This window comes from Dipteris shenzhenensis, chromosome 29 (genome assembly GCF_047967505.1).
Source record: "Dipteris shenzhenensis isolate YYH24624 ecotype China chromosome 29, Dip_SZ_1.0, whole genome shotgun sequence".
In the NCBI taxonomy this organism is placed as follows: Eukaryota; Viridiplantae; Streptophyta; class Polypodiopsida; order Gleicheniales; family Dipteridaceae; genus Dipteris; species Dipteris shenzhenensis.
Window position 1 is genome coordinate 34,542,416 of NC_141624.1, and position 72,089 is coordinate 34,614,504.

Genomic DNA, 72,089 nt, shown 5'->3' on the forward strand with positions numbered 1-72,089 from the left:
GCTCATTATTTAACGCAAAAATTTCTATAGATAACTCCTTGGTCCACTGGAACTTGGTATCTTCTTGGTTATCTCATATAGTGGTGCTACAATCTTGGCAAAGTCTTCCACAAATCTTCTATATAAGCTAATAACTCCAACAAAGGATCTAAGCGATGTTAGATTCTTGGGCTCTAGAATTTTCCCAATTACTCAGATCTTACTTAGATAAGTTCAAATAACCCCCTTGGAAATCACATGGACACTTAACACACCAACTTATAGATGAAAAAAGCACTTGATTGAGCTCAAGGAGATTCCTGCCTGTCTGCATCTGGCAAACACTTTTTCAAGACAAGACAAATTCATGGATATTGCCAAGTATTAGAAAATCATCAAGTATATAGGAATAACTTGGTTAGATAATCTCAAAAATTCTCAATCATGAAGCTTTGAAAAGTGTACAGTGCATTGTGTAGAACAAATTGCATGATTTTAGTGGCATATACACCCCTACCCCCACTTCAATTTTTCTTTTAAGGATGAGGACTACCCCCCTTATTGTCTCACATAGTTTGGTGGTAGACTAATCCCTTTCATGATGGATTTTCCCATGATGGGGTATATTTGTGTGTGTGTGTGTGTGTGTGTGTGTTTGTGTGTGTGTGTGTGTGTGTGTTTGTGTTTGTGGGATGTGTCAACTTTCCTTCAAGAAACATTCCTCATAATTCCTGAAAAGGGGTTTTGCTAGGCGAAACTACCTCGATGGCTTGCTTCAATGAGATTTCTTTGGAGAAACCCTTTCATGAAGATAGGTTGAGAGAGTTTTTCAATGTCACCCCCTATTAAGTAAAAGTTGTAAGAAGGATCATAAGGGAATTTTCATAGAGAAGTCTACTCTACATGTGGGTTTCTTCAAAAGCCATCCCATTATGTTCTCAGTATTCCCAAAGATTCACATAAGGATTTGTGTATAAAATAGGTATTGCTATAATACTTTGCATATTTCTAAGTGAAACTATGTTTTCTTCCAATCCATTTTTGCCATATTTTTGCATAGTTGGAGGTTTTTTTTAATTTCGCTCGAACACTCAGAAGATTTTGCTCGAAAAATGCTCTTCCCTCCTCCCGCCCCGGCCGCTTCCTCCCCTCCATCCTCGGCCTCACCTCCCTCTTGAGCCTCTCTCTCTCATACCCCTCTCTCTCTCTCTCTCTTCCCCTCCTCTTCCCTCCCTCCTTTCCTCCCTCTTTCCCCCCTCCCCTTTGCTCTTCCTCCTGGAGGCCGTGGCCCCCATGGCTCCTCTCCTTCTCTTTAAACTTTCCCTCTCTCTAGCTTTGCTCTGTCTTCCTTTTTTGCTCGTCCTTGCTTTCTTGCTTCAATGAAATGAGGGGAGAATGAATGAAGGCAAAAAAGACTATGTATAAGAAAAACTAGGTTTCCCTCCTCCTCTCCTATTGGCTTTCCATTCCTCCCCTCTCCCATTGGCTCCCATTACTTCCCCTCTCCCATTGGACCCCCATCCCTCATCCTAATCTTCCATTGGCCCTTCCCCCCAATCCATTTCTTCTTCCTCCCCCATTGCCACCACTCCCATCTCACATTTCCACCATGTCCCATGCTCTTCCCATTTCCCCATCCCACCCTTCCATTTCCCAAAATCCCATATTTCGCCATACTACCCTCTCTTTTCATCCCCTATTAACTCCCCTCACTCATTACACTCCCTTATTATCCTACTCCGCTATTACCTCTACTTCTCCCATTCCACTCCTCTCTCCCCACCCTCACTTCCACTTCCCATTACTCACTTGCCATTTGCAGACTATTAATATATTATTATACTATTTTTATACTTATTATCATACATCCCTATTACCTCCCCCTCTCCCATTCCACTCCTCCCTCCCAACTCTCACTTCCACTTCCCATTACTCACTTGCCATACACATGTGCAAACTATTAATATATTATTATACGATTTTTTATACTATTTGCAAACTTACATGTGGGCAAAATCATAGGCGTCAAAGCGAGCCTATCATGGTCATACAACAACTGTACTTTTATTCAAGGGAATATTTACAAGGGCATATTTATCCTCATCAAAAGCTTATTTCAGAATTTATTTTGACACAATATAAAGTGCATGATTTGTGCATGAGGTGTTAACTTTGTGGTATCAAAATTGTTTGCCACACACACACACACATATACACATACCAAGAATTTGCTAGTATTATCACATCTACATTTCTCTGATGGGCACAAAACTTTGTACACACCTCATTCTAGGTGGTATTGACTTGTATACAAAGTGGCGTACCCATCCCATAAGTACTTGTTTGGATAACACACCTACAAACGTATTTTATGATGATTGTGCATAACACTAGGAATAAAACGGTGTATAATGTGTGATCGACAAAAGCATATCCAATGGGCACAATACTTTGCATGTTTCTCAACCCAGGTAGTATTGACTTGTGTGCAAAGTGGAACCCCCATCTGATAAGTACTTGTTTGAATAACACACCTAGGGCTGTGTTTTTTGACAATTTTGCATGACACTAAGGCAAAAACGGTATTTAATGCTCGGTCGACCATGCAAAGCATATCCGATGGACACAATACTTTGCACGCACCTCAAAATTAGTGGTATGGTATTGCACACAAAGTGGAACACCCATTAAATAACTCGAGGGAGTCACTCATTTTATGTAACCCTATCACATGAGTTCAACAAAATGATATTTTTAATTTCTAAAATTTACAGTATTTAACTTACATAAGGGATTATTTTAAATCATTTTAGAAAAAAATTACAGATTTGTATAGAAAAAGGGTACATTTTATTAATGAAAAATCTACAGATAAGGGATTTAACAAATAAGCCTTGAATGCACGTGATATAGAGAGTTTATACATAGTGACCCCCCTGAGTTAAATAAGTACTTGGTAGGACAACACACCTAAGAGCATGCTCTTTGATGGATGTGCATAACACTAGTGGGGAAATGGTGTATAATGCGTGATCGACCATGCAAAGCATAACCGATAGACACAATACTTTGCATGCGCATCAACCTAGTTGAAATTAACTTGCTTGAAAAGTGGCTTCCCCATCCAACAAGTACTTGTTTGAATATCACACCTAGGACCGTGTTTTTTTATGGTTGTCCACGATACCATGTCAAAAATGGTGTTTTATGCTTGATCGACAATGCAATGCATATCCGATGGTCACAATAATTTTTAGGCACCTTAAAATAGGTTTAATTGACTTATATTCAAAGTGGCATGCCCATCCCATAAGTACTTACAGTTCAAATAATACATCTAGGACAGTGTTTTTTTACAGTTGTGCATGAGTATACTAAGGCCAAAACGGAGTTTAATGCTTGATCGACAATGCAAAGCATATCCAATGGGCACAATACTTTGCACACACCTCCACTCAGGTTGTATTGACTTGCGTACAAAGTGGAACCCCCATCCGATAAGCACATGTTCAAATAACACACCTAGGACCATGTTTTTTTAATGGTTGTGCATGACACTGAGGCACAAACGGTGTTTAATACTTGATATACTATGCAAATTATATCCGATGGGCACAATACTATGCATGAATCACAACCTAGGTGGTATTGAGTTTTATGCAAAGTGGCGTTCCATCCAATAAGTACTTTATCAGATAACATACCTAGCAGCGTGTTTTTTTACGAATGTGCATGACACTAAGACAAAAACGGTATTTAATGCTCGATCGACCATGCAAAGCATATTCGATGGGCACAATACTTTTCCTATGCCTCAATCTAGATGGCATTGACTTGTATGCAAAGAGGAACACCCATCCAGTAAGTACTTGGTCGGATAACACCCCTAAGAGTGTGTTTTTTAATGTCCGATGTGGATATCACTAAGGAGAAAATGGTGTATAATGTGTGGTTGACCATGCAAAACATATCTGATGGGCACAATACTTTGCAAGCACCTCAACCTAGTTGAACTGGACTTGTTTGCAAAGTGGAGGCCCCATCCGATAAGTACTTGTTTAAATAACACACCTAGGACCGTGTTTTTTTATGATTGTGCATGACACTAAGGCAAAAACGGCATTTTATGCTTGATCGACAATGCAAAGCATATTCGATGGGCACAATACTTTGCACACACATTAAAATAGGTTTAATTGACTTATATGCAAAGTGGCGTGCCCATCCCATAAGTACTTATAATTCAAGGACAGTGTTTTTTTACAGTTGTGCATGACACTAAGGCAAAAACACTATATTATGTGTGATTGCCTATGCAAAGCATATCCGATGGGTACAATACTTTTCATATGCCTCAATCTATGTGGTATTGAGTTTCAGGCAAAGTGACATGCCCATACCACAATACTTTATGTGCACCTCAACCTAGGATGCATTTACTCGTGCAAAGACATGCACCCATCCCATAAGCACTTGTTTCAATAACACACCTAGGACTGTATTTTTGGTCGGTTGTGCATGATGATAAGGAAAAAATGGTATTTAATGCTCCCTCGACCATGCAAATCATATCGGATGGGAACAATACTTTACATACACCTCAACCATGGTGGTTTTGAGTTGCATGCAAAGTGGTACACCCATCTGATAAGCGGCTAGAAAAGAAATCAGGATAAGAGGCTAGACACTAAGCATGGTGATGCTCAAGGGCCATGGAGGAAAGGAGAACATGAGGGTGAAACGTTATCATGGGTGGGAAAAAGGGATTAGAAGGGGAGGGAATGAAGAGGGAGACTATGGCTGCAAGGGAAAGGGAGAGGGGAAAGAGAAGCATGTACATGATGGGAGGAGGAATGTAAAGATGGAGACATCAAGGGAAGAGGGCCATGCTTTATTTGAAAGGAAGGGAAGGGGGAAATCAAAGTACTAGCTAGGTGGCTTTACAAAGAGTGAGCGTGTCAATCAAGGAATAGCCCCCTCCTTTTATAGCCAAGAGAAGGGGTCTCTCCCAATAAATGCATCCTCCCACATGCATGGTGTGTGTGGAAGAGTGTCCCATGTGGGCTAGGTAGTTACACACTCTCAATTATGTGCGACAACCCTTTGCCTCATTTTTCCACATACATCAACCCCCATATCCCAAGTCTAAGATACTCCCTTGGTCTCTTCCCAATTTTATAATACGTTGAAACCTTCAGGAGGACAACTGCAAGTGGAGGGTTGCCATGTGTCTTCAATACGCTTCCACGTAGAAGAGTCTGCGGGAGTTCTCCACTTGCCATCGGTTGATCGATGGGAGGAATGCCATGACATGAGCTCTGCAATAGATTTGCACTTGAACATATGTTGGATGCAAGGGATTATGGGAAAATGTCGCAGAACCTTACGAGGCACATCCAAGGTTTTGAGATCTGTTCTATATCTTGCCTCTCCACAAGTAGGACACTCTCTTGCATCCTTATGTAGTCCACGAAAGAAAACGCAATCGTTGACACATGCATGGATGTGCTTGTAATCTAATCCTCCAAGAGAGGTCACATGTTCCCTTGCCATATCTCTTGAGGTCAGTGTTTATTCTCCCTTGGAAGCATTTTACACAATAGCCTGCACGTGAAGACCATAAATGAGGAAAAGCATTCGAGTAATTGACCCACTAGCATAATTCACCATGTTTACAAAATAGACTTTAAAGCTTACTTGAGTAATGCATTCAAACTTGCATTGCTCTATCCATAGATGGTTTGCAAGTTTAGTAACTTAAGGGAGGCATGTAGAACAGAGAATGTGCACCCCTCAAACAGTGGAGACGATGCTGCTGTAAAAAGATAATCCTGCTCCATGCTATCATTGATGGACATATAAATCCCGCACCATATCATCAAACACCTCCTCCTCCACGGCTTCATGAGGTAATGGCGGAGGGCTACTATCACCATCACTCCATGCATCCGTAACGGTCCCTCTTGAAGATCCCACCTCATATCGCCGATGCTTCGCCTCCTCACGGCGAGCATAGGGCAACATATGCGGGTGTGGCACTGCATCATGTATCAAATTAAAACGAGATCATAACTCAAACATATGAATACCCATAGGTATCTCAATCAACCTTAACTTACAAACCCTTACCCTGTTTACGGTCACATCCCATTCTCCATACTTTGAGATATGATTGAATGTAATCCTGCGTGCACGATACATGTTTCCTCGACATCGATCACACAGACATTTGACTTTTTGCTCCAACCACATTTCGCGATGGTGGATACGGAGGGATTCATCCTCACTGGAGCTATTTGTTGAAGATGAAGACATCCTACAAACAAACAACCCACCAAATTTGCTCTTCTTCAAATGTTTAATTTTAAACTATGTGGCGTGTCTAAAAGCGCATCTACAGTCGTGTCTAAAGGCGCATCTACTCTGTGTATTTAGACGTGCCTATAGACGTGATTATAGGCGCAACTTTTAAACCTGCTTATAGCGTGCTCGCTTTGCTTTTCTTCACATTACTTATACTTCGTGCGGCTTGCTTCCTTCCTTATTAGCAGATCCACAGTTTCGATGCTTAAGAGGAAGGCTCCCATACTTACTTCCAAGCTTACACTTAAGAGGAAGGCACCCACACTTACTTCCATGCTTAAAGGAGAGGAGGACGAACAAGGAGGAGAAGCAACTTTGGAAAAGAAGAAGAACCTTCCATACCTCTATCCAAGTAAGTCCTTTTGTAGTTGATCTTGTTTGGAAGTTTGCTCTCTTTAGATTTGTACTTTCTCGTATCCAAGAAACGCATGATCTGGGTATCAGTGTCACGTTTGTCTGTCGGGCACAATGTCCTTTTCTACTTTTTAGAAATTCTGTCTGTCGGAGCGCGTCTAGCCTGTTTGCAGACATAGACAGACGCGTCTATAGACACGCTGTTAAACATAAAAGTAGACGCGCTAATCAGACGCGTCTATAGACGCGCTCCGACAGTAAGCCTCTCTTCCCTTCCCCTTTCTTCTCAGCTCATCAGTAATAGATTTTTTTCCTTTTTTCCAGTTCAACATGTGGCCAGGAAATGCTTCCAGCTCACTTGATCCCCGGGATTCTATTTGAAAGGACTTATATAACCTTTTAGGGCACCCTCCTAGTCCTGCCGAGTTATACAGGTATGTGACGGGTACTCTAAACATTCCCCAGGAGTCGGCACTACAGACTCCAAACCACCCCACACTGCCTGAGATCACCCCAGCGGAGTTAGCACAATCGTCTTATGCCCCTTCTTATGCCCCTTCCCCAAACATACCGTCTTATGCCCCTTCCCCCATGCCATCTTATGTCCCTTCTACCATCCCGTCTTATGCCCCTTCCCCCATGCCGTCAGGAGGTCCTTCTATCTTGCAAAGCCGTCGACGTACTCTTGTGCCATCGAGACTCGGTTCTCCAGCTATGAGTGGTCAGCGTAGTCCCATGCAGTCTCCAGCTATGAGTGGCCAGCGTACGAGCTCGACACGACACAGGGAGAGCGGTGGGGGATGCATGGCACAGTGCTTTGGGAGGGGTGGCGGTGGGGACGATGATGATTCAGATGATTTAGACGTGCCTCCGAGTGATGGTACGATATTCTATGACATCACTCAGACAGGAGGCATCTTGATGGATGCGCGGGGAAACAGCATTCTGTAATTTTTTTTTTTTTTTAATAAAGCGCATCTATCAGTGCGTCTATATACACGTCTGTCTCTTCGACAAGCATCTATTTTTGTGTCTATAAATACATTTATAAGCGCGTCTATTTAAGCATCTAAGTGCATGTCTATACATGCGTGTGTCTGATATATAGACGCGCTGGTAGACGTGGGTCTCCAGATGCGAAAATAGACGCACAAATAGATGCGCCCGTAAGTTTTTTATTTAGTTCAGTAAACACGTCTGTGTGCGCGTCTATGGGTGCTTTGTCTTGTTGTGGCACAAGGAATCTTGCCACCTCATCCTATTTTTACCATTATTTAACTTGTATCCTTGGACTATCTATAACCCCCCCCCACATGGGCCTATCCTACATGGAGGGAATAATCCAATATAATATCCATCTCCACCTATTTTATATTACTTCTCCCATGGTCCTTGGGCCATATCTCACTAAATGTAGGCGTGGGACCACCAAGGTGGAGGGGTGGCACATGGAGGAACCATGCCACCTTACATTTTATAATATTACTACCATGGATTATCACTACTACACATGTGTCTTATTCTGACGATTAAGCGCCGATGTTTAGCGCATGCGGGGTGCTAATCATCAGTATGCAAAGCGGGCTTAAAAAGTGTCACTATATAGCGACACTTGCCAGACTTGTATAAAGTCGTTATATGGCGACATTTTACGTGTTTTTTTCCCCATACCGACCTTTAAAGATAGTTTTACACAATGACAAAAAAATTTTCTTTTCATACATGTTTGATCCTTTGAAAAAATAAAAGTACAAGAGCATGTATATCAAGTTTGAAGCTCATATATTCATGTCCATGTTTGACACTTGGCTTCATCCTGAGCCAAGTCTAGTACGACAAACAAGTCTATCTCCAACTCTATATTGAGTTGATCTCCTATATCATCATCGTACTCTGGCATCGTATGTTCACCATAGACTTGATCATCTTCTTCAATAAAGTCGGGTGATTCTTGATGATCGTCATCTTCTTCCTCAATATCATGATCTCCATCTTCCTCTCGTATGATGTCATTATGTACATCTTCCTCTTGGCTCATATTATAATCTTCATCTTTTTCTCTAAATCCATCTAGATCAATTGGATCTGGCATTGGTAGTGGCATCTCCATATCCATATCTCTATCTTCAAAAATTTGCTTACTTCGTGGTGCAACTTGGATCACGTACCACCATCTTGGATCAGAATGATCCGGATGAAAAACCACCTATATTGAAGATGGGTGCCAAATGCCATCAATTATATGAAACTATGCTTAAGTACATGTACCAATTGATATTTAAAAACAAAAGATTCAATTAATTAAATCATTAGTATGCACCTGCTCACAATACTCGGGAAGAACAAAGACCTTCGTAAATAGTTCTAAACCATTTTACATCAAGAATGAAAATACTAAATCGTTTGAAATCAATTTCATAGATTTTGTGTATGGTCCCACAATAATCCAACTGCTAGGAGAGAAGATTGGTATCCGAAACACTTGCTCGGCTATCTTGTGTGAAGTTAGCCATGACTCCACAATCATATATGACTCTCTTTCAATCAATGTGTTCCACACAAAAATGTCATTGGTATGTCTAGGAGCTCTGGAAATATCAGACCCACTCTCCTATCCATAAGATCTGTAACTTCTCTATCAAAGGTACCATGTACACGGCCTCAGACTCGAACATCATGTGCATTGCCCCTAAAAATAGAATCCATCATGTCCGCCATACCCTCCTCATCATTTGGCACATCCGGGAGACTATACTCCTTCTCAAAGTGTGAAGGTATACGCACACCACCCTCACCAACCTCCTCATCTTGTCTCAAGGTTTCGTGTAAATATAAGATCTTGTCTCAAGATTTCATGTTGTGTACGCAGGCTATATTAATCACGAACTCAAATAGCATTGACTTTTCAATGATCCATCACCACGTGCACCACCAACGGTGGGTACTGGTTTGGGCTCCTCCCCATACACCTTCAAGTGGCACATGACAATATGGCGTTGATGTCATACTTCTCGCTTGCAATGAGTGCAATGACAATACAACCTCTCCGTAAACCACTCTACGCTCTTGAGCATTGGCACATCATCTGACAAGCTTCCACTTGTCCCTTCCATCTGCACACCTCCAAAATCACAACACAAAATGCAAGGAAATCCATTAAGATCGAAAAAATAGCCACCCATGAGCTCCTTTCCTCTCTCCTTAGGTCTAGTGCCTTGTTTCGTCGCTATATAGTGATGCTTTTAGGGTATAAGTATATAGCGACACTTTTAGGGTATAAGTGTCACTATATCGCGACCTTTAGGGTATAGGCCTCACTATATAGTGACCTTTAGGATAAAGTGTTGCTATATAGCAACACTTATGTCCTAAAGGTCGCTATATAGCGACACTTTTAGCGACCTTTAGGATATAAGTGTCGCTATATAGCAACACTTATACCCTAAAGGTCGCTATATAGCGACACTTTTAGCGACCTTTAGGATATAAGTGTCGCTATATAGCGACACTTATACCCTAAAGGTCGCTATATAGTGACACTTTTAGGTTATAACTATTGCTATATAACGAATGACCAGTATGGCTATATAGCGACGCTACGGGACTAAAACCTGAAACCCCGCACGACGTCATCTTTCACAACTCTATTGCGAGAAAAGCAAAATTCTCTCCTCCAATGTTATATTTGGTGATCTCGCTTTCCTCCTCTATTCCCCACACTCCTCACCCCTACCAAGCCCCTCTCCCATTGACACTTGTACTCCGCTCTTCATAAAAATATCGTTCTTTAGTCGAGTGATCACCTTCTCTGCATTAAAAAAGCATGTGCAAGTGATCACCTTCAGTGGTTGCCACGCCTTCTAAAGAGAGCGGGGAAAGAAACTGGTCGAACTCTGCCACTGCACTAGGGTGTTGTCTAGCGTGGGTCATGTTGAGGTGTTAAAGATCAAGCATCGTTCTTGATTGAAAATGAGAGCTACAAAGGCTAGGTGCTCATTGTTATAGAGCAGTGGCCATTCTTTCTTGCAATAGCACGAGTTTGCCAACCAAATAAACCAAAGGTGGCTGCTAATTATGCCATATAGGTCCTTTTTCCTTCTTCTCTAAAATAGCTAACTGCTGGTTGGAACCCTCTCTTAATATAACATAGAAATTGCCAAATGCGTTGCTTGCAAACAAGCTATTGTCCAACAAATGACCTTTAAAGTCTTTGCTGGACTATCTTGTAGTTAGGCTAGGATTTTCAATGGTCCATTCATAAAGCTCGAGTGATGTCGTTGCTCTCATGGCCTCTTGTCAACACATGGGTACCCAAAGATTGCTCTGAGGGATTTCCCTTTCCCACTCATTGGATCTTATGCACCTTGTACAAGCTCAGATTTGAAGGAGGCCTGGTTGAAGACGTCCTAAACAGTCCCATCACGTAAATGTCTGTCTCGAACCAGGTGATCAATTCTTGCTGCATGATAAACTCTATCACTTCATGTCTACTGTCAGTCACATCACGTAAATGTCTGTCTCGAACCAGGTGATCAATTCTTGCTGCATGATAAACTCTATCACTTCATGTCTACTGTCTAAAGAACATCAGACCTCAGAACCAACGTTAAGCCTTGCTTTGCTGGCAGAAGGTTTGGTTGTAGCTAGATGTGTGCATGAAGGGGGTGTCGAAGTTCAAGACCACAGCTTACTGTACTCCCATTGATGCTAAAACCAATTGACATCTCAAAATTATCATCTCTCTCTCTCTCTCTCTCTGTTTTCAAAAATCGTCAGTTACTAGGACAAAAGAAAAGATTGTGTTATAAAGTGAGAGCGGCATATGTCTACGTACACAATTGCATTCAAACATATATGACGTGAGAGAGATATGTATATGTACACACACTTGCATTAAAATATATATATATATATATACAGATATTTTGATGGGTGGGTGCATGGTTGTGCGCATGTGCACCCAATGCCCACACCCACTGCGAAGCCGCAAGCACTCATACTCACACACACTCAGATACATGGATTCTTTAGAGGAAGGCATGTATCGTGGAATGTAGATGTTAAATTTACTCTTCATTGGAGGGACTTTTCTCATACATCGTGGGGAACTGAATCATGATAACAAATAAAAATAAAATATAGTTAATAGGGATAATGCTTAAACCCTCAACATTACAGATGCGGAAGTCCTGTAGGTTTCAAGAAATAAAGGCATGCTGTATACAACAACTGCTCATGGTACACAAGGTTGCATTTATACATGAAAACACTGATATACAGCCCATTCCAAATTCCTCACTATTTACAGGAGGTGTGAATCGGCTCCCAATCGGCCATCACTTTAAGGTACACAGAAGTGTAAGAATACAATAGCCGGAAATGCTGGAAAACATAAAAGAAGGCCCAGAGCAGACTGGGTGGAGTTTCAACTCAAAAAGGCAGGCTTCTCTTAAAGAATGGATAGTCATTGTACCTGACAGAGTTACAAATTAAACACCGATATATATAGGTGTGAGGAAAAGTATCCTTTCAAGCTGTTTTCTTCACTACTTGAATCCAAAGAATGGTTCAACACCCTTGGAGACCAGGTTACCAGGAGCTGCAAAAAATTTTTGTCAGAAAGTTCCCAACCTGGTCTAAAATGAAAATTAACAGTCTAAAATAAAACTCAAAATAAATTCCACAAGGGAGAGATTACCCTCTGACATCTGTGATTAATCTCCAAAAGTTGTCATCCACAGCTCCACACAGAAGCATCATCATACATTTTCCAATGAACAGGACAATCACAAGTACAGCCCCACGAATATCACAATAACATACTTTCAGTGCTCTGCAAATGTCATCAGCCAAACAGACTCAAAATTAAGTTGGACAGATGAAACATTTATGCCTCTAGAAAAAACTATCGTTACTATTGTTTCTTTTCCACCAACCCTCTTCAGTCATCATTGCTATTGCAACTTTACGATACACATATACAACAGTTATTGCAAACCTTTGAACACCTACATCAGTTTCAGTTTTTGTTGACTTCGAGGTGTTAAAAGCATAGATTCATAAAGCGTTTCAGATGCAGGCGGTCCAGACAGTTAAAAAACAGAGGCTGTGGTTTGGTATGTTGCAACAGTAGAGAGTTTGCACATGAATTATGGGGTTTGCATCACATCCTCGTTGGACACTGAAGGACATGCATTAGCAGCTCACCAGGTTAGCTCAGTCTAAAAAATTTGCTTCGCCTTTCCAAACTTTGTTATATGTGTGTGCACTTGCCAATGGTGATGGGCTGCAATGGCAATGACACATCTGATGCTAGTAATCCTGGATGTGGGAGCAAATGTCTCCTCAAAGTCAATGCCTTGTTGTTGGGCATACCCTTTTGCAACAACACGGGCTTTGTATCGATCTATACTGCCATCAGATTTCCTTTTTAATTTGTAGATCCACCGAGTACCAATGGCATGCTTGCCGGGAGGGAGATCTACTAATTCCCATGTGTCATTTTTGGCAATGGATTGTAACTCAGCTCTCATTGCATCCATCCACTCTTTGCTGTCAAAAGCATCTTCATGGCACAAAGGCTCTTCATTGCAAGCTGTAGCAAGGAGTGCAAACTCAAGAAAGTGACCATGCATCTGTCTATTCCTTGATCTTGTCCGGGCAGCAAAAGGCTGATCTTGTTTGCTGTCCCTCAATGTATCAAGAAGCCATCTGGGAACTTGCCTTTGTTATCTTTTGACAGCTCTTTCTTCAATCACTGCATCATGAATAGTGGGATCATTTTGTGCTGGAAAAGAAACCTGCAAATCAGCATGGGATACTGGTTGATCATTGCTTGTTGAAGGGCCTGCAGGAGGCTCATGTTGCTGGTCAAAGTCTTCCTCTGATGAAGGCAGAGGTAACCAAGAGTCAAAGGCATCAAACATGTCAACATCTAGCTTAGCTTTGCAGTCCACAAGAGGAGAAGCTGAATGTTCAGCAAAGATTACATCTCTACTGACAATAATCTTCCCAGTATTTGGTTGGTATAACCGATACCCTCTGCTCTCTTGGCTGTAACCAATAAATATGCATTTGATTGCCTTGTCATCAAGCTTATGTCTCAGCTGAGATGGTACATGAACATATGCAAGAGACCCAAAAACTCTCATGTGTGAAAGTGAAGGCTTCCTGCCTTTCCATGCTTCATAAGGTGTAACAGTCTTCAATGCCCATGTAGGTGATCTATTCAGCACATAGTTGGCACACATGACTGCATCAAGCCAAAATTTATTGGGCAAAGACTTGGCCTTAAGCATGCATCTCGCCATCTCCATTGTGGACCTGTTTTTCCTTTGAGAAACAGGATTCTGCTGAGGAGTGTAAGGAGTAGTGCATGAGTGAATAATGCCTTGTGAAGACAGAATCAAACTCCTTTGACGTATACTCTCCCCCCCTATCTGTGTTGAGAGTGACAAGCTTGCATCCTGATTCATTCTCAACCATATTCAGCCACCTCTAAAAGCATGAGAAAACTTCAGATTTGGCTTTTAAAGGATATATCCAGCAATATCTGTGAAATCATCAATGAGAGTCATGAAATATTTGTACCCCCCAATGGCATTTGTCCTCATTGGGCCACAGACATCGCTGTGCACTAGCTGCAATTTCCTTTGTGAGAGTTTTGGACAATTCTTTTTTAAAAGGAAACCGATGCATCTTACCCAAAAGACAACCCTCACACACATGTTTGGAAACTGTGTGAGTTTGAGGTACATCATTTGCCATCTACTGTGAATGTAGCTTTGCAAGAGCTCTATAATTGAGATGACCCATTCTCTCATGCCAAAGATGAGTTTCAGCAAGCTGTGAATCTGAAATAGCAAATGCTTCAACAGAAAGTGCAGCTGAGTGATGATCAAGGTGATAAAGCCTTTTTTGCAAAGTGCCAGTGAGAACTATGGCATTGTCATCACGAAGATCATAAACTAGGCATCTGTAGCCATCAAAAATCACTCTGAAACCTGAAGTAGCAATTGCTGAATTTGAGATTAAGTTGACTTCAATTCCAGGCACAAAGAGAACATTTGTCAAAGTGACAGGATGACTTGAAATAGATGTGAGCTGCACATCTCCAATTCCTTTTACAGCATATGAAGCATTATTAGCACATGTGACAGTCCCCTCTTGAGGTGCATCAGCTAAAGAGTGAAACAACTGTCTACAAGATGTGACATGCTTGGAAGCACCACTATCAAAGTACCAAGACTGAGTGTCATTGGTAGTAAAGAGTGCATCAGCTTTGGAGGGATCGAATGAGCAATGGACAGCCCATGCCCAATCATCCTGAAGAGCATGTGCATGTGAAGCAACTGTTGGCTCATGGGATTCAATAGCATGTGAGGCATTAACTGTCAATCCTGCTTTCTTTTTCTCCGAAGCAATGCGCTTCTTGCATTCTGAAATGTCATGTCCAGGCTTGCGACAATAGTTGCATCTTTTCTTCTTTGACTTATCTGTTGTATTTTTAGATGGATGGGAGGAATTGCAGCTGCTATGCGCAGATTTTGGCTTGCCCATAGGCTTGGAAGCCTTGCCTCTTCCTGTCAGCTGTGAAGCAAATGCATGATCAGGAATAATGGCTTGTCTATTAGCTCGGCTTTGCTCTTCCTGCAAAAGCAGAGTAACTAGCTGATCAAAAGAATAGTGGTCTGGATTACCCATGGCCACTAATCGAAGGGTTGTAGCAAACCCTTGATATGTATCTGGTAGGCCATTCAGTGTGGTACTGACAAGCTGTGAATTTGACACCACCTCATCAATGTTGGCAAGTTGTTCGATGAGGTCCTTGACCCTTGTCAGGTATGCATCCATAGAGTCACCTTCATTCATACTGACTTCTTGTAATTGCCTTCTCGATTATGCAACACGTGCTTCATTGCGAATCTGATAGAGAGAAGTCAATTTGTCCCAAGCATCCTTTGCTGTCCTGCAAGACCGGATGTGTGGACTAATGATTCTCTTGCATGATAAAGCAATACATAAATGTGCATTTACATCTCTTACATCCCATCTTGAATGTTCCTGAGTTGGAAGAGTAGTAGCAGGAGTGCTAGAAGATGAGGCATCAGGAGGAGTACCCCCTGTAGAGGGACCAGCAGTAGAGGCAACCACTGTAGCATTGGCTGGCCTTAGATCAACCCCAGAAACAATATTCCACAAATGCTTTGCAACAAGAATATGTTTCATGAGATAAGACCACATCGGATAGTTGGTGCCATCCAACTTATCATCTTCACGAAGAACGCCAAATAGATCTTGATTGTTCCCAGCCATAGCAAATGTGATACCCTGAAAGAGACCTGAAAACCCAAAAGCCTCAAGGCCAAATTTTGTTGACCTGAGTGATGACGTGGCACAATGTGACAGTCATGAACCTAAAATTAACTGAAAACTTCAATTTTTGGAAGGATTTCAGTTGTCAACCTTGTCCAAAGTACTGTATTGACAGGTTGAAGGTTCAGATGTCAAAAGCCCTAAATTTTCTATTGGAAATTAGGGTTTGACAGTAAAAATTGTCAAAAAACAGAAAAAGACCGCAAGTAATTTCACATGTGCCAAGTGCTGTACCAAATCCCGGAGCAAGTACAACGTATAGTGCAAGTACTGAAAATACGTATGGAAGAGTACAGAATCCAATGTATGGCTGTACAGTTGTACGGAAACACAGTACGGGACAGATATGCTGACTGTACGGAGTGCAAGTACGGAGAGCAGTATGGAGCCCTATATGGTGACGTACGGAGAGCAGTACGGAGCCTTGTATGGTGACCTACGTAGCCCTATTGTACAGCTGTACGACAATGCAGATACGTATCTGTACGGTTGTACGATTACAAGTACAATGCACGGCAACGTAGGTATGGAGCTGTACGACGGTTGTACTGAACGCAGGTACGAAAATGTACGGTGGCTGGTAGAAGCTGTACGGGATCTGACGCAGGATCCGTACGTATCTGTACGAACGTCCGTACAGTTGTACGGACTGTACGGGGACAGGAAGCAGATCCGGGCTCTGATACCACTATAGGATCAATGAATAGAAAAAGAGAGACAGCAAGGTACAAAGAGTCGATAGAGTCTGTCGTCACGTCAACTAGGATAAATGAAAATGAAGCATACAAAGTACTTGTACCTAGACCTAGGACTAAGTGTCCTAGGTTTCACATAGGACTAAGTTAAAAGGCACTAACACTATAAGTGCCTATATTTATGCCTGCAAGGCACATACCATGGCCTATAGGGCATCACTAGAACCACCAGGAGATGGCCTACAGTTCGCTACTGGACACTCTGGACTCTCTGGAAAGATAGAAACCACAGAGTCTTTCGTGATCTAGTTTTTTCTACTTTGTTTTCTTCCGTCGTCCTTTGCAGCAATCGCTCTTCGATTGCCTGCAAAGTCACTGCATATATCATGATGTATATTTGTCCTACACGGAGATTTTCTCTTGATGTAATCTTTCAGCTTACCAGTTTTCTGGCATAGCTATCTTATAATATAAAGCATTCAAAGTTTTCACTAAAAAATATGTGTGTGTGTGGTGATCAACTTCGTGATGACGGTACTTTATTGCCTTTTCCTTTGGCAACCAGATAGTATGGATTGGGATGCATTATCAAGCCCTTTGGCACTATCTTTCTCATATGCTACATTCCTTTTTACCGGTTCCCAGGTTGGAGTTTATGTACCGCCTTATTGATTGGTCCGTACATCGCTAGGGTTCTGCTACCTGCCCCTTACGCCTGGCTGATATCTCAGTGGCTGGCTTATACAGGGTCTAGATGCCGCGTCCTTGGATACCGCATCATGCGAAATGGTGGCATAAAAGATTGCAGCAGCTTTGGTCTTGCAAACTTCCGCTTCGTCAATAGGTTTTTCTATGGTGAGTGATGCTTGGTGTTATTCCTTTTAGCCAACTCTTGGCACATAGACGTGTTGCTCCTGCTCTATGCCGCATATGTTTGGCTCCCAAGGATTCCTTGCTCCATCTTTTTTGGAATAGCCTTGTCACCGGTGACTTCTTGCTATTTCTTCAACAACGCCCCCATGCCCGCTTTCCAATTGCTTGCTTTGGCAAGCTTTTTTGGATCCTTGGGATTGACCACGGAGAGCAAAGTTTGATCTATTTTTTACATGGGTTTGATATTGGGCACTTTGGACTATGTGGAAAGATAGGAACCACCGAGTTTTTCGAGAGCCTACTTCTTCCATGTTCCACTATTTACATATGTCACGCAGGCAATCCTTTTATAATTGCATGGTTGTTTGTCAGATAGATTATGCTGTCTACTTGTCTTACAATGAAATTTTATGATCTTGCATTTGCTAATCTCCACTTTGGGGACAGCCTCTTGTAATATAAGAATACACGGATTTCAAAAAAAAAAAGTGTGTGTGTGTGTGTGTCTGTATGTACGTAGATGTGAGATTGCACCTCCTCCTTTGTAAAAGTGCACAAAAACATGTCTCAAGCTCCATTTCTAGTATTTCAAATCATTAGGATTTTGTGTAGAGCATGTAGTATAGTAAATGTGTGTCACATACATCCCTGAACTAGGGTGAATTGTGACACACTAAGCTCATCATCAAGTGCATAATAAACAGCATTAGTTCTCTGAGTAGGACATTTTGTCATATTCCGTTGCCCCATTGTAAGCCCTAGTTCAAGGGTGAGTAAGGCATGAGCTATGTAGGTCCATTCCCATCCCTAAAGATCAGTCCAAGTTAAGATCCAAGTGTAGACTGGTATAGATTGGTAGGTAGGCCAAATGGCCAGCCCAAGCTGACTAAACCAAGTCACAGACCAGGTCAGCATAGTTGGGCGGACCAGGTCTTTTGGTCGGCTGACCAACCACGTCCGCTGGTTGGTTGATCAGGTCGGTCAACCAGTCGACCCAATCAGCCTGGTCTAGGTCCTGTAAAAGGGGCCCCAGCTGCCCATCTTGGGACATTCAGCCATCAGTAGTAAGCATATGTACAATAGACAGATTCACGTCTCATTGGATTCCGAGCATAGCTAGGTAGTAAGTCCTCGCTGTTACATTTGTATTAGAGCACGGTTTCTTTATATCTGAAGAAGGTTGGAAGGAGTCCTAGCAATTACAATGAGACTTGAGCATTCTCATGGATGTCGAAATCTACAGCAATCACAGTAATGGAAATGTAGTTGGTAAAGGAGGGAGCATGGTTTGGAGATTTTCCAAATTTATATTTTGGTCCTAACCCGGACTAGTGGTGCTATTTTGGTCCTACCCCAGACTAGTGGTAGCATGTTACATTGGCATGATTCCTTTGGGTTTGAAGAAGGTTAGAGGGATTCCTCACAATTACAGTGAGATTTGAGCATTCTTCATGGATCTCAAAGATCGAAGAAAGTCATGGCAATTACAATGAGATCTGAGCATTCTTTCACGAACCTCGAAGGTTCAACAATCACAATAATGGAGATGCAATTGGCAAAGAAGGAAGCATGGTTGGGATATTTTTCAAATTAATATTTTGGTCCTATCCTGGTCTAGTGGTAGCATGTTAGAGTGGCATTGTTCCTTTGGAATTGAAGAAGGTTCGAGGGAATCTTGGCAGTTATAGTGAGACTTGGGCATTCTTCAGGGACCTCCAAGTTTTGCAGCAATCACATGCAATCAGCAACAGAGGGAGCATGGTCTGGATATTTTCCAAATTTATATATTGGTCCTACCCCGAACTATTGGTAGCATGTTACATTGGCATGATTCCTTTGGATCAAGGGAGACCTAGCAGTTGCAGTGAGACTCGAGCATTCTTCACGGATCTCGAAGCCTGCAGCAATCACAGTAATAGGGATGCGATCAGCAAAGGAGGGAGCATGGTCTGGATATTTTCCAAATTGCGATATTTGGTCAGCAAAGGAAGGAGCATGACTGGGATATTTTCCAAATTTATATTTTGATCCTATCCCAAACTAGTGGTACCATATTACATTGGCATGGTTCCTTTGGATTTGAAGAAGGTGCAAGGGAGTCTTGTATTTACAATGAGACTTGAGCATTCTTCAAGAATTTAAAAGTCTGTAGCAATCACAGTACTGGGGATGCGGTCAGCAAAGGATTTTGGCCGGTAAAGGAGACAGCATGATTGGGATGTTTTCCAAATTTATATTTTGGTCGTACCCCGGATAAGTGGTAGCATGTTACATTGGCATGGTTCCTTCGGATCCCAAGAAGGTTCAAGGATTCATGGCAGCTACAGTGAGAATTGAGCATGTTGGAGGTCAACATCTCCTGATGCCACCTAGAGAGAGAGGGCCTTGCTTGTGGGTGTGCCCACCCCGTGTGAGGCTAGGGTAGATGAGTGAGGGCCTGTGTTGTGCGTGTGCCCGCTCCCGCGAGGCTAGTCTAGGGTAGGTTGGTCACCATGTTTTGCCCCTCTTGTGGTGCTTTTGTCTAGGCAGAGGAGGGGCCAACATGATAGTCGGCCACCTAGGCTTGCTGGTTGGAGGCATAGGGCAGGATGCCTGGCAGCCTCCTGTAGGACTGCTGCAAGCAGTGGCAGCCTGGCCGGGGTTGTTGGGCAGGAGTAGAGGCTCCCTTTGGGCAGCCTTTGAGCCCTTTACAAGCAGTGTGGAGTGAAGGCCAGTCGGCCCTTAAGGCGCCTTGCAGTCCACCTTCTAGCAGGGGCAGTAGGGCTGCTGCCAGCCCCTTATATAGGGCAGAGAGGGCTCAGCCCCTAGGGCTGTGGGTCAGCCCACAGAGCAGGCTGGTCAGCCCTGCTTCATGCTGACCGACTAGGGAGGGATGGGGGCTATATATAGGCCCCCCCGCTTGTGTTTTAGGCATCTCATTGCAGATGGAGTTTATGGTTCTCAATCTTATGAGTGACTCTCGTGAGATTGAAACTGCACTATGTTGTGTTTTTAGAGGATGAGTTTGGGAATGTTCCTGGATTCATCTAGGTATATCTCATTGCGGATGCCTTGTGAGCAGTCTTGTGATCTCCTTGGCAGTCTTTTCAGTAGAGGTTTTTCCCCAGCAGGCTGTGGGGTTTTGGCCTGAGATCACTTGCAGTTCTCTCTGTTTTCCCCTCTCCCTCTCAGTGTGGTGTGTGTGAGGTGCTCTGTGTGTGTGTGTGTGTGTGTTCATTTCTGCTGCACTTCTCACATGGTATCAGAGCCACGGTTAGCTTGAGACCCGAGGATCGGAGGGAGTGTTGAGCCAGCACACACTGGAGTGGACTGTTCGGGTGTCTTTGAGGAGGAGTGTGTGCAAGGAGTGGACTGTTCGGGTGCCCAGCAAGGGGTGACTTTGAAGGGTGTTTTCATATTAGAGAGGAGGTGTTCCCGAGGGATGGACAGTGAGGAGTGAAGGTAAATTGGACTGTCAGCCCCTTCATCCTCTTCTGCAGCCTCTCCTTTCTTCAACCTTTTGTTCCCTTCTATCCCATCCACCCTCTCTTTCAGTACAGTTTCCTCTTCACTCCGACATGGCGACTTTGTCCAAGATGTCAGAGAACAAGACAAAAATCCCAGTTTTGCCCACGTTCCTGGTTGACCACCAGTTGGATGGACTCAATTACGGCGTCTGGCGGCTGATGATGGAGTCTGTGTTACAATCATACGATCTGGCAGATTTCATCTTGATAGGTGTTGCCAGACCAGATCCCCTTGCGAAGGACCTTGGCATCCTGGTGCAAAAGGAGGCCGAGACCCTGCCTCAGCTCAGGGACCGTGTCAATGCAAGGGTAAGATCATTCATTTTTCTTAACTATACTCCTGAGGTGATTAATCACGTGAAATACATAACACTGACCAAGAGTATATGGGAGCATTTGGCGTCCATGTATAATCGAACCTCTCCCATGCAGAGGGAAGTCTTCATCGATGTGGGACTACATCAACAAGTTATAGGAACTTCAACGGGAGATCCTCCAGGCAGGGAAACAGATATCATTCGAGGACATGGCCATATCTCTACTGTCCCAGTTATCCTCTCAGTATGGGGCCTTTCTATACGTCCTTGATCACAAGTGGAAGGATAATGAGTTGACCTGGGAGAAATTGGTCCCCATGGTGCTTGACCAGGAGGAGCGCTTTATAGATTGTACCTATGAGAGTCAGCTTGAGGCTTTGGCAACTGGGCAGAGAGGCAGAAAGCAGTTCACAGCTGAGGAACAAGAGGCACTCAAGGCATCCCATACATGCAACCATTGTGGCCTGAAAGGTCATTATTGGCGACAGTGTCCCCAAAAGAATGGTAAGGGGCCCAGTAACCAGTTGGCCAATAGTGTTATTGCCGCGATGACGTGTACTCCGACCTTCTAGTATCACGAGGCAGGATGCACTGCTAGCATGCTTTCTTGATCCAAATGAGGATTTCTTGCTTGTGTGTGGCAACGGGACTTGTCAATCAGGTGCAGGAGGAAGGCAATCATTTTACGAGGCAAGGTTTCAGGCAAGACCTCAAGCCATGAGGAGTTGCTCTCGTTGACTTAGGTGGCTGTACGTTACCAGTATGTCTTTGGTTTGGACATTATGACCTAGCAAATCCAGAGGGGGTCTCATAGTGTTCTGCTGCAGCTATTACTACCTGATGCCGTTGGAGATCCGGATGGGTCAGCAGATTGCCAGTGCGAGAATCCAGACACACTCGGTTGATCCTTGTGAGTTGTAATGTGCCTGTTGTCATTGGAGCACTGAAGTTCATCGATCTAGCATCTGTGTACCACATTGGACTTAAGAGGGGACTTCAGAGGTTACTATCTAGCTCTGAGATACAGATGCCCATGCAAGGAAGCAGACCTTGCATTGGTGGCAGTATAAGTTGGATTATTGTTCCCGTACCTTCTGTTGGAGTGATGTACCAACAGTTGGATTGTTGTACCAGATGACGTATAGTACCAGTACTAGACCAGAGGAGTGTACCTAGCACTTGTGGCCTAGGAGCAATAGCTACATGTTTCTTGTGATCGTGCTAAATTTGCACCAAGAGGGGGCCTCTTTGACAGTACATGTGGCTATCTTCAGTGATGCACACCAGCTCCCTAGCGTCTTTGTTCCATTTCATGAGATGAGAGGGGGTGTTGGAGGTCAACATCTCCTAATGTCACCTAGAGAGAGAGGGCCTTCTTGTGGGTGTGCTCACCCAGTGTGAGGCTAGGGTAGACGAGTGAGGGCCTGTTTTGTGGTTGTGCCCGCCCCGGTGAGGGTAGTTTAGGGTAGGTTGGTCACCATGTTTTACCCCTCTTGTAGTGCTTTTCCCTAGGCAAAGGTGAGCCGGCCTGATAGTCAGCCACCTAGGCTTGCTGGCTGGAGGCATAGGGCAGGATGCGTGGCAGCCTCCAGTAGGGCTGAAGACAGTGGCAGCCTCGTCGGGGTTGTTGGGTAGGAGTAGAGGCTCCCCTTGGGCAGCTTTTGAGCCCTTTATAGGGCAGTGTGGAGAGCAGGCCAGTCGGCCCTTGAGGCGCTTTGAAATTGGAAAGAACCAATGCAACAAAGGCTTAGGCTCTGAATGCGAGCAGAGGGATTCACCCTTGAAGGGTGCTAAAATTCAAGGCAAATGCACCAACTGGCAAGGCAAATGAGAGGAAGGACCTTTAAAAATCAAGTGGCAAAATTCTGCTCAAGCTTCAAAGCTTATCACTGCAAAAGACCGCTGCTGTCCCAATGTGTACCTGTTGCAAAAATTCCCCAAAAGGCAACACGGGGCCTTCCAAGGCAACACGGGGCCTTTCCAAAATGCAGATGAAGCAGAAATTGGAAAGAACCAATGCAACAAAGGCTTACCCAATGATGTAGCCCGAAAATACAAGAGGGAAAAGGCTCCGAATGCGAGTAGAGGGATTCACCCTTGAAGGAGAGGTGAAAATGACAGCAAATGGCAATGAGAGATGCCAAGAGAGGGCTGAAAATGAGAGTTATAGCAAGAGAAAGTGCTCCCATGAGGAGGGGAGCACTTGGAAATGAGAGGAGAGTGATCCAATGGAGGGAAGCTCGCAGCTAGAGGCAAAGGGAAGCCAAATGAGAAGGAATGGGCTCAAGCAGAGGCCTCTGGATCGCTTCAATAAGCTCCAAAAGTCTTCAAACACCAACACGCTTCTTGAGACCGCAAGAAATAGCTCCGAATCACAGGAGAGAGCTTCGAGCAAGCTGGAATGAAGTCCGTACAAGTCCGTACAGCATTAAATTCAAATGTCAGCAAACCCATACACTCTCGTACTGCATTAAATGATCCGTACAGCCACCACACTACTCTGCATGCGCATCAAATGCATTATACGGATGTCTACACAGGCAGTACAGTGTCAGCAACGCATTAAATGCAGTCACAGATAGAATGCGATGTAGCAGGTCCGTACAGCCTCCGAGAAGCAATAAATGCTGGCACATATTTTCATATAGCAGCTGTACTGTTGTACCGAATCCATACAACAGGTAAATCCCGCACGTGTAAGGCCATATAGGTTGAAACTAGCTTTGGGAAGGTGAAAACGCCTAGAAATGCAGCTCCCTTCGCGGTAGATGCTCCAAAATGTGACCTTCACGCGTGAAATGCTAAGTTTTCGCAACATAAGTGCTTGGAGAGGCCTCAAACGCTCACGAGTGTGTAGAAAACCAGCAAAAAGGGGCTGCCAAACAGCTTGAAAAAGATGCCAATGGCTAAGGGAATGGATTTCCGACCTGCTCTTATACCACTGTAGGCTGTGGCAAGCAATGGAAGCTCAAAAAATGGAGGAGAGAAGACAAAAACGAGATGTTGTAATGAATTGCTGCAAAACTGAGAGTGGAGGATCAAGAGAGAGCCAATATAACAAAACCCTAGGGCTAGGTGCCCTAACTGGACTAAGTATCCTAACTGTCCTAAGTGGTACATGTACTAATTGTACCAACTGACCTAACTGAATGTAACTAGGCCTACAAGGCGCATACCAAGGAATGAGTGACACCTATGGATAGCCCATAGAATGGCCTATAGAGTTTCCCCAAATTTTAGCGGATTACTTGGAAGCAATGCATCTACCGCAAAGTCAAGGAGGGAATGTCACATGCACCCCTACACTAGGGTGCATTTTGACACACTTGACTCAACATCAAGTGCATTGTGTACATCAGGAGATCCCTATAGTAGGCTTTTTGTAGTATGCCATGGCCCCACTTCAGGGATGAGTCAAGCACGAGCTACGTATGTCAGTCTCCAAGCCTTAGGGTTAGTGAAAGTCCTCTTGTACCCACTTGAGAACTAGCTATGCTAGTTAGAAGTCAGCCTAGATTAGTTGGGAACAGTTAGGGCTAGTGTAGATCAAATGGCCAGCCTTAGGGCTGCCATTTGAGGGCCTTAGCAGCCAAATGAATGGCCAGCTGGGTCGCCTAGGACCAGCCACAAGGGCTGACCAGGTCGGGTTACTTGATCCGATCAGTAGGCCGGTCAACCAGGGCTGAAGGTCGGGCAGCCAGTCGGCCACCTAGCAGCCTATATAAGGGTCTCCCAGCCCCTTGTTCCTCATTTAGCACCCTCTCAGTTCCAGTTCCAGCCCCGAATCATGTCCAACAGATCAAAAATTTGCAGCAGCACCTCCATGCAGCAAAGCAGCACGGTATGGACAACAGCAAGGTTGTGATTTGGCAGTCTGTTTCAGCAGTTCTATTTCAGTTTACAGTTCAGCAGTTCATCTCTCAGTTTCATTCAGTTCATCTCTCAGTTCTCAGCCCATCTCTCAGCTCCCTCACCCCATTCACACCTTAGTTCATCTCTCTCACTCACGAAAAGTGCCAGACCAACAAGCCCAACCAGGTCGGCTCAGTTAGGCTAACCAAATTGGCTGGTTGACTGATTGACAGACCAACCAAGTTGGTTGGTCAATTGACCAGGTTTGTCAACCAATTGACCCATTCGGCTAGTCCAAGCCTTATAAAAGGGGCCTCATCCCATTTTGGGCATTTAGTCATCAGTTCAAACTCACACAATTAGCCATCATCCTTGGTCCCCCATCAACTACAGTTTGCATCCCGTTTGCAGCCACGTACAGTCAGCCATTTAGGCATTTTTGCCAACATTTGTCATAAGTAAGCATGTACATCAAGTCTCCTTGTGTTCTCTCGGTCCCCCATCGACTACAGTTTGCATCCCGTTTGCAATCACGTACAGTCAGTCATTTAGGCATTTTTGCCAACATTTGTCATAAGTAAGCATGTACATCAAGTCTCCTTGTGTTCTCTTGGGAATACGCTTCCGCACAACTCAGTAGACAGATTCATGTCTCATTGTATTCCGAGCACAACAAGGTAGTAAGTCCCTGCATGTTACAATGTGGAGGAGTTTCCAAAAGACGTGTCTCCTAAAGTAGTCATTATTTCAGCAGGTAACATGAGGTTTGTGGAGTAGCAAATGTGAAGGCATTTCCCATCTGCTCGAGGCTCTGCCAACTAAACGATGTTTGCTGTAAAATTGCCAAGCACCATCTAGTCCAAGATGATGATTCTTCATCTCAAGGTCATGTGTTTCAGATCTATAGTCATGAAACTTCTTTCGGCCATCCCCATTGGCCCCATCTGTTCCTCCTGGGTGGCTTCTTCCTTAAAATTCTCATCCTCTCATCCGAGAGGACTGTTATATGCACTAGCCAAGCCTAATAGGAAGATTGAAGCTCAAGTCTATGGAGTCCAAAGGGATAGAGAGAGTGGTCCCTTCTTGCCCAGCACAGCCAATGCAAACCCAGGAGAATGGGATACATGAATTGGTTCTGCAACATGGCTAAAGCCTAAAACGACCAATTTGACCAAGAAAGTTACACCACTTATTGTCATGGGGATGGCTTTGAAGGGCTTGACTCTTGGTTGATCTGCCACCTTGAGCTAAAACATGGAAGGATAGAAGTGCATGCCACACTTCTACGTTGTGATTTTGGCTATGGTCTTAACCAACTATAAGCACCTTTTCAGAGACAATACTCATGGCTACTTTTGAGATCTTATAGAAAGCCAAATGGGGCTTGGTGGATTGACTTCAATGAGTGGCAAAGCCAACCTTTGCTGGTTGGGCATTAGCAAGTCTTTAGATTCTAGGAATGGCACCCCAAGGAAATCCACCATCTGTTGTTTGATGCGAAAATCAACAGAGGTTATACGTAGCGCAAGAAGCCTAACCTCATAGGAGAGTTAAATAGCCAAAAACTCATACAAAGGTGTATTTCAATCTCAAACTTCTTTCCTTAATGTGTACTCAGATGGATGTGTAGCAAGTAAATGGACAATGCTCAAGAAATATGTAAAACCAACAAAACTTATATTTCCGTCTAACATGGACACAATACAAAGCCAATGTCCAATGTACCACCCTCTTAGCAGAGTGCTATGTAGATGTGGGCCCTTGTAGATAAAAAAAGCTGTTCTCATACCTCCATGGCACTCCCAAAACACTTGGCCTGCGTATCTCCTAGAGCTTGAGTTAGCCTTGTCATCATGCCCCACAAACACACTTCTAGATTGATCCTCCTGGACAGCCACATGTTGGGCACTGCTTGCAATGATTTCTTGACCTCCTTGTTGCTCCGTGGAAAGCCAATGGTGAGGCCCAAGCCACCTCCTTTGATCCCATCTTCCGGCTGCACCGTGGACAGCCAAAGATGAAGACACCTTGAACTCTTTGATCCGTGCAAATAGTCACCCTCCTTTGCTGCTTTGAGTAGCTCCCAGATTAGGCTTGAGGCAGCTTGCTCACAATATAGATGAACAATAAGCCTTGAAGGGGGCTCGTTTTATAGGCCCCAAGGGCCCCTAAATCAACCAACTAGTAAGGCCGAATTTGGCCAACACAGCTAGATAACCCAGCTAGTCTATAAACTGATTGGTTGGGCAGCCTTTCGATTGCTTGCCTAGCCACGTGTCAGTCTGCTAGTGGTCCAAGAAGTTCCAGCTCTTCCCCGACTGCATACATGCCCATTCCTTGGCTGGATTTCTGCTCCAAACGGTCACTTACATGCCTCTGGTATTCTACTTGCATGTTGGCCCTGTTCCAACTCAGGAACCTTTGCTCTAGCTCCGTATCATGCTCTACAAGTACCCGTACAACAAAGGCGCCTAACATCTGTACAGTCCTTGATGGTTGCTAGGCTCCAGTCGATGTACTGCAATTCTCTAGCCCTACGCCAACTTCCAAGCTGCTCCAAATGGTTGCACCTCTGCTCAACTCCCTTCTGTCTATCAGATCTGCTCCAGACTCATGCTATGCAGCCTCCAATGACTTGCAGGTGAGCTCATGTGTATATTTTCTTTGTATGTTTACTGCCCACATGATAGCTAATGTGCTATCCATGTAGCATCCTTTCATTGCCTATTAGATTTGCATTTATCACAGCCTGAATCATTGTCGACATAACACCTAACCTATCTTGGTCCATCTCCCCCATGCTCTCCTCATGTGGGTTGGCAGGTGACCCAACCAACAGACCCTCTTACGGACACATCTTGGCCCAATCCCAACACGTCGATGTGAATGCTTTGTCAGCTCCAATGACAAATCCTCAGCTCCTGCTCCTCTAGATCCGGTTCCATGCAAAAGAACCATCCTAGTACATAGGTCAAGCCTTGGTAACAGTAGATGGCAAATCACCTTCAGTCACATTCCCACTAGTGATCTCAAGTAATCCAAATTGCCAACATCCTCTAGTTGTCCCTCTCACAACAAGTGAACCTCCTGAAGTCTTCTAGGCACCATGCTTCCAAGGTTTGTTTCAACCCATGAGGGATTCACCTCAATGGCCAACCACATGGAGGGGTTTTAAAGAAATGATGGTTCCTACCTTCGTGAATTGTATCCCCACTCATTTTGGATTAGTACTTGGCTCAATTCTATGCATTGTCGCAAACTGGTACAGTCCAAGAGTATTTGCAGCGCTTTTGGAGGCTTTCCTTGTTCATACAGGATGTATATGAGAAAGGGAAGTTGCTGCGTTTTATCCACGGATTGAGTCCTTCCTTGCCTGCAAATGTAAAGGCACATAACCCTCAAACAATTGAGCGTGCAGTCCAATTGACAAAGGTGTTTGAGCCCAAATATGCCAGCAAGTATAAGATGGCAGCGGGCAGTGCATATGGGACTGCAAATGAGGCTAAGAAGAAGCCTAAGGTAACTGATTGGCATGATAGGAAATCAAAAGCAGAACCATTCCGAGATTTCCCACTGTCACAGGCAGTAAGATGCCATATGCTAAGCCATACAAGTCATCTGATGCTAAGCCAGGAGCTAAGCCAAGTGCTAGAAATGAAAAATCAGACTTTAAACAACACACCAAGGCTATTATGGACAGCAGAAGGCAAGCAAAATTATGCTTTAAGTGTGGTGAGAAGTGGACTCCTGAGCATCAAGGAGTTTGCAAAATGTGTAACAATGGTACTGCAAAACTCAGCATTATTATTGAGATATTGGATGATGAGGATTTAATGGATGCTTCTGAGACCTTGGATGCCACTCATGATGAGAGAGTGCACATAACGTGGAAGAAGCTCCAAATACTGGAGCTATGAAGGGGGTTGATTTCCCCTTTGATCCCGGTGGTGCTATTGAACATAATATGCATGGTATACAATCAAATGACACTCAGCTGTGGCGCACAAGGCCGTTGGCCTACAATCTTTCATGTGGAGCATCAAGTTGCTATGCCTTTTCATGCGCGAGAGGATGCAAATGGAAATGCTCTTATGGATGAGGAGGAGATCTATTGGGATGCGTAGCAAACAATTTATGCTATCTCTTTTAATGCCTTGATGGGTGCCAGAAGTGCTGAAACTATCAGATTGAAAGGGCAAATTAATGGCAGGTCTATTCCATGCTTGTGGACAGTGGTAGCACTCTTAGTTTCATCAATTCTAAGACCTTACAGAAGGTGGGACTGATTGCTACTGAGATTGATCATGGGCTGAGAGTAGAGGTGGCAAATGGACAACATTTGATTAGTAAATCTTGTTGCCAAGATGCAAGAATCAAGCTCTCTGGGGATTGTGAATTTGCTGGGGATCTCTTGGCATTGGACATGGGCCCAATAGATGCTATCCTGGGCTGCAATTGGTTGAAATTTTTGGGTAATATCTGTTGGAATGGTCACCTCCCCATCTGTAAGCCCCCATATGAGGAGAGCATGGGGGAGGGAGACCTAGGGCAGTACCCCACAGAAAAAGAGAGAAAGGGGCTGCCACATGGACAGCATCATGGCTGTCATGTGGGCAACACATCTAGAGAAGGTGAGGAGTGGCTGCATGATGGCAACACATGGCGGCTGACCTCAGCACCAGTACGGATGAGTACCGCGCTGCACACGTGGCTGGAGATAGCCTGGCAGAGGGCAGAACCAGCATGACAGAAAGGGCAGAGGTGGAGGCTATGGTGGGCCAGCCACCTGGTCATAGATATGCCCAAGAGTAGGGCCAAATGGGGGCTGCCCTTGGAGCCAGGAAGCAGCCCAAAAGAGCCCAGCAATAGCCCTTATATAGGGCAGTAAAGTCGGCCCAGGAGGGGCCAGAAAAGTCGGCAGGGGGGGGGGGCAGGAAGTACCAACCAGGTCGGCCACATCTAGGGGCCTGGGTCGGTAGGTTTTCCCAGCCCCTTGGGGCCTATAAAAGCAGAGGCTCTTGGCCTCATTCTACATCATCTGGAGCAGCCCTCTGACAGCAGACAGGAGCAGCAAGTAGGCTAGCCTTGGGCGCCTATCCACAGGAGGTGAAGGTGAACCTGAAGAAGCTGCAGACTGAGCTTGAGTGGCAGCCCACCTAGGCTGGTTTCCAGACAACAAGGTGGACAAGATCTTTGGACGGAAAGTCTATTACGCTCAAGGTGGAGCACACCGGCTCGAGTCTAGAGATAGCCAGCAGATAGGAGAAGTACCTTGTGGTAAGATCAGAGGACCACACCATTGGTGGGACTCTGGATCTCTCTCTTTTGTATTGTGTCCATAGCTTTGGATGGAAATATATTATTTTGGTGGTTTCTCTATCTGGCTGGTTCATTGTCTATTGATGAGTCTGCACATCTATTTTATGCACATAAGTTAAGAAGTTTGTGATTCCACACCCCACACGCACCCCATACGCACACTGTGTGAGCAGGATCTTGGGCATTACTATCAGTCTTCGGCTGTGCGTACCCTCTGTTGGGTCATTTCTAACAAAATCAGCATTGATTTAAATGCCCTATCACTTAGCTTTGTCCATAGGGGTAGAACTATAGCATTGCATGGCATTGTTGCAGGTCATTTTAGCACGACAGTTGGCTAGAGAGCTTAGGAAGGAGCATGCCCTCTATGCAATGAATGTGTCAGTATCTGAGGGGGGGTAGCATTCCCCATGTTGAGGATTGTGATATGCAGCAATTGCTCTCGGAGTTTGCTTATGTATTTATTGATATGCCATCCCAATTGCCTCCCAAGAGGGTTGTGGATCATGCAATTGTTCTAGAGCCTGGCAGTAAGCCCATAAACAAAGCTCCATACCCTCTTTCTAAGGTTGTGGTAGTACAAGTGCGAGAATTGCTTGAGAAGGACTTCATCTCTCATACCACTTCTAGGTGCTTCTGCTGAAGAAGAAAGATGGATCGTACCGCATGTGCATTGATTACAGGTCTAAACAAGGCCACTATCAAGAACAAGTTTCCAATCCCCAGGATAGATGACCTGTAGGATGAACTCAAGGGTGCTCAGTTTTTTACAAAGATAGACAAGGTGAAAGAAGGAGAGGAGCACAAGACGGCCTTCCTCATAGAACGGAGCTTGTATGAATTCAAGGTGATGCCTTTTGGATTGACTAATGCACCGGCCATCTTCTAAGCACTAATGAACAAGATATTGCAGCCACTTCTTTTCAGATGCATGCTGGTTTTCTTTGATGATATCCTCATTTATAGCAAGGATAGGCAAGAGCACATTGAGCATGTGAAAGAAGTGTTGGAAATTTTGAGGGTGCATCAGCTTTATGCAAAAGCCAGCGTATGCACTTTCATGGCAGAGGAGGTCGAGTACCTGGGGCATATTGTGAGTAGACATGGCATTCGGGTGGATCCCAGAAAGGTGAAATGCATCAAAGATCAGCCACAGCCACAAAACCCCACCCAGTTGAGAGGATTTTTAGGTCTTGCTTCCTTCTATGGGCGCTTTATTTGCAAATTTGCCAAGAGGGCAGCTCCTCTTACTGACCGCTTGAAGAAGGATTCTTTTTGGTGGTCAAAGGAAGCTCAACACAGCATGGCTGTGGACATGCAGGTTTCACTAAAACATATGAAAGAATCAAGTAGAGATTTACCTGGGAAGGCATGTGGCGAGATATGGTTGAATACTGGCTGAATGCTTGCCTTGCCAACATAATAAAGTGGACAGCAAATAACCCACAGGTCTCTTGCAGCATTACCCATTCCAGAGGGCAAATGGACGCACATAGCAATGGATTTCATCACAGGATTGCCTTCTACAAAGAGGGGATGGGACAGCATCTATGTTGTGGTGGATAGACAAAACAGGCCCATTTCATACCCACTAAGACCCGGTATTCAGCATCACAGGCTGCTTGGCAATTCATTGAGCTTATCTTTAAGCATCATGGTTTCCATAAGGAAATTGTTAGTGACAAGAGTTATTTATAGCATTGGGTACTTTACTCACACCTAGCACTGCATACCATCCTGAGACTGATGGACACTCGGAAAGGGTGAACAAATGGGTGGAGGAATATTTGAGGCACTTTTGTCATGATACTCAGAAGTCTTGGGATAAATAGTTGGCACTTGCTGAATTTTGCTACAACAGTACCAAGCATCTCTCCATTGGCATGAGCCCGTTTGAGGCAATGTATGGATGCAAGGTCGGGATGCCTTCTTCAATTGCTGACATGGTTGTGAAAAATCAGCAAGCACGGAAAGACTTGGAGAGGATGGATGCCCTTCTACACTTGGCTAAAAAGAATATGCCGGATGCCTAAGCCAAGCAAAAGAAATATGCATGATGCCTAAGCCAAGCAAAAGAAATATGCGGACGAATGCAGGAGATATTTGTCTTTCAAAGAGGGAGATTATGTGCATTTGCGTCTCCATAAGAACCGTTATGCCTCGCTGAAAGGTAATACCAACACAAAGCTTGCTCATAGGTATTACGGACCTTACAGGATCATCCGTAGGGTTGGAGAGGTAGCATATCAGTTGGAGCTACCCAGTACCTCAAGATCCACGATGTTTTCCATGTGTCCTTGCTGAAACCACATGTGGGACAGCATGTCCATGTTCTTCTTGAGTTGCCACCTATGGATGAGGAGGGCCACATCCTCTATGTTCCAGAGCGCATCATGGGTTTCAGAGACTCTGTACTCCAAAACAAGGTCTACATAGAGTTCTTAGCGAGTGGCGGGGACTCTCCGAGGATGAGAATTCATGGCAGCCAGAAAGCATTGTCCAGGATCACCCCCATCTCCTACTCTTGCACCTTTTGGACAGCAATGCTGTGAAAATATGAGGGCAAAATTCTATGGGAAGGGATGGTTGCAATGAAGGGGGGAAAAGGGGCCAATTTAGAGGACCTTTAGAGGCCTCTTAGGTGGAAATGTGGAGGGACTGTATAAGTCCCCATCCACCTCTTATTGTATGCCTTTTGATGTGACATCTTATCTTATCTATACTCCTACCTCCTTCCTCCTACGTGCTGCCTACTCTCTCTCTCTCTCTCTTCTCTCCCAATCTCTCTCTTCCTCTCCCTCTTTCCCCTTCCCACACTTCTCACTCCTCTATCTTCCTATCTCTCCCTCCTCCAAATCTACCCTTGTCTCTTTCATTACACCCTTCCCCTTGCATTTGCTCGTCCTGTGTGGTAAAGACCTCATCCTCATTGGATCCGCCTTTGTGCTTCTTCTCTCGAGCCTCTTGTTGCAGGAGCAATGGCACTAGCTCCTCACATGTCATTGACTCTGCCCTTTGCCCTGCAAATCATCATTGTAACAAAACTTTTATAGCTCTTCAGAAGCATGCCAAGTAATAGCCTAGCCATCCTGGCTGAATCTATTCTTGGACCAACTCTTGATAGCTGATCCTGCACCACCTTAATCTTGGTGATTGCTCATGTACTAAATCTCCCTCATCTGTTCTCAAGCCGTAGAGATCTGTCTCGAGGTCGAGAATCATTGCATTATTATTCACCTCGTACGTATCCCTTAGTTGGTCCACGCGGCAAAGGAAGTATTCGCCGTCTAAATGCGAGGGAGTATCGCATCCACAATGGTGCCAATGATAATGGCTAGTTCCTCTGTGTCACGCATCAGCCAATCTCTTACGAAAGCAGGATCCACCGATACTTTGACCGACCCGCAATCATAGTGGCTGTAGTCATGGTGGGCTGAGGCATTAACTCAACCCACATCACAATCTCCCAAGTCAACTTCAACACCAAATGGCTTCAAACGTTCATCTTCCAAACAGTAATTTTTCCCATCCAACTTGCCCATCTCCCAAAAGTTAGGAATAGGATATCTCACAGCCATGATAATAAGCTGAAAGAGATAGAGATAGTAAAGTCATACACTTGCCTGAATCTGAGTCACCCTCCTTCTCACAAGGGCACTAATCCTTCATACATAGATGATGATTCCAAAGCTGTGAATCAAGGTCATCCTTTTCCAAGATTTTCACCTTCAAGCTCACACCACTTGTGAAATTCTGTCCAAGCTACCATGTTAGAGATTGCAATAGAGGGTATACACTGCAGAAGAAGCCTGATCTTAGAGTAGAGTTAGAGAGCCAGGAACTCACATAGTGGTGTGTTTCAATCTCAAGCTTCCTTCCTTAATGTATACTTAGATGAAAGTGCAGCAAGTCAATGGACAATGCTCAAGAAAGATGTAAAACCTTTATATTTTTGTCCAACATGGACACAATACAAAACCAATGTCCAGTGTACCACCCTCTACTAGTGGAGTGCTATGTAGATGTGGACCCTTGTACATAGACAAAGCTGTTCATCTAGCTTCATGGCACTCCCAAAACACTTGGCCTACATGCTCTCCTAGAGCTTGAGTTGTTCTCATAATCATGAACCACAAACACAACTTCAGACTGATCCTCATGGACAGCCACACATAAGGCAGTGCTTGCAGTGGTCACTTGACCCCCTTGCTGCTCGGTGGACAGCCAATGGTGAGGCCCAAGTCCCCTCCATTGATCCCGTCTTCCTATTGCTCTGGGACAACCAAAGATGAAGAAACCTTAAACTCTTTGATCCCTGCAAACTGGCACCTCCCTTACTGCTCCCAGTAGCTCCTGGATTAGGACTGTTCCGCAGCACCAATCTGCTCACAATATGGATAAACAAAGAGCCCCAAAGCGGTTCCTCTTATAGGCCCCAAGGGCCCCCAAATCAACCGTCTGGTCAGGCCTGATTTGGCAACCCAGTCAGCCAACCCAACCAGTTTGTAAATCAACTGGTTGGGCAGCCTTTTGACTGCCCTGCTGGCCCTGCCTAGCCACATGTCAGTCTGCCAGTGACCCAGGCAGTTCCAGCTCTTCACCGACTGTATCAGGCCCATTTCCTGGCCAGATCTCCACTCCAAACAGTCATCTACATGCCTCTGGTATGCCGCCGGCATGCTGGCCCTGTTCCAGCTCAGAAACCTTTGCTCCAGCTCCGTACCATGCTCTACAAGCAACCGTACAGCAGGCACCTGACATTTGTACAATCCCTGGTGGTTGCAAGGCTCCAGTCGACGTACTCCAAGTCTCCATACCTGTGCCAAGCTGCTCCGAACTGCTCCAGATGGTTGTACTTATTCTCAGCTACCTTCTATCTATCAGATCTGCTCTAGACTAATGCCATGCAGCCTCCAATGACTTCCAGGTGAGCTCCTGTGTGCTGCCCACATGGCAGCCTTTCATTGCCCATCAGATCTGCATTTATGACAGCCCTAATTGTTGGGAATTGTGTGATCAAGGGCTTGCAATAGCAGTCCTATGATCATGTGTGTATGAGTGTGTAGCACACTTAGTGCTATAATGTGTCTAGACCATGACACAGGTGATGATGTAATGCAAAGGCCCCCACTTGGGAAGGTGTCTATGATGTAGGAGTGATCTCCTTTGATGTAGGAGAGGTGCCTATGATCTAGGCCACCCTCTCTCTCATTCTATAAATCCTGGGCATCAGGAAAGCGGACCGAGTTTTTTTTGGTGTTTGAGTCGGCCTTCCCCACCTCGATTGACGAATGGACATCCGTTCAGTCAATCCATTACCGCACACACCGGCCTAGACTACCTTGCCTCCCATCTAGTTCCAACATTCATTCCTTCACGCATTTCAAGGTCTCTCTCTCTCTCTCTCTCTCTCTCTCTCTCTCTCTCTCTCACCTACCTCCACAGAGTCAGGGATTTTGGCTCCTCCGCTGACGGTCGCCTCCGCCTACCTTGGTTAGCCCTATCCTCCTCTATGGCCTTATCCGTTTTTTGATGGGGACCAGCGATGCTGGTATAGTCGTCTTTCCAATTGGTTCACCCGACTGGGCCTCGACTTAGACCGGTTGCCTCCTTTTCAGTACAGCCTCGATGCTCCACCATCTCCTCTCTCCCCCATTGACCAGGAGGTCAACCGGCTCATTCGGGCGGATCTGCTCCAGCTCCACACCTGGCGGACATGGTTTCTTCATTCCGAGCTTCCTGTGAAGCTCGACTTCTACCGCCGACACTGCCTTCAAATCTCACAGGAGGGCTTCATCACACCTCCGGGTTACACACAACTTCATCTACCACATGCACTCCGGATCTCCCTCGGTCAGTTTAGGGTCTCGTCACACCAATTACGGATCGAGAGTGGACGCGCAGAGGGTATCCCACGAGAGGACCGCCTTTGCCCACTTTGCGACTTACAGGAGATAGAATCGGAGGAGCATTTTGCTTTCAGATGTCCTATCTATTATGCCATTCGAGGCCGATACCACTGCCTCTTCCGCAACGGATTCGGCTCCCTTTCACACATGCTACAATTCCCGGATCAGCGGTGCCTTGCCGCTTTCTTACATGAGATGACCCGCCACCGAGATACTTCTCTCCGAGCACGGCGACACGAGCAGCACACACAGCGTGAGGATATCCAGCGGCCTATCATTGACTTCTTTCAGCCACAAGATACCTCTTCTCAGTCTAGCCGACGACGCGGACGTGAGCGAGAGCCAGAGTCACGACAGCTGCGTCCGCGGACAGATTCACACATCCAGGTCCATGGCATCTCGTCTCTGCTCTTGGCCCGCCCCACTGGGGTTACAGTTGCCCTCATCCACAGGGCCACCCGCCGCCCCCGACGACCGCTCGACTAGGCCGCGTGACGTCAGAGGCCAATCATCTATCGCAGGGTTTTTTCCGACTTCCCATTTGACGGCCCCTCTATGATTGGTCTCTGACGATCACCACCTGCACATGTATACTGTATCTCCCCCCTCTGCCCCACTTTTTTGTGCCCCCCCCTTCTTCTTCTTTGTATCACCTGGAGGTAGACACATATTTTTTGTATCAAGACTAGACACATAGTCCTTCATAACCTCTTTTTTTGTAGAAACGGTTAGTTGGCCTGTTTTGAGACCACCACCGTTATGCTCATTGTATCAGTTATCTTTAGTCTCATAGACCTTCACGGTCTCCCGAAGACTTTAATAAACTTTATTTCTTTCTTTCTCTCTCTCTCTCTCTCTCTCTCTCTCTCTCTCTCTCTCTCCCCCCCTTAACACGTATCCCAAGGCGCCTCGATTAAATGATGTACAGGTTGCAATAAATGCGGTACACCTGCAATAAATGTTTTACGGATTGTACGGAGCACATAAAATGCAGTACGAACCTGTTTTCCCTATTATAAGAACTCATTGAATGCTCCTTGCTGCTGTACGGATCTCTCCCTTGCTGCACGGGCTTATTGGCACGCACTTCGAGTTCTTCTAGAGCTGGATTTGGCCCTATTTCTCTTGTTTCTTGCCTCTGCACCCGAGCCTTCACATTGATGTTTGGGGACACCATCGCTTTCATATTTTGCAGGAAAAAAGTTTCGTATTTGACTTTGTAATTTTGTTTTCAATTTATGGGCGTAGGCCCCAAGTTCCAAGCTTTGTAGTTCACCTCTTTGAGAGTCGAAACTCAAAATGACACTAGTTCGGCAGTGGTAAGTTTGTAACCGGTTTTTGCTTTAAAAGTCTAAATTAAAATTAAAATTCTAGCTTGTAAGCTGTGTATTATTATTTGTAATAACAATATGTCAAAATATGCAGCATAATAATGACATATATGTCAAAATAGGCAGCATAGCATTTTATTTATTGAAATTATGATATTTAAAAAACCCACGATTGGAAACTCCACCTCGTTTTTTCAAACTACACGTTTGATTGTAACTATGCTTTTGTGCACCTTCTCTTTTTCAAATCCAAGTCTTTCTTTTTAGATTTCATCCAACAAAAATCAAAATGCAAGGTTGATAGGGTACACCATGTACTTGCACCAAACACAAGGGATACTTTGCATCGTTTAGTTGGAGACTATTAACTGAGCCTATGTTTTGACATGTTAATTCATCACGAAACATAAATGACCAGGCCCGTACAAAGAGAGAAGGCAGGTATCATTTATAAATTAAGCCCTATAAAAATATCCCCCGTACTCATGGACAAAGGCATAACCTTTGACGTGATTCTATGTGGATGACTGGGCTCTTGATAGAGGGGGGATAGTTTCCATTACACCTGGTGTTTCCACCTCCGACCATTTTCCAATAGTTTTATCAATCTCAGAGCCCCATCTGAGAGGATGGTCTCATAGTATGAGGACCCCCGATGCCTTATACACAGATGAGACTCTCACAGAGGCAGTCTTGGATATCTGGGTTTCTCACTTGCGAGGGGGGTGGCCAATCCTTCACATGTGGCCACAGCACTTGCCAGTGTTAGCGACTTTTATCACTCTGTCGCTAGTGCTCAGCGAGGTGAGGTACTCAGGCGGGAGATTAGTATCCGCCAGCAGTTGGCAGCCTTGCAGAGGAAGGAGCAAAGATGACCTTCAGATGCTTGGATACAGGAGCAGCTTGCTGCAGCAAGGGCTCACTTGCAGACATTGCTTGATCAAAGAGTAGAGTATGCCTTTCATGCACGGGAGTCCTTTTGGATACAGATGGGAGGGAGAGTCAATAAACACTTTTTCTCTACACTTGGTCCCAGACATAGTAGAGAGAGTGTCAGGTAGTTTATTGACTATGATGGCGTTTTACAATCTTCTCCGCATACCGTCATGCACTTAGTGATAGATTTTTATGCCTCCCTTCTTTCTGCAGATCCTGACACACAAGCCAGACATGTGACTAGAGATGTAGTTTGGTGGAGTTTACCTGTGTTGGTCACACCAGAGATGATATGCTCACTTGATGCAGGCTTTACCAACACAAAGTTCAGGATTGCTCTCTCCGCCCTTCATAAGGGCAAGTGCCCCGGTTCCGATGGTCTTACTCCATCTTTTTCTACAACCTTTTGGGATATGATAGGTGATCATATTACTTCAGCCCTGCAGGGCATTTGGGACTCGGGTGAGATGCCTGACTCACTGACCGAGGGACTCATACACCTTATCCCCAAAGGTGGCAATAGGAATTCTGTATCCCATTGGAGACCCATCACTCTTTAGGGCACTCTATACAAAATCCTTGCCAAGGCGATCAGCATCCGATTGCAGCCTCTTCTTCCAGACCTCATCCATGATACTCAGACAGGCTTTGTGCATGGCAGGAGCATATTTGATAATATATTTTCCTTTTGGGAAGCCACAGACTGGGCTATGCAGTGCAGGGAGAGGCTAGCAGTTCTACTCTTGGACTTTGAGAAAGCCTATGACACAGTAGATTGGGGTTTTCTTGAGGGCACTCTTCTACGATTTGGATTTTCAGATGCATGGATTAGAACGGGTGACCTCCCTTTACAAATCAGCCCACAGCCAGGTTTTGATCAGAGGGGTAAGGGCTGATAGGTTTCAGATTTCCAGGTCAGTTCGTTAGGGATGCCCTTTAGCCCCTTTCCTCTTTCTTTTTGTGGCAAAAGCTATGAGTATCTTCCTTAGATCTTAGGCTGATCTTTATGGGTTGAGATTGCCCTTGAGACAAGAGCAGGAGCTTCTTGACTGTGAGTTGGCTGATGACACTGCTATTTTTATTGAGGCCTCTTTGTAGTCACTTGATTCTTTTCGGACAGACTTGGATATCATTAACTGCAGGGGCACTCATTAACTGGCATAAATCCTTTGGCTTTTAGATCAATGATGAGGACACTCCACGCTGGGGAGTTGACATTGGATTTTCCTGGATTCAGAGGGGTGTTCCTGTCAGATATTTGGGATGCCAGGTAGGATTTGGGCATCTCTCTAACACAGCAGTTTGCGCCAGTACTTGAGAGTAAAAGGAAAAAGCTCATTTTTTGGAGCTCAACCAAACTCAACCTTGCATCTAGAGTTGTGGTTCACAGGCTCTTTTGGCCACCGCCTAGTTTGTGTGTTCTTGCTAGTGCCGGTCTTGGGATTTTATCACTCAACTCATTAGACCAGTCAGGAATTTTTTATGCATGGACTTGATGGCACAGCAGATGTTGCAGCGAGGGTGGCCTGGGAGACCATTATTCTTCCTACATGTGAAGGGGGCCTTAATATCATTGACCCGGACTTGCAGTGCAGGGCATTGCTTTGTAAGGTGGTGGTGAGGGGACTCATGCTTGGGCAGGAACCTTGGAAGGATTTCTTTTTTGGACGCATTCAAGCTTGTACACCTACCTAGGGAGATGATTGGGTGGACAGCCCTCGCTAGATTTTTACTTTCGCCCCTCTCAGATCTCCTGCGTCTCCTCTCATGACTGCCATCCTGAAAGCTTGGAGGAGCTTCAGGAACACTCTTTGAAGGGTTCCGCCCTCTACCCTCGAAGAGATTGATAGGCAGTCGATCATTTGGAACGATAGTATACTTGATGAGCATGGCAGACCATTGGGCACTTCCCATTACATGCAGTGGTCTAGATGGGAGAGAGGCCCCGCCTACACAGTAGGCACTTGGAAGGCATTTATCAGGCTACTTGAGGATTAGAGACTACAGTCTGTCAGTCACCTCAGAGGGGTAGCACGCAAGATTCAACACATAGATGCAACCATCCCGGTGGAATGGACAGTTGAGATGCCTATTACTTCCACCACTTCGATGGGAGCTTTTTCGAGGACAGCAGTTCCTCTACGAATGATCGCTCTTCGAGGTCTCGAGGAAGATGCACTGGTCTTTAACGTTAGGGATGGATGTATACTCTCTAGATCCACGGATGATATTCTTCTAGAGGTTGCCTTTCAGCCTGTCATGAATACTGGTATGGAGAGGGCTTGCAGTGGTACTTAGACTCCGACCCTCTGCTCTTGGCCCTGGGATCCTAGAGATTGTGGTTATATGGAGGTGCACCTATCAAGTGCTTGCAGTGGGACCCAGGAGAGTGGGAGTGGATAGATCATGGGCACCGAGAGAGGGGGATTCCCTTCTTTTGTTTCACGGTTGGTAATGCCAAGAGATTTCAGCTGAGCAATAGGGGTTGGATTCCTTCCAGAGCCCTCCATTGGGACAGCTTCATCACCGCAGATTTGCATAGGAATTTTTGAAGGAGGCTCTAGAAATCCCTCAAAAATAGTAAGATCACTCTTTTCTTTTGACTTTCTATTCATGGAGGGATTACAGTGAACCTGTGGAGATCTCGATTTGGGGCTGATCCCACTTGCCCTCGCTGTCATTCTGCAAAGGAGTCAGTGCGACATTGCCTTTGGGACTGCAATCAGGCCAGGACTGTTTGGAAATGGGTTGCTTGGATACTCAACATTTTTCTTACTTCCCCTTTCTTCATGACTTGGGGCTCGGTCGCATGGTTATCCCTTACTGGGCTCCAGGTGTTTTATGAGGGTGAGTCTTCTTCTTGGGCACTCTCGGTCCGTCGACAGGTGATAGAGCCCTGATCTCTTCATGATGTACCACTTACTCCCTTCAGAGCTTCTCATGCCTCAGTGGACACCTCTTGGGAGATTTTGGCTAGCATTTCCTCTTGGCACATTTGGAGAGCCAAATGTATAGAGGCCTTGGATGGCACCCAGATACACCCATCACAAGTGTTCACGGGTATTTGGACTGACATGGTTCACACTTTGATAGCCATATGAGCTAGCATGCAGGGCCCTTCATGGGCAGCCTCTTCTAGGAGGACTGTATTTCTTCGAGTTTGGAGGGGTTCTTCCTTTTTCTCGGAGGTTTCTACCAGATTGAGATGGCACTATCAGCCACAATCCTTTCTTCTTGGCTCTTGAGCTTTTCATGCATTGCACGGTGTATCCCGTATGGAGCTTGCTCTAATGGTTTTCTTTAATACTTAATAGAAGTCTCTTTTTGCAAAAAGAAAAAATAACACACACTCTTTTGCATTCAATCAGTTCTCTTCATTTCTCCAGCCATGTTTATCTACGAGCCACCATAGTTTCCTATTCCAGCATGTGGTATCAGAGCCTTGATTTCTTGTAGCCATGTTTTCCAGTTCTCTACATAATTCATTCATGCAACAGGATCTCACAGATGGAACATTTCTTCACGATATCATTTTATGCAGTCATATAGCTGCCTGGCGCATCTATTTCTGGTCAAAGGTTTCTGCAATCTTTTTTTGGCTACTAAGTTTGGGAGAACTCTAATGACACATAACATGCATTGCTCACTCAACTATATGACTTCAACTGTACAACGCCTTGGTTATCTCTTTGCATTATCCTCGCATTATCAATGCATTATCTTAGGATCTCATCACCTTAGCAGTGGTTAAATCCAAGAGCCATGCCAAGTTCATATGACATATCAATCTTGGATGGTCTTAAAGCACTATAGAAAGCAATTGATCTTCATCAACAAGAGCGCCAAGATGCCATAGCTTGGAAAAGTGGCCATCGACACTCTTTGAAGAGAAGGGGGATTTAATCTCCCATAATTATTATTATGTTTTATGTGCTTGAGTCAAGTTCTTTGCTCGGGATTTTCCTGAAATGATTGTAACACCTTGAATAAAGAGAGGGTTGTTTTAGGTTAGTCTTTCATTTTTGTACAGACAAACTATCATTTGGAGTTAAAGTCTCTTTGTGAGAATCCCCTCTCGTTGTGTTTGTGAGGGAGATCTCTTTTGTCAGAACTCATACTCTTTTGGGCTTTTACACCAACTTTGTTTTGTGAAGCTCTTTTTGTTTTGAGCATTCACTATTTTGTCAAGGGTAAAGCTATTTGGACAATATGTCACTTTATGGTTGAAGAAGAAAGGCAAGGCAAATCTGGTTGAAGAAAGAACTCCATCAGCAAATGAAGAAACAAATCTTGTGGTAGAAAAAGATTGGGTCTTTTAAGGTCCAACATCTTTGAAATGTTATCATCACACTTGGTCATGTAGTCAATTTTAAGGTTCTCTGCTTAGAGTAGTACCCCAAAAAGAATGTTATGGGTGTTTACTCCTTATAGTCTTTGTAAATTAACTCTGGTCACCATATGATGTAGGCCATGTCATATGTGTTTGCCTAACAACACACACGAGTTTGCAAGTGATTCTTAATAGGATTTTGCAAAATAAATTCACACGTTGAATTCCACGTTTTAGGCTTTCAATCACTTTTTACATTTGATTTTCGTTTTGTCAATCTAGAACAGGCTACTTTGAGACAGCACCCTGCCTAGCTGTGCACAACGGGAAATTTGTTGCAGAGAGAAGAATACCTCAAATTTACAAATAATTGTACGGGGAAATTTCAGTTTAGGACAGCCTTTTCTTCCAGGTACATCTTCATAAAATTTGGGAAGGAACTGACAGAATATGCACATATTGTATGCCTTGTAATGTGTCCCAAAACAAACAACAACAGATTGTCGGTCGGATGACCTCCCCATCCATATGAGGAGAGCATGGGGGAGGTGGACCAGGCTGGGTTAGGTGGCATGTGGATAGTGATTAGTGTTGGAATAGGAAACTAGGTGGCTCGTAGATAAACATGGCTGGAGAGATGAAGAGAACCGACCGAATGCAAAAGAGTGTGTGTTCTATTGATTTGAGAGGTAAGCCAATCTTCTATAGAATGAGAGAGAGGGTGACCTAGATCATAGGTATCTCTCCTACATCAACGGCGATCACTCCTACATCATAGGCACTTGCCCAAGTGGGGGCCTTTGCATACATCATCACCTATGTCATGGTCTAGACACATCATAGCACTAAGTGTGCTACACACACACACACACATTTTTTTTTTAAGGGAAGAAATCTTTTATTAATGTAAAATAATTACATTCATAGTTACTTCGAAAGTGGAGTAACTACTACTGAACTGAAAATCTCAGTATAAGCTGTATATACATCTTGATCAATCAAACGAGTCTGAACGCAATCATAGAATGATTGATGCAGAGATCGTTTGAAAAAAACAAAAGATGAAAATAGGGGATCACAAAAGACTATGATTTCTGTCCATCCATAAAATTCACAGTGCCCAGTAGCGTACCCATACAAAAAATAAGTCAAAACCCTATCTAGCTGGATGAAAACCAAACAACCAGAAAAACTTGCCAAAAGCAACAGTAGGAAATCTTGCTCGAAGTCTCTGTCAGATGAGAGCGATGAAATCACAAGTGTGTGGACAGTGCCAAAAGATGTGAAGCACAGATTTAATATAGTGTAGGCATCTGTGGCAAAAAGCTGGAGCAATATGTCTATGTGCGAGTAACTGGCCAGATGGAAAAATGCCAAGTAAGACTCGCCAAAGGAAAAGCTGTTGCCGAAGAGGGACTTTATAATGCTAAAGGAGACGCAGTCGCTTTCTCCACCACTTTAGTGGGCGATCCATATGCCAAACAGTATTTGCTCTGTCAGAAATCCAAGGCAGAAATAATAACACTTTATACAGAGATGACACTGTGATATGTGAGGGCTTCAAAGGACGGGCTGAAGAGGAAGAAGAATGTAAAATCCAATCCTCAAGCCTATTCTGAGGTTCCAAACGAGATACCGGCAAGAATGGTTGAAGCATTGCTAAAATCCTATGCCATAAAGGCGATAATGAGCTCCCAAACCGTATTTGCTAGCAGCCATAGAAAAGGATAAAAGAGTGCCATCATCCTGAAGTACATCCGCCACAGAAGAAATGCCTTTGAAAGAGAGAAAATAAGAACGTCTGGGTTCTTGTATGGCCAAAGAAGGGTGGAATACTTTAGACCAATAAATATTCTCAGCCCTCAAAGAATTTCCCGACAAAGAATCCTGACCATTCCATTCCAAGTGGGATAAAATATGTTTCCAATCAAGAAGCAGACGAGAGACAAAAGGGCAACCTCTGATCTTACCTTGGATAGAGCCAAATAGGAAATCCCACTGGGTAGGCTGCCAATGCCCAAAAGTAGAAGTATCAATATGTAATAAAAGAGAGCGGATCATGAAAGCCCAAGGCTGATCTCCTTGCATAAACTACAACATCATTTTTCCTCTGTGAGCAAGTAGATGCATATGAATATTGAGAATGTTCAGACCCCCGTGCATCTTTGGAGAATAGAGACGATGCATAGAGAGTAATCTGAGACTTTTCTTGCCATTTTTTGAACACCAGAAAATTTCCATGATAGCAGACATAAAGGAAACCAGATCTGCCTTAGTCAACATGATGAGAGGCAGATAAAATTGTATGTATGCTATCAAAATGGATTGTGTTATTCGCAAACAAACGTGTAATGGCCAAGTTGCAAGCTTCCAATATTCAAGTTTTGCCCTCAACTTTGTGAGCACCCAATCAGTTTGTTGAGAACAGGTGAGTCCCCAACCTAGAGGATAGCCAAGATGTCGAATCAATTGAGAAGTGGGAACAATTTCCCCAGGCCACAAAAGACTATGCCATTCATGAGTATGCAACGGAAACAATTTTAATTTCTAAAAACTGACCCGAAGACCAGCAGCCAATCCATATGTAGAAAGAGCCTGCATAATCATGGACAGATCACTCCGAGTATTTTTTGGGGTAAAGAAAGAATCATCAGCATATGCTTGAGCGATCATGCTATGACTGCCAGGAATCTCCAAGCCGTGCAACTGGTCAGTGTCCAAAAGGTGGTCTAGATATTGAAGCATTGGATGAGTGGCTATAGCAAAAAGTAAAGCACTTAGGGGACATCCTTGCCTAACAGAATAACCAAGAGTCCAGGTTGTAGAAATATCTCCTGAAGTATGTAGGCAGCTTTACTATCTTGTTATAGCCAAGTGATAACTTGCTGCATTTTTGTGCCAAATCCCAATGCCTGCATAGTCGATGAAATAAAATCCCACTTAATAGTATCAAAGGCTTTGGCAATATCAACTTGCAATAGCAAAACATCCTGCTGCGTGTATTTGGCATATTCAATTCCAACATAGGCATTAGCAATGTTATTTGTGATATGCCTATGCGGAACAAAACCATATTGCGCAAGATGCAACCCATCATGTAAAAACCCCTTTAGTCAATCGACAATCATTTTGGTAGTAACTTTGTAAATGACTGGCATAAGGGTGATAGGTCTCCAATCAGCCAAAGATTCACAAATTTGCTTTTTTGGAAGGAGTTTAACAAGACCTCTCTTCCATGTGTCTGGCATTTTTTGATTTTGCCAAGCAACGTTCACCATATGCAGCAATGTATGCTTCAAAAGAGGCCAATATTCTAGAAAAAACTCAACTGTAAGACCATCCCATCCTGGAGATTTCCATCCACCACAGGATTTGATTGCATCTGAAAATTCCCTCTCAGTAAAAGGTTTCTCCAATTCCAAAGCTTGAGTAGTGGAAATAATAGGAGAAACATGCTGTAACAGTAAATTTCGTGTAGACGGAACCTACTGCGAGGGAGGAACTGCTGAGAGAAATGACGCACACAAACAAAAGCAAGCTGTGACCGTGAGGTAGTCCATGAACCATCAGGCAGAAGCACCCTGCAAATTTTTGTTTTTAATCTCCTCTGATGCAAGATTTTGAAAAATTGTTTCGAAGAGCAGACTTTATCTATAAAGGCTCTTTGTCTTGCTCTAGTCTCCCATTTAGCCAATTTCATGTGATCATTGAGTTGAAGACAATGTCTAGCTTGGCATAGTGTTGTTTGCTCATGCAGGGACAACGAACGAAGATGGCTGAGTTCGGTGAGGTCCTGACAAGTGAATTTGGCCTGAGCAATAGTTTCCGTCTGAGTCTTCATGTAAGACTTGCCATAACCTCTAATCACAACTTGCATTTTGGAAACAAAAGAATCCCATGCATTATCAATATCAATATGGCTGTGAGAAGACAGAGAATGAGATGCTTCAGTAACCATGGCCTTGAAAGCACCATGCTGCAAATAGCTATTGTTCACGATCAGATGTCGCCTTTGTGGCAATCTATCATCTGGCATATCATAAAAGGATAACCTCAACCATAGAGGTGCATGATCTGAATGCACAAAGGCATAGTCAATCCACATTTTGCATGTAACATCACCATTTGTTGCGGAGCTACACTATACCATTGATCCAGACATGCCTGATAAGAAGAAAGGGCATTATGTTGGAAGGTGTATCGGGGTGACAAAGGCTGCAATTCCTTCCAAAGATCAACCAAATCAAGATGCATCAGTAATTGAGACCATGCATGCCTTTCAAGGGTTAACATATGAGTATGTCTCGAGGTATTGTCACCCTGTTGTGGAGCATTATTGAAATCCCCACATATAAAGGCATGATATCTCCATGGATATTGTTGCATGGCATCCCAAATTGCAGTTCTTTCTCGAGAGGATTGAGGTGCATAGACAGAAGCAAATTCAAACACCTCTCCTTGAATGATGCATTGAAGAATAAGCCATCTGCCTTTATGGTCATTTAAAGCAATAACTGGCTGAAGCTCATGTTTAATCAGAAAGACTACCCCTAAGAAAGAGTGCTCCCTAGCATAGAAAATATCATAGCCACAGTAGTGACCTATCTTTCCTGCATAGACATGTTGGTTGTGTTCTTGTAATGCCACTATGTCAGCCACACAGATTTCCATTTCCTACTGTCACACATCCCCTCGACATTAAGTGTAAAACATTTGATATGAGTAGTCATATTTACAGATATTTATAGTAAAATAACAGCTATGTACAACAGCAAACTTCATGATGTCAACCATGCATTTCTATCTCAGGGTGAAGGCCTCTTCCCTGAGGAGAAATATCCACTTGAGGAGTAGACAGCAAAGCAGCAACCTCTTCTTCAGGGAAGAGTGCTCTCCTAGGTGTCACTGCAGCCCATGTGATCTCGATTCCTGTATTGACCTCAAGGGAGTTTCCACTAGAAGACGCACCATTCGAAGTGCAAGGGGGTGGAAGTCTTCGAGCAGAAATAACTTTTCTTGGACTTTGCCATCCATCAATTGGAGGTTTCCGTCCTTTTGTCGAGGGCCGAATAGCAGGAGGTGAATGTGAAGAAACATTTCCATTTGAAACCACTGGAGCTTTGCCTTTATCCTAAGTTTCAAAAAATTGTCTACTACCTTTGTTTTTATTTCCAATAAAGGTAGGAGCATCTTTAGTAGGCATTTGAACAGGCAAAGTAGCAAGAGGCATTTTATGTTGATTCATTGGACACTGTGAAGCCATGTGTCCAAATTTTTTGCAGTCGAAGCAAGCCCCTGCAAATAATCCCCATTTCAATTTATAAAAAGCACTTCCCATGTCGACATTGCTACACACACACACACACACACATGATCATAGGAGTGCTAGAGCAAGCCCTTGATTACACAATTCCCAACATACCCCCCCCCAAGGGTTTGCCTCTGGCTATGTCAAGGATACATCTAGTCACATAGTTTCACATGCCATCTCATGGTTATCAAGGATAAATCTATGGCTAGGATCTCATGCTAGCAAAGGTGCCCAAGGGTCAAGGTCTACAAAATGGGATAGACCCCCCCCCAAATGGTTATCTCCTTGTATGTACAAGGATTAATCTTAGGCCTTTGTGTGGACCTAGTTTCTCATGTCTGCAAGAGGTACCATGGTCTTCAAAAGGCTTAAATTTGAACATTCACCTCGAAACATTATCTTCCAAATCCCATGTCCAATTTTCATTTTTTTCAGCAATATTTGAAAGCTGACGACACCTTCAACTCTGCAAAAGACTTACTGGGTGCTCCTCTCCAGCAAGAAAAACGAGTTTTTCTTGTGAAGATTCTTCATTCTTAAAGATCTCTCCCATTCCCATAGTCTAATACCATATGGAAAGGTGTTATGGGAGCAAATGGATGCAAGAGATTCAATATGTCCGTCTTATTCATTTATCATATTTTGTAGGGCTCTCTATAGTTAGATAAGAACCTCTGTCAAAAGCCTTATAACCCAAAGCTGGCACCAAGGTCTATGATTATAATATAGCTACCATAATATATATATGTGATAACTACTATCGGGAACTCATATGACATCAAAATGCGATATGACTAGTTTGGAGTTAATTTTTACGAGCATGCACGATCGTAGCATTGTATAACAATATTAGTGGAAGTGATAACAAGATTTCCCTCATGCAAAATGAATATATATACCTTTGTAAGATAGAAATTTTTAGATCTTTTGTTGTTCTAAAGTCAAAAAATCTACACAGAAAATAAAAGAGAAAACGAAAGAGAAGGAAAATGAGGTAACAAAAACTTTTTGAAAAACAAAAGGAAGACATACTTAGCAAGCAAAGCAACACTTATATCGTCATGAGTGCCCAAGCATAAGCAACTATACTGGGTTTCTAAAGACCCGCGGAGTCTCTTGGGCAAACCCAGTGCTTACTAAAATATGTCAAATAAACAAAAGAGAAAGAAAACAAAAATTAAAGAAAAAAGGAAGAAGGTGACTAAGCAAAAATAAACAAGCAAAGAAAGAAACAAAATCTTCCAAAAGACAGGAAGATAAACTCTCTCTCTCTCTCTCTCTCTCTCTCTCTCTCTTATTTAAAAGATAAAACATAAAAAACTAAATGGACCCCTTATACTTATGTACCGCTTCCTACAAAGATGCAAAACTACATTTCTAACTTAGAAAGCACATGCAAATTCAATCAAACTCTCTTTTGAAACTAAAAGAAAAACCGGCTATTCTTTGTTTTCAATTTATGTTCAATCATTCTAAACATGCCTAAGACCGATACAACATAGATAAAAGACTTCATATCTAAGATTGTGCATTCATTTTCTTAGATTATACCTCTTGTGTATTAGTAAAGTGATCAAATTACTACATTGATTGATGAAAGGCTCCTTAGTTGTACAAAAGTGGGAAAATCAATGTAATTGGGGAGAAATGACTCCATATTTTGTCAAATCAGAAATGTTTTGAGTCAGTGTGAGGCACTTTTACTATGTGTAAACCACTATATTCAGATTGTTCACATTTATCATATATATCAACCTCTAATCCTACTAAAGATTGACAAAGTCAAATCTAAGAAAGCACAAGAATCCCCTCTTGAAGTGCAGTTCAGTTCACAAGAGTCACGAGGATAGATTCCTTCTCAAAAAGCACAAGCGTCTTTGTACATAAAGTCTTGAAAGTCACGAACATCTGGTGTAAATAAATCATCTATAAAACGCCTAACTTGGCTAAGCTTATGTAAAAGGATAGGGCAGGTATTGATAGAAATAAGACGTTGCCTAAACTCAAATTCCTAAGTGGAACGATAAAAGTTTGCTAAAAAGACAGCACAATTAGTGCCCATGGGATGCGATTTCTATAATTTGTTGAAACAAAGAATCACCTACTGTGATGTGAAGATTATCTAAAAGAAAATCTATCTAAGAGCTAACATCTTCAACACTTACTATCTCTTGTGTATCTTTTCTTTTTAGAATCGATGTTGTGAGCTTTATTATTTAGCCACAAAAAGTCAAAACATAAAGCCGTTTTCTCAACTTTTAGCACTTTGCATGTATCTTTGTCAAATCTCAGCTTGAAAACTTCAGCCACTAGCTTTTTGATTCTAAACTGTAGATCTTCCAGCTCGATCTTTGTGTAAAGCGCAGTGAAATCATAGGTTTGAAGGAGAACTGGAGACTCTTTTTCTTGAATGCTTCAAGAGGAATTTAAAATTTTTACAACAGGAATCACTCCTACAGAGTCATTTAAAACCCAGCTTGAGTGTGAGGGGACATCTGGCTCCTTTAATAAGTTCCTCCAAAGTTCATGGACGCTAGGCAACATGGCTTTGAAGCAGTAGCTTAGCCAATTAGAGACATTCGTCAAAATAGTCTCACAAGTAGCTACAATAAATCTTGGCTTTTTTGGAGTTTTGTGAAACTTCCAAGCAACACAAAGAAAAGGGATACTTGGATTGCAAACAAACCCCAAAGACTTGCAAAAACTCTGGTGTTTTGAGACGAAATCCTTTTGAGAAACTAAGGCAGGGGCGTAAGTTTTGGCAGACGAGTTCACTTCTCTCAAAAGACATTCTAAGTAAAAATTTTTGCAAATAAAAACAAAGTTATTGGAACATTTGTCCATCTAAGAAATGACAAATTTCCTATGGAATTTTCGAAGAAGAGTTTCATCTTCTTTAGAAAGATGGTAACTTTGCTTTGAGCAATTAACAGAAGGGACTTCTTCTAGTTTCAAAGTAACTTTCTGCAAAATCGTCCCTTTCCATTCTGACAAGATATTTTTAACTCCTAAACTTTCTTCTATTTGCAAGGCAAACTTTGAGATTCCCTTATCAATAGCTTCTAAAAGGGAAGACTCTTTAAAAAAGAACAATCGAAATTTTGTGCCTTTCATGAAAAGGTCTCTTAAGTTACTAGAAAGCAAAATTGAAGTATCAGCTATGACTACATGTACTAAATCAGTATCAATAAAGCTTTGGAAGCTCTTACTTTTACAACAACAAGGTTCTCTAAGGATAGAAGATTTTGAATGCTTTGAAAGCCTTTTACCTATCTCTGCATAGTTGAAAGCCTTTTGTCCTAAGGTTTTTACATACTTCCAAGCTACTACTGGATGCTTCCAAATTCTTCTCACATAATGAGGGAGAGAATCCATTCACAATGATGCCAGAGCACCATTCTGGTGCATGCAAAATGATTACACCCACGCACTTAATCACCATGAGAAATTCTGAACCTTTTAGTTTTACTATATGATGAGTGTACACTCAGTTCCAATGAAGCTTTTGATGATCAAGGACAGTAACAAAAATGTACTGCTGATCGTTAACTTCTCAAGAGCCCTAATTCAGTTCTTATAAAAATGAATGTCAAAATATCTGCCTACAAAAAAGGGCAGTCTCAGAAGCTTTCAAACAACAAGTAAGAATGATGTCTCTAGGCTGCTAATGACCCTAAAGGAAAACTGAAGGCAAGCCAATTATAGTCCATTCTTGTTATTGAGCAGAAATTCTCACTGGTGTGAAATATTATTCATTCTGTGGCTGCACTGTAACAGAGGAAACCTATTGGATTACGGTTTACATAGTATATAAAATGAATATGTTGGAAATATGAGTAATGAACCATTCATTGGTTCATTACTATAGGTGACCGGCTCGCTTCCCCCCACTGGCAGTCCGACTTCGTAAATCAGCTGACCAGCCCTCTGTACAGCCAAATTAATCAGCTCAAGGGCCAACCAGCAGCTAGATCTGCCAAACCCACTCTAAAGGCATTCCAACTCACTGGCCAAAATGCAGCCAACGAGGCAGAGCTGTGTGGACTCCACAAGCTAGTTTCCTAGAAAACCCTGCGCAGGATAACTCTAGGTCAAGCCTTGTTGCCCTCTTCATATGGGAACTTACAGCTAAGCCATTGACCCCTTAATCTAATAGCACTAGCTTGTATAGCCTCCTGAGCAACATACCCTACGATAAATGCAGGTTATTGCATCAAAAGATTCTCTCAACATGCATAGATATCCACACACCCATGTACAAATGACTATTCACTTATACAAATGTCTTGGTACTCAGTTTCTGTCAAGCCTTGTGAAGACAAGTTGATCTTGTTTTACTCCCTCTCAAACAGACAGTTCTAAGTTAAACATTCAGATGAGCATGAAAGCAAAACTGTCGTCAAAACAAGACATCAAAAGAACACACAATCACAGGCTAACATGATATTAAACGCAATAGTAAGCAATATTTTTACCTTGCCAATCCTCGTGTAGAGAAACGACTTTCTCCAGCAGTAGAAATAATGACCTGCTTAACAGCACAGGGTCAAGGCGACCAGTCACTTTCATAATATTTGTTGGGAAGTCCAAGCCAAAACTTGAAGGCGTCCACTGCTCGCCTTCGTTCAGCTGTACGATCTCTTCGTGCTTGTGATGTGTGCTTGCTGGTATACAGTTTAGAATGAAGCTCCACAAAAAGGCGCTTATACTTAATTTTATCCGGTGGGATCTGATGCTTCTCCATGCAAGCCACAATTTCCAAAGCTTTTTGGAAAAATGCAGCCCTCACACAGATGTCTACTAGTCCATCAAGTAGACCAAGGTCAGGCTTAATAGGATTCACTCCCGCTTCATTTGCTTCTAAGCGTTCCCGAATCTCATTCCACAGTACCAATGCCTCACCTGCCTTTCCAGCTGCTGCAAAGGCTTTCACAAGACTTCCATAAGTGACCACCGTTGGTTCATACCCTTGCTCTTTCATCCTCTTAAAGCTCTCCTTGGCCTTTTCGATTTGTCCCGCTTTGCTGTAGCTCTCAATCAGTGTATTCCATGCAATCACATCCACCCTCGTCTGTGGATCCTTCTCCATTTCCTCAAAAACTTTAGCAGCCAGGTGAGGCTCGCCCTTCATACCAAATGCCCTTATAAGAGTGGTGTAGCTAATCTTAGATGGGGCAATTCCAGCATCCCGCATCTTTGTGAACAGTGCCAAAGCAGATGCATTATCATCTATGCTGATGTAACCATCAATGAGCGTATTGTAAGACACAACGTTTGGCTGAATCCCAATTGTTCTCATGTCCTCCAGCAAATGCCGTGCTTTCTGTATTTCAAGAGCCTTGCAGTAGCCGTTCATCAAGACATTGTAAGTCACCACGTTGGCAGGCACATTCCTAGCTGCCATTTCAAGCAATATATTGCGGGCCTCATCCAGTAAGCCTAATCGCACACATGTCGAGATAGCAGTTGTGTAAGTCACTTCATTAGGGCGACTGTCAACATCATCCTGATTCTGCATTGTAGCCAACGTTTGCATAACATCATTGAATCTACCCTGCCGCATAAAGCCTTTCATTAAAATTGTATACATTCGTGCATCTGGCTTAAACTTGAATTTTGGAGCTGCAGTCTTTCCCTTTTCCTTTTCTTCTGCAACTGTCAAACTCGAGGCCTCCACAATGTCATTCGTTTCTGCTGATGCCACGTCCATTATTTCCACAGAGCTCTTGCTTAGGTCGTTGCTTACCGCCTCACTCTTACTGCTCAGTATGCTTACAATATCATCTCGACCTTCTTTTAAGGCTTTCACGAGCATCATTGCCTTCTCCAAATCGTCTAACCCGACATATGCTGCCACAAGAGAGTGCCAGGTGTCTGGACAAGGTTTCACTCCAGCATCTTCCATGAGGTTCAAAACGGTTGCCAGTTTTTCTGCATTCTCAGACATAGCGTACAATTTGATTAGGATATTGAAAGTCAACGCATCGGGTGTCAAACCAAACGTATAAAGCTCATCAAAATACTTCATAGCCTGCTCAAAAAGGCCCGCATTCGCACATGCATTGAGGACTCCATTAAAAGCTCCCGTATCTGGTCTCATTGTGGTGGCGTAACCTGGCGTCAAATCTTCAAGCCTTCCATCCAAGTCCTGGCTATTAGATACTTTGGCCTCTGCTTCTTTTACTCGATTACTAATATCATCGAAAAGGCTCAAAGCAATAGGAACGTCATCCTTGTGCTTGCCCAGCTTACTTACGACGGCACTCCACGCTTTGACATGAGGAGATAGATCTATACTCAACATCAGCCTGACTATCGTGGCAGCATAACGCGCTCTTCCAGCTTTGGCACTTGCCACCGCAAAAAGACCCAATGAATTGCAGTCTAACAGTGCAACGTTTTCTGGTTTTCGCCTTAATAAGGCAACTAATCTCTGAGCTTTCGAGAGGCTGGAGAGGGTTCCCTTGTATGATAGCTGAGCTAGTAATCGACTTACACAGACTGAACTTGGTGTATGCTTTCTGCGGAAAAGGAGCTCAAAACAATTCCAAGCTTCGTCCGTTTTCCTATCTTTCAGTGCAGCGAGCATTTCAGCTTCTATGGAGGAAAAATCAAACTCCTCTTCGGTTGACATCTGATGCTCGGAAATCCTCACGTCCAGCTCTGGTTGTTTGGCTGGATTCTCAGGCTTTGGCAACAAGGAAGGAGAAGCAAACGCCGGTGAAGGTAGAGTTGAAGAATATGGGATTGTGTCGGTAGAGAGAGGGGAGAAATTGGAAGCTGCAGAGGAGACGCAGCTGGGGCAGGAAAGCAGATGGGGGAATGAAAAGGCATCATCAAGCGAGCGAGATTTGCAGGAGAAGCTCAAACAGGGAGGAGGAAAGGTGACGAGGAAGGTAGAGTGAGACATTTTCTACGGGGAAGTGATAGCAAGCTGCCGTTCGCAACGACCATTTACAGATTTAACAAGGTTCCATTGCCAAATCCAGATGCAAAGAGCTTCAATTGCCACATCCAGATGCAAAAAGCAAGTTGCAATGCCATAACCAGATTGAACAAGCGTACGTAGCCATAGCCAGAATTCCTTACAATGTCATTCAGCGATCCGCAAGCTGCGCAAGTCAGAGAGCATACCAGCCATGGCAGAGGTGCAACAAGCTCTGAGACTGAGTGTTGTACATGGCGACGGGCTGCTGTAGAGCTTGGACTGAGGAGCTATGGAGAGATGAGATCGTTGATTCTGTGAATGGATTGATTGCTTGGACTGATGATGAAATTTGGAGATGGTGAGCTCTGGAGATTAGTGAGTGAGTGAGTCAGCTGCTCACAAATGATTATGACCACACACTTGTCACTTCACCACCCTGTCCACGTGCCCCCCCAATCATTTTCCATCATCCATTCATCCTCCCTGCCCACACACTTGTCACTCAGCCCCTCTGCCCACGTGCCTCCAATCATTTCTCCTCGTTATCCATCCATCCCTTTTCAATTACTTTTTTCCTTTTATTAGGGAGGTTTCATAAACTCGCGCCCTACCATGTCCTGGGCGGCTAAGGGGGAGCTTGGGCATGAGCACATTCACAAACGGGCGCCACACATTGGACCATTGGCCCTACATGTTCCGCGGCTAAGGGGGAACTTCGGCAGAAGCACATTCACAAATGGGCACCGGACAAACATATAAATCTTTAAAATCAAGCAAATGAGAAGTGGCTAAGTGGTTATCATCTACTCTTGACTGCCTCCTTTTTTTTTTTTTTGGCGGCCTTGGACTGCTACCCAAGAAAAATCCTCCGCCCAAACTTTATTGGGATGCCACACAAGCATGTCCCCACCCTTTTGTGAAACCATTGGAGGGCGAACAATCGAAATGGTAGCATGCTATTCGCAAATGTCATTTTGCTAGGATGTCCTCACCCGATTGTGAATCCTACCTTAGGCTTGGTTCGCACCTACCTCGTGTGAAGGGCTGTCGTCCTCTCGTTGGCCCAATGAAGGCCTCCCACCACTCCATGCCCAACTCCAAGCATAGGCCCATTCTAGGACATATATTGATGACCGCCAAGTGGTGTGAATCACCACACATGGCTGCCATCCTCTCATTCCATAACCAGGCTGGTTGTCTAAATGAGGTGGCAAAACCAATATGGTCCTCTCTGCCCTTTAGCACTATTGATTACTTCACCGCCTTCCTCACTAGTGACACCTTCATACAACACATTGATAATCAATGCACCATCCCATCAAATGTTCAATATATGCAAGAGCTATCCTCAATAGCAATGTCGTCAACCAGTTACCTATTCCCCTTTGTCAAGGGCCACAAAAGTCGTCAGCATATGGCACGTCAACAATGGAGTAGCTTTACTTTCCCTAGTAAAGTAAGCTCCAATATTACACATGACTTCCACAATGTGGTCATGAGGGTGTTTGATGGAATGATATTAGCCTTCTATATTTCAAACCCACCTCCTCTGATATTGCACCTCATGCTTCAAGTTGGCTTTCTTCCCTCCAACTTTTACTCCAACCTTGTGTATTGAAAGGGGCTATACAACAGGTTAATATCTAATTACCATTGTGAGCACACCATGTCTATTTGTTATGCATAGGGACCCTAAATGCTACCAAATACTATGAATAAAGGATAATGGTAGTTGTAGCTTTGTTATAGTTTTGCTCTTGCTTTAGTGGTTGTCTCATTTCAAATGCACTAATGCCAGTTTTTTGAAAAATATAAGGGGACAAGTTATTTTACTTGAAAGTGGGTCTCCATTCTTGGGTGTCCAAACTTCCAAAGAAACGCTTCTATTAAGTATGAAAGAAACTCCAAGAGCAAAGCTAAAGGAAGATTACATCATGCAAGGCATGAGTAAAACAAAACACCCCAATAGGGCAAAATTAAGCTCCTTTAAGAGAACTAGAAAAAGTCCAAGGATGAGGGTGCAAGTGCCACCTCAACCCTATGAAGGACTCTGAGAAGGCTCAGTGGCCATTCCACTTCCTAAGGAAAACAATCCTCTGCATTGAGGTTGCTCGAGAAGACCCTTGCGTGCACCCCCAAATGGCCACCAAGGTGTGTATAGTACCTATCCAAATACTAGCCAATGTGTGTGCAAGGTGGACCTGAGAACCATCGCCTCTGTCCATCTGGATCTCTATTTTTTATTTTTATATTTGCAAAGAAATGAAACTTCTATTAATGCTTGAAAAAACCCCCACCAAAAGAGGGCTGATGATGGTAAGTACAAAGAGAAAACCATGGTTGTCCAAGACCGGCCTATTTGCAACCTCGGCTAGCTACCTAGGGACTATCTGGAAGAGGGACTAACAACCAGGGTGGTGGCCTATACATCCAACGGAGATCTCCCTCTGAGAATGTGCAGGACAAGCCTTGCAGAAATGTTCTCGCCGCTTGACAGCTTCACGTGAGTTTGCCGAGGCACCGCACTCCTAATTGGCTCACAGATTTAAGATGATGTCCTGTCAAATGGCTACCAGTGTAGCCACAGGTGGAACTTGCTGCCCTCCCATCACTTGACTACAACGGGCGACCCAGATGTTCCAAGCGGTGATGCTGGCAATTGTCTCCCAAACACTATCCTCTGACAAAAACTATTGGCGTCTGCGAGACGGCGGTACTACCTTTAGAAACTCAATTCGGAAGACCTGCTCGCCATGAATCCTGTATGTCGGTGAGATCGGATCGATAGAGAAAGCATGGTGTCCCTCTATAAGTGATGCAACCATCCCCCATGTAAAATCTATCTGCATCCTCTGTGTCCTAGCCACAATCCAAAAAGCTGCTATCCAATTGTGTTGTGCCATTGGATGGCCCCATAAGCAATGTGGGATCGTCTGCAACATCCCCTCCATGTAATGAACACGTCTGCCATCCACCCACATCTACTTCACAGTTAGGGACCGATAGGCAGACCCTTGTGAGCTATGGTGGACCCTAGTCAAGGCCAAAAGTGGTTGACGACCTCTCTGGGAACCAGCTGCTCCAGCCAGTGTTGCTCCCTCGAGGGGATCCATGCTATTGTCTCTAGCTGAATGCGTCTACTGATGCATGTCGTGTACGAAAACAAAGGCACCTCCTCCATCCTATCTGAGTGCCCCTGTTGCACTAGCCACAGACCACTCCCCCTGGGTCCCATTGGATATCTCTAAGAGGGCCCTCCCATAGCCAGAGATGCCAAACCGCTCCCTCTAGACTAGAGAGGATTGTGGACAGATCAATCTGCCATACTCTGCCTAACCAACGAACAAACTTGATCCTTTACCATTCTAACTCCTCCAATGTTGTCAGCTCCTTTGACTCCCTCTCTGACTCACCTTGTAGGATCCTGCCACGTCCCACCCTGTAAAACCTCCGACGGATGAATCTTAGATGCTCTCCAAAGAACGGCACCTTGAGAGCACCCCCATTCATGAGAACTGACCGTCCCAGCAATGGGGTATCCATGGGTTGCACAGCCCCTTCCACAACGACTCATGGGGTGACCATGGGTTGCACAGCCCCTCCCACAATGACTCATGGATCTCTGAATCAATCTCTACCATCCGTATAGCTGCTCCTCGCATGTGAGAGAATGCCCATGCCCTAGCCTCTGGATCCTTGGGGAGCTGTCTCCAAGCCCCAAAGGATCTCACTGGCCCACTATCCCACAGTGCCCATCCCATGTGCATCCTCTACCCTAGCATCCGTCCATCTGTATCTTTGACCCCTGGGTGCCAGAGAAGCGGTTGTCTCTTGAACTCTTCCTTGTAGGAAGCACTCGCCTGGATGAGTCCCCCTGAGACCTTGTGCGATACCCTGATCAGACTCCTCATGAATGGAAGCCCCTTCCTGTGAGCGGTGCCTCTGAGAAGATCCACCTGTAAGATTGCTGCCATGTGCCACCTGTGCAAGGGGTGTTTCTTAAAAGTCCCCTCCATAGGAGGAGCTTGCCGAGGAGTGCCCGGCTCTACATCTCCGGGTATATGATGCCCAACCCGCCGCACAACTGTGCAAGGATCATTGTCTGCCATGCCACTCTAGCCCTTATGTTCTGTGTGTCGTCCAAACCTGCCCAGACAAAGTTTTGCACCAGTCATCTGAGATGTCCCATATAGTCCCGATGTAAACACCAACATGAAGCGATGTACTAGGACATGGCAAGTAAGACTTGGTGAAAAAATAAAGCATTGCCTGCAAGGGAGAGCTCGGCCGATATAGAAGCTTGGTCCACACACTCTCCAAAACTGAAGTAATATGCTACTCTGCCATGATATCCAGCCCCACCTGGCACCTTAAGTATCTCGCTGTTTGTCCACGTAGGATCCACCTAAAGCGAAGGGGTACCACTTGTCATGGGTCTCCTTGACCTCCTAGAAACCTACGGATTTGGTCCAATTAATCTGAGCTCTAGAAGCTTCACAATAAATGGCTAGAGCACCCCTGACCATCTCAAGGCTCGCCACTGATCCCTCCACGAATAGAGTTGTGTCATCAGCAAACTTCTACATCCAATAGCTCATCCTCCTGTCGGATCGAGAGCCACATGCCTGAAAAATCCGTGGCTTGGGAGCGTGGAAAATAACCCATGGCCTCTACCACAAAGAGAAAAGGAAGGGGGCAAGAGGACAACCCTGTCGAATCAAGTGGCCTCTCTTGTGTGGCCCCCTCGATAGTCACTTGACTGGAACTCCCAGCATAAAGGGCTGAAACCCTCGGATCCATCTATCTGAAAAGCCTAGTCCCCTCATCGTTCCCTCTAGGAAAGACCACTCCTTCCTGTCATAATTCTTCTCAAAGTCCAAGAGAAGGATAGCAAGAGATTGAGCCTCTCTCGTGCCCAATCCACTGCCTCCTAGAAGGTGAAAATGTTGTCCAGAATACTACGCTCCTGAAAAAACCAGTCTGTGTGTCATGGATGATATGTGGAAGGTGGGCCTCAAGCTCTGTAAGCAATGTCTAGAAAGGTAATTGGCCTCCACTTTCGAATATAGTTAGCAAATCCAACCACGGCTCATGGACTGAGCGAGAGAGCTCCTGGTAGGCCCACCAGAGCGGAGTGCGGATATGCTCCTAGAAGAAACAAAAGAAAGTTGGAGTCAAACCGTCCTCCCTAGGGCACTTTTGGGGCGGAGGACCTTGAGGGCTTCCCAAAGCTCCTCCTTTATGAATGGGGCTTCTAGGCATTTGTTCAAGCCCGGAGAGACCACCACAAGAGCCTTCTCCCACACTAGCTCTCTAGCCATAAGAGATGCTAGAGACTCCTCCTCTGTCTGGAACAATTGCCTGTAGAAATCCATGGTCATCTCTAGAATCTCATAGGAGTTCGTATGTATCTGTCCCTGTGCATCCCTCAATCGCTGCAGTTGCATCCCTACTGAGTGGCACCCAATGATCTGGAAAAATTATCGAGACATCATGTCCCCCTAGTGCACCCATCTGGCATGGGAAGAGTGGTACAAGAACTCATCCCTCCGTGCCTCCAACTCCTGCAAGATCAGCCTTGTGGACTCATATCTCTCACTAAGCCCTTACGAGCCCAACTCCTGCTCTTTTAGATGCTCTATGGAGGTCAAATCTCTCCTCAGGGCTCTCTCCCTCTCCTACAGGATGAGCCTCCTCCTCAGTGTCTGGGACTATAACTCTGCGCTACTCCTTTGGATCACCTCCACTACCCAAGCTGCCCATCCAACCTCCCTTAGGCTGCTACCAAATCGTGACTATGGAGTGCTGGGCCTCTTCCTCCTAAAGCATGCTGCCTGGAATGCATATCCCCTTTTGGGGGAGATTTAGACAGGGTTGCTCGAGGTGAAGTATGATCGGACATCATGGTACCTGCTAAAATTTCGGTGGTGGAACCCCCTCTGTGTAGAGCCCCCTCTGTGGAACCCCCTCTGTGTAGAACCCAGTCCCCCACATAGAACCGCTTCAGGCGCTCTAGCAGCCCGTCGTGCCTCCTCTACCCAAAGGAAAAGTGTAGGCTGCTGCCTAGAGTCCTAGTATTCTTATGCAAGGGTTCTTTTCTACTAATCGCAAAACCAAACCACTCCCAAGTTCTCCTCTTTGCCGCCATTGGCATCTCAAAGAAAGAGGTCCCCTGCTTGTCCTCCATGAACTCCAGGTTGTTGAAATCTCCTCCAACAATCCATGAGTCGACATCTGGGAGGCACTCTATTAGGTGTCTCCAGAAGCTCCATCAGTACTGTCTACATGCTGGTGCATACACATTTAGGACCCCTATCCTGATGCCCTCTACGCGCATGCCCATCCACACCGCCCTGCCTACTATCAGTTCACCCTAATCGAAGACCTCAGAGGCCACTGTTTGCAAAGCTGAAACACAAACCCCTCCAACCCTTCCCACTGCTGGGGACCAGACTTCGAGCCCCCTTCTTGGGAGGAGGTGATGGTGATGTATGATATCAACCACTTTAAACATGTGCTTCTAGACCAAGAGGAGGTCAACAAACCTTCCTACCACAGCTCTCTACAACCCTTGGCAAAGAATCAGATACTTAGGCTGACTACATGCACAATCATGGAGCCCATGCATGTTCCAACTCACCACTATCTAGCTCATGAGGAAGATGATGATGGGAATAGAGCTCAGCTATATGTGGGAGATTACTCCAGGAATTGGGATTTCTACAGTTTTGATGGGGGCTTCGAGGGAGAGTAGTCCATGTCCATGCACCTACAAACCAGAGTCGACATCGGCTCAACACCCACCTTCCGAGCCCACTACATCATGAAGGAAAAAACTACCCTAAACACCTCTACACACTATTGTAATGTCGAGTGTTTCTAAGTTAGATGAACCTTCACTTCCGGTGGCAATCGGATCCCCCCTACTAACAAACCTGGACCTAGTCACTCTGGGTGAAACCAAGCTGAAAGAGAGAGCCCATGAGCCATGGGCAAGACACAAGTTCAAACCATACAACCCCATCCAATCACCCATCATGCGAGACAATTGCCCCTCTATCATGTCATCAAACATGTCCGGTGTCCATTTCTCCTCTCCTATGGAGACGAACTCTATGCCCCAAAATGGGTGGGTATGGGATCCAATTACATTGAATGAACCCCCCTTTCAGGGCTGCAGAATGTGGACTTTCAGCTCAAGAGACATAGGTTAATAATACGGAATTGCAAGGTAATTCCATAGCCCCAACTACCAAAACTCTCTCGATAGGGGACATCCAGGTCAAAGCTTTGGGTCTAGACCCTGAGAAGGAGACCTGCTATCCATCATTGACTCCTATCGTGAGACCATGGTCCTTCGAGGGGGGCTCCCCCTTGCTGCTCCAGTGGAGGAATTTGAGGTTGATCCCTTGCCCTTCCCCGAGGACTGAGGGGCAAGAGGAGAGGAGCATGGGAGGACGAGGGGGCAACTAACTTAGCTATAGAGGGTAGAGTAAGGGGGTGGGGAGGGGGGTGATGAGGGTGATAACCTCTAGGGGTTGGGGGGAGAGGGAGTGGAGGAGGGCAAACGGGGGCGGAGGAGGAGGGGGAAGGGAAGAAGTATCTGTAGGGTGGGGAGGATAGGGGTGAAAGCTCCATTGAAGAAGATGAGGGTGCCTGCTGCTATGTCTAGGTCGACTGTCACTGCCACTCATCCTTCGTCTCTTAGGAGGGTCTCCCTGGGAAAGCCTTTGTCATCATAACATCCGGTTCCGGCTAGCTGCGGTGTCTACCTGGATGCTCGGCTCTCATGGGATCCACCTTAGTAGGAAACCCCTTTCCCTACGAGTGGGGATGACCTATGGGTGAGTCCATCGATTGCTCCTCCTGTAGGGAGGAGGCGGACTCATGCTCTCTCGCCCTCTCTCTAGCTCTTCATTTTTTATTCTTCCAAGTCTACTTGCTTGACTCCTTTCCTTTTCCCGGGATTCACCTACCCTCAAAGGGCATCACCAAGGTGTTTGTGACTTCTGTTGGAGCTTCCTAGGAGATTGTTGGGCCCTCTCCTTCTTGTCTCATGCTGCTAACTCTATCGAACCTATGAAGGAGGGGGGGCGTCTACCATCTAGGATAAGCTCAGGCTAGGTGCCCCACCTGTCTGCATACCATAGGCAATGTTAGGGACCCTCGATATCTCCACCCTATGTCAAAGTGTTCCTCTATCCAAGGTATCAAGAAGAATCACCTCCGAGAGGAACTCTGGGTTCTCCACAACTATCTCGAGTCTGACAAAACATGCGTGCCTCAGGATCGATGGAGCGCTCTAAGGTGGATCGAACCTATGTGGAAACATGATGAAGAGAATGCTCATGACATGTACCTCAAGTCAATTAGGTTCCAAGATAGATTAGCTTAACAATATATGATAGGCCTCTTATATAGAGAGTGCCCTTTGAATAGTCAACACTTGTGGGATCCTCTCATCCACATCTCTTCTTGTGGATATCCTCAATCCACATCTCCACATCATGTAGTCCACATCATCTCTTCTTGTGGAAATATGATGAAGAGAATGCTCATGACATGTACCTCAAGTCAATTAGGTTCCAAGATAGATTAGCTTGGACTCATAAACAGAATCTTGAGTGAATGTGCATTTCTCTATTGTACTCAACAATATATGATAGGCCTCTTATGTAGAGAGTGCCCTTTGAATAGTCAACACTTGTGGGATCCTCTCATCACATCTCTTCTTGTGGATATCCTCAATCCACATCTCCACATCATGTAGTCCACATCCTAGGGTGGCTACTTTGATTCTTTCCTATACCATAGCTTAGCCTCTAATTCATGTGCGCATGGCACCATATCTCAACAGAGTCTGGGCTCCACCACTATCCTCAAAGGTGTCAAACCTGCAATCCGTCCTACCACTACTCTATCCTGAAGAGATTGCATTGCATGCTAAACGTGTTGCTTATCTGAGGGGGAGAGGCATATCTTAACATCTTTGGGAGTTGAGGATGTTTCCATGAAGCTCCTCCGGCCAGATCGAGGGGTCATTGTCAAGACTCTGCTCCCCAAAAAACAACCAATAATGCTCTACTGCCAAAGGAGGGAAGGCAAAACCAAAAGTAGACTAGCTTCTAGAGGAATGCAATGTGGATAGGATGCAAGTGCAGTCCAAAAAGAAAATTGGAGTCTAGTTTCAAGTGAAACCCAATGATCCACTGCTTGGTGCTGATGTGAGCCTAAGTTGATTTCTCCATACAAAAACACAATGTTGATTTCCACTTGAGGACAGGATCCTTTCTCAAGGTTACCATAGTCAAAAGGCCCCTAGGGGGGATGCTCCTTGCCCATGAAACTATCCAAGTAGCAAGGAAGGAGGGCTGTGAGCTACCTGCCCTTCCCAAATGATCAAGAGGCCATGCGGGGGGGTCTCGCCTCACCCCTACTATCGTACGACTAGCAAAGGGGTGAGGGCCTAGCTACTCTTACCTGCTTGGGCTGCCACCACTAGATGATGAGCTCGTGGCTCCTCACCACTTGGAACTACGTGCTGGAGGCGACTGGCTCAAGTGCCATACTAGCACAGGGCTGCACACAATGTGGGACTGCTTGGGGCCAGGAGCGAGGCTATAGTTGCCAGTACGGGCTACTGCACCGAGCCCCTTCTAGGTTGAGTGATGACCAGGCTAGGGAAGAGAGTTCATAATGAAGAAGCTCGAGGGGACAAGAGGGTGTCGGTGATGCTGGCGATGGTGAGGAGAAGGGAGGCATGAAGGGGAAGGCTATGGCAAGGGGGTGGATGTAAGGCAATAAGCGAGCAGGAGATGCAAGCACTAGTTTGCAATACTTCAGTGCCCTCCTCCTCATACTACCATGAATGTTAAAACCTTTAAATGAGGATATCTCCAAATATGCTATGCTAATATGTTTGCCAAAATCTCCAATGAAGTATCCATAGATCCATGTTATCCATAGATCCATGTGTAGGTTTGTAAGAAGAGCTAGGAATATCATCCAGAGGACGCGACTCAACCAAATGTCATTGAATTGAAAGAGCCAAGAAGGGCCATGTCTCTCATAACACATATATGAGGTCCCAAAGGAGAAATTTAAGCTATTGAGCTCAAGTCATGAAGATATGTGAAGGCATAAAGGTCTTGAATGTGCTAGGAATCCCCTTCTACATGATCCTTGCTTGTCTGTTGTCTTATAAGCAATGTTGAATAGAATCCTCAATAGAAATCCCTATTAGAAAAGCAATAGATACATGTAGAGTCTACCTCGAACTCCATTGCATGGTCACTACAATCCCACCATGAATAAAAGCCAAAGAAAAACAGTGTCCACATATATTTGGATTTAGAGTCATTTGACAATATTAAGATATCAAAATTTTCAAGGAGGAGGAAAAATGAAATCAACATAGTGAGAGAGAGCCAATAGGGACTTGTGAGGTGCTGTCAAGTTGACATGTTGTAGAGATATGGGATGCAAAAGTTACCCTACATATCAAACAAAGAAGAAGACATTGCGATTTAGGAGACCCCTTTGTAATTGTTAACATTAGGCTCTTGCTATACATGCAAACAAGAAAGAAGATGCATCAACTACAAAATATCAATATACGTGAAATAATAAGGAGCATTGAAAGAATAAAAGAAAGAAGTCACAGAGAATCACCAAGAAAGAGGGTGCATTAACTACAAGTGTCACAAAAAGGTGAAATAATCTCAACTACTCTATGGAGCATTAAAACAATAGGCAATAAGAGAATCACTAACTACCTAGACTAAAGGCAAGGGCAACTTATTAACACCTACATGAACTACTCATTCACCTTCATGTCTCAGGTAGGACTTTAGAACTTTAGATTTTTCAAATCAAACTTTTTCGTTGGCAAAAGATATACGTAGGGGGGGACCCCAACATCACTTTAAGACTATGCAAACTTTCCCATAAGGTTGAGAAGAACACTATCTCTATCTTACAATGGGTCGCTACAATCCCTTTCAAAGGTTTAATCTACTTCTTTTGAATAAGAACATCTCTTATCTATTCTTTCCACAGAGAAATGCTTGTCCCACCAAACTTTTTAATCTTGAAAAACACCTTCCATGGGCATAAGCATCAATAATGTCTCATCCAAGAGAGCATAGCACTATCAATGCATCAACTGCAATGTGTCAAAGCTGTCCATTAGCATAAAATAGCACTCATGTGCAAAGTATCCAAAATAACATCCCACAAGGCAATCTAGGCCTATCAATGTATCCAAATGGCATGTAAAGCATCCATTGCAACCCAATGCACACCACAAATGAGCGCACATGACTCAAACTACAACCAAAGTGATTTGCATAAGGTATGTTAAAAAAATCACAGGCCCACGGCAACAACTGCTAGTGAAAATAGAACCGAGATGCCTCAAAACATGGGCATCACTGCGTAATTGGACTCATCAAGACAATCTGCAATATCTCTCTTGTGTTGGAACTCCCAAATCCCAATGGATGAGTGAGAAACAGGTAGTCAACCCTTGCAAATACAACCTTAGGAAACTTAACCTTAGAAAATAATGCCATGCGCCACCTATGTGGAAATGTGAAGAAATTTGCAAAATAGAGAAAGAAAATGACGACGTCATCTCACACAAAGAGACCCAACAGTTTTAATCTTGCACGAAACTGGGAAAGAACTCACAGGTGGGGGTTTTAGGTTGTCCTAGATCCAATGGGACAGATGGTTCTATGAATGGTTGCCTATATCTCGAGATCCCACTCACACCAGAAATGAAGAAATGCTTCCTGCACTATGTGATTGACAAAGAATACACCTTTGCATCAAACTAAACCCAAAATTATCTCTTTTCTTGAAGGAAATACGTTTTTGCTGAATCTCAACAACCAAGAAACAAGCCTATACCCAAAAAATGGTGATTTTGCAGTTTCTTTGCAGCAAAGAGAGTGAAAATGATGATGGTAGGTTTGCAAGAAGTGTAGATGGAAGCCTAGGGATGCTCTGTAGCTCTTTTGCAACTCAAATGTGTCCTAGAAAGAAGGCGATGACTCCTTTGCAGCCTTGTATCACCAAAAAAATGTTTTTGCAGCTCTCTCCTAAATGACAGCTCCAATGGAGTCTCGATAGTCAAGATGACACTCTCTCGTAGCTTCTTCCTAGACCAAATGTCTTGAACACAAACATTCATAGCTCTAATACCAGTTGTGAGCATACAACAAAAACCTACGAGAAGGGAGAGAAGGAGCAAAATAGGAGCTAGTAGTTTGGTGGGTGCAAGATCACGCTAATCTTCTGTATGATCTTATTTATATGCTTGAGTAATATGTATGTGTATAACCGAGGTTACCTAGGCACAGGGGCCTTTAACCCCACTTATACTAGGTGAATATGAACTGGAGGTGACTTTTGTTTCCAAAATAAAAGAAATTTCCAAAAAACTTTCACCATGTTGTTTTACAATACTGTCACAACCTCATTCTTTTTTACTACTATCACCATTCAATCTTATTCAAGCCTTCTCATTATCTCACTCCTACTCACCATTTGGGGTGCCACACTCTCCATCTCTCTCCCCCATTCTCCTCCTAGTCACTCTCTTACTCTCTTTACACTCATACATCTCCCTCTTACATTCACACTTCTCCCTCTCACTCCTTTTTTACTCTCTCTCTCTCTCTCTCTCTCTCTCTCTCTCTCTCTCTCTCATATTGCCGTTCCCTTGTCATGATCGCTCTCACCCTTTCTCTCACTCTCACTCAATGCCATGCATCCTCCCACTAAACCCCTCATCCTTGCTCTCACATCTCTCCCTCTTACTCCCCTCTCACTCCATCCCATGCATCGTCCTACTCGGCCCCTCATCCTCCCTCATCCTCTCACTCTCACTCTCAATCTCATGCTCACTCTTATAGTCACTCTCATTCTTACTCTCACTATCTCTCTCACTCTCACTCTCACTCTCACTCTCACTCTCAATCTCAATCTCACTCTCTCTCCTAAAGTCCCCTCTCATTGATCCCGTACATCCTGTGACTCCATTGTCTTCCCTCATTATCCTTCATTCTCCCATACTCCCTTTGATAGGAAGTACTAGGAGTGGGAGAGGAAGAGGAAGAGAGGCTCATATGCATGGATCAATGCATTCATCACAGGGCTAGTGCATGTCCTTTGACCAATAAATGCTCTCTCTATAAAAGCCTTATTTTCAATGCCTTATCTTTATTGTGAATAAGCCATGTTTTACTACATTTCTTTATTGGTCATGAACTTTTTAAGTAGGTCATCCATGAGTACATGAAGCTGTGCAATATCCTTATGGTGTGGCTTGGATTTGATGATCCTAGTCATTTTCAAGCTTTGTTCATGGTCTTATGAAGAATGTTTTCTAGCACTTTGTTCATGACCTTTGTTTGACCATTTGCCCTCAAGTAGTAAGGTAGTAAGGTATTAGGAAATCTTATGTTGAATCAAGAATTGGTTTGTATTACTAATTTAATGAAGTTAATTCCTTGATCCAACATGATCTTGATCGAGCATGTGAATTTATAGATGATGTTCTCATGCAAAACCCTTACTATACTTTATGCTATGTTATCATTTTAACATAGTTGATTGCCACCCCAATGTACTTATTACCTCGGGTGTGTGGAGACATTGAATGTACAGATAAATTCTAACCCCCATTTAGAAGGGTCAACATGGGTATGTGGGCTATGTGGAACCTGACCTTTGAACCTACCCAGTCTTTTGCAGTACCTTGTTACATATGCAAACATTGTGCTTCACCACAAACCAACACAGTTAATATTTTATTAGCTATGACATTGATTAAGGAATGACCTTTTTCCACTCTTGATGTGCTTTGGCAATTACTATCTCCCTCTCATTTGGAAAGATGCACCGTCAGAGGATGCGTCAATTTTATGAGCAAAAACCTATGAGCAGGTTTATACGAGCGTGTTTTTCAAGAGATTTTAAAAATAGTATTTCTTTACGAAACATGGGTTTTACACTTTTATTTTCATTAGAACTAGATCCCTTTATCATAAAAATATACAAACTAGTCACTTATTCATTTTTACATAACATAAATCTTCTTATTCATAGACATCCCTTTGTACCCTTGTTATTACCTTAAAAAAGTATTGAAAAATAATTCATTTAAGAAACGTCCCTCATAATCACTCTCAACATAATAATATTATACATAAATAATTACTTATTAAACACATTTATATCATATGGCAATATTTTTCAAGTGTTTTTATAGTATAAATAACAATATATTTATGGACATGTTTCTACAGAAGTTTAAATTACTGTAAATAAGTATTAACTTGGGCTTATATATCACTCTCATAAAATACATGTAATATTTAATACTTTATATGCAAGGTTTTTCAAAATATAACCCCATAGATGTGCTCAAACGGGGTTTTCCAATCAATTTGAGTGGCTGAATGACTATATTTGGACATTGGATGTGAAAGTTATGTCACTTTTAAAAGTGCTGTCCAAGGTAGTTTCGCCAATGAAACTACCTTGAAAGACCTTGTTCAAAGGGGTTTCGCTGGCAAAACTACCTTGATGGCTTACTTCAATGAGTTTTCTTTGGAGAAACCCTTTCATGAAGATAGGTTGAGAGAGGTTTTTCAATGTCACCCCCTATTAAGTAAAAAGTTGTAAGAAGGATCATAAGGGAATTTTCATAGAGAAGTCTACTCTACATGTGGGTTTCTTCAAAAGCCATCCCATTATGTTCTCACCATTCCCAAAGATTCACATAAATATTCGTGTATAAAATAGGCATTCCTATAATACTTTTCATATTTCTACGTGAAACTATGTTTTCTTCTGATCCATTTTTGTCATATTTTTGCATAGTTGGAAGCTTTTTTTTTCCTTCGCTCGGACGCTCGGAAGATTTCGCTCGGAAAATGCTCATCCCCCACCATCAGAGGACTATGTCCTTACCTTTTTGGATAGATGTTTGAGATCAATTTATATTTCTAGGATTTAAATGTAATCCTTCTCCTTTCATGTATTGATGCATCTTTCAGGAATGTGGATACAGAGAGGTACTATAAGATCTTGCCATTCTTTTTCCTTCATACAATTGACAACAAACAATCCTACATCAGATAGCTCATCATCCATCTCCACTTTGAGTCTTTTATCTTTGGTGTAAGACATAATTTCTGACATAGTGGGACAATCCATATTTATGAATGATTTGAAATCAAAATCTTGCAGTAGACACATATATCTAATCAATCATGGTCTTGTGATCAAATACGGTAATGCCTAGTGGTCCACAAAGAACACAAATGAGTTGCCTGTTAAATAGGGCCCAAACTTTTAAACATTGTACATCATTTAGGGCCTCCCTTTTTGTGGTGTAGTAGTTATGCCAAGACCACTAAGAGAATTTGAAGTTCAAGAAATCGATAGCATTGGAGAGACTCCAATCAATGAGGGACTGGCAAAAACTCGAACAAAAAACCTCGCCCTTGAAGGGGAGGGAGAAAAATTGGTTTTCATTGGGAAACAGCTTACACAAGAAGATGAAACCAAGCTCAAAGCAATCCTAATGGAATAGGAGACTGCCTAGCATGGTCATACAAGGAAATGAAAGGAATTTCACTAGAAGTGGCAGTACACATGATACCTATAAGGGAAGGTGCTCACCCTAAGGTATGTGGACCTTATCAAACAAATCCAAAGTATGGCACCATGGTTTATGACAGACTAGAAAAACTCTTGGATGTTGGATTCATCTATGAGATAGAGCACAATGATTGGGTTTCACCCATCATCATCGTGCCTAAATGCAACAAGAAGCTCAGAATATGCGTAAACTTAAAGAATATGAATGTCGCCACAATTAGGGATCACTATCCCCTACCCTTAATAGAAAGAATATTGGAAAAGGTGGCAGGTTCCAAGATATATAGCTTCTTAGATGGCTTCAGTGGCTATAACCAAGTGTAAATTGCTCCTGCAGACCAATCAAAAATAGCATTTGCTATAGAATGGAGTATATTTGCCTATAGAGTCATGCCATTTGGCCTTTTTAGTACCTCGGCCACATTCCAGAGAGTCATGTTCACAGCTTTCAAGTCATTTTTAAATAAGTTTCTATAGGTGTTCTTGGATGATTTGTGCATCCACTCGAACAAAAAAAACCACTTCAAATGTCTTGAAGCAGTCCTAATCGAATGCAAGGAGTATGGCATCTCCCTAAATCCAACAAAATGCGAGTTCATGGTCACCCACGGAGTTGTTTTAGGACACATCATTTCTCAACATGGGATTGCATCTGACATGGACAAAATCAAAATCATCATGGAATTTCCTCCGACGACAAATTCCAAAGGCATACAGGTCTTTATGAGACATGCTGGCTATTATAGAAGATTTATATTGTGGTATGGCATGATAGCCATACCACTTTACAAATTATTAGTGGAATTCTTATGGATAGAAGAGTGCGACCAAGCCTTTGAGCTTTTAAAGTGGCACCTAATCACAGCACCCATCCTTATATCTCCCAATTGGAATATCAATTTTCATGTCCATACTGATGGATCCAAGTATGCAATTGGGAGTGTGCTTTGTCAACCTAGTGAACATAAGAAAGACTACCCATTCTGCTTTGCCAATCGACAACTCAATGATGCGGAGATCAACTATACCACCATAG

General features: G+C 43.9%; 1 protein-coding gene across 2 annotated transcripts; it reads right to left on the reverse strand.

Moving 5' to 3' along the window:
- Nucleotides 1-11,866: 11,866 nt before the first annotated feature.
- HCF152 (Tetratricopeptide repeat (TPR)-like superfamily protein) lies at nt 11,867-55,680 on the reverse strand. 2 transcript variants are annotated; one of them, XM_087401017.1, is made up of 3 exons: nt 52,926-55,680; nt 12,395-12,529; nt 11,867-12,295 (listed from the first exon to the last, which is right to left on the reverse strand). In XM_087401017.1, exon 1 carries the CDS (start codon nt 55,358-55,360, stop codon nt 52,997-52,999), a length of 2,364 nt encoding a protein of 787 aa, XP_087257143.1. In that variant the 5' UTR covers nt 55,361-55,680; the 3' UTR covers nt 11,867-12,295; nt 12,395-12,529; nt 52,926-52,996. The 2 variants fall into 2 exon arrangements, with proteins under 2 accessions (XP_087257143.1, XP_087257144.1); XM_087401018.1 differs by lacking the exon at nt 12,395-12,529.
- Nucleotides 55,681-72,089: the final 16,409 nt, after the last annotated feature.

Excerpts from the sequence above, each read along its gene's own strand:
- HCF152 (XM_087401018.1), bottom strand. The coding sequence starts at position 55,360 with ATGTCTCACTCTACCTTCCTCGTCACCTTTCCTCCTCCCTGTTTGAGC.